The sequence below is a fragment of the Lytechinus pictus genome, chromosome 1 (genome assembly GCF_037042905.1).
Source record: "Lytechinus pictus isolate F3 Inbred chromosome 1, Lp3.0, whole genome shotgun sequence".
In the NCBI taxonomy this organism is placed as follows: Eukaryota; Metazoa; Echinodermata; class Echinoidea; order Temnopleuroida; family Toxopneustidae; genus Lytechinus; species Lytechinus pictus.
Window position 1 is genome coordinate 37,444,970 of NC_087245.1, and position 72,089 is coordinate 37,517,058.

Below are 72,089 nucleotides of genomic sequence, written 5' to 3' on the forward strand. Positions count from 1 at the left end.
CACGAAAATTATTAATTGCTCATTGCAGTCTGGTCAGTTTCCTTCCGAATTTAAGGAAGCTATTATTGCCCCTCTTTTGAAAAAACGTACCCTAGATGCCGCTGAATTTAGTAATTACAGACCTGTCTCTAACCTTGCATATGTCTCTAAACTTATTGAGACAGTCGTTTCAAACCAACTAGTCTCGTATTTAGATATGTATGATTTCCAAGAGACGTTTCAATCTGCATATAGGTGTAATCATAGTACTGAAACTGCTTTGTTGCGCATGAAGTATGACTTCCATAAGGCATTCCTAAGTAAACATGGTGTTGTACTTGTCCTGCTTGATCTAAAGTCCGCGTTTGATACAGTTGACCACAACATTCTGTTGGATAGATTGTTCTCCGATTTTTCTATCTCTGGGACGGCGCTGCAATGGTTTCGGTCGTACCTTACCGATCGACATTTCAGTGTTTGTATTGGAAATGAAAGGTCGGATAAGTATCCATTGGAATTCGGCGTACCTCAAGGGTCCGTTCTCGGACCCCTGCTTTTCACTCTATATGTAAAACCACTTGGGAATATCATCAGGAATCACGATATTCAATTTCATATTTATGCTGATGATATTCAGATATATCATAGTTTTGATCCTAAGAATAGAGATAGTTTGCACTATGCAATATCAACAATTGAAAACTGCATTCATGATGTGAATCAGTGGATGGTGATGAACAAGTTGCAGTTAAATGAATCAAAAACAGAGGCACTGTTACTTGTTTCTCCTAAACTTCGTCATCATCTTCCACACTCGTTATCACTATCACTGTCTGTTGGTAATACTGATATTGTCCCCTCCAGTTTTGTTAAAACTCTTGGCATTTACATTGATTCCTCCTTATCCATGTCTTATCAAGTGACATCACTTTGCAAATCTCTTAATTTCCACCTTTATAATATATGCAGAATACGAAAAATGCTCACCGATGAAGCTTGTAACCATGCTATCCGATCTCTCGTGCTTAGTAGGCTAGATTACTCAAATTCTCTATTGATCAATATCAATAAAACAGATCGAGAAAGGTTGCAGCGCATTCAAAATCGCGCCGCTAGGATTATCTTGAAAGCTCAGAAGTATGAGCGGGCAACTCCTTTGTTAAAGCATTTGCACTGGTCACCAGTTGACAAAAGAATATCTTACAAAGTTGCACTGTTAGTTTTTAAGTGTATGCATAAAATGGCACCCGAATACCTTTATAGTTTACTTAGATCCCCACACCGGCCACATTATAGACTTCGTTCTAGTGAAGACACTACAATTTTACAAATTCCTAGAGTTGTTTCAAAAGGGGGGGAAGCTAGTTTTGATTTTTGCGGTCCCAAATTATGGAATAGTTTACCAATTCACCTCCGATCATGTACTTCTGTTGAATTTTTTTAAAAAAATTTGAAAACATACCTATTTTTGTTGTAACTGTAATATTGGAGAGCAATTTGTACAAAGCGCATAGAGCAATTGAAATTGATTATGCGCTATATAAGAACCAATTTATTATTATTGTTAGTTCTTTGTGCAACATGAAATTATGCTGTAAAAGCATTTCTTATCATTCTTATGTAGGACATTGATTTTCTAAACTTTCTTTTAACAAATTTGTGGCAGATCTTGGAGAGACTTTAGAAACAATAGTCACCCCAAAGCATTCAATTTCAGGATTTGTAGGGGCAAGTTGGTTGGACTGTCATGAGGGCTAAATTGCCTTTTGGCAATTTGCCCTCAAGTATTCCTATTGGTAAGAATCTGAAATGATGTCATGTATTCAAACATACTCTTCTCCATTCCTGGATCAACAAAAAAGTGATGCATTAGCAGAAGAGACAGGTACAATGTAGTTCATAGTGTTTCTTGATTTTTACATGATTTATAAAATCCTGATGAATGTTTATGATTATACGCTTTGTTATTAGCATAAATTATACGATTGATGTACTCTTTATGAAATATTGGGAAATAATGGGAAATGATGATGGACAGTGAGTTTCTTTCATAGTCACAAACTCTCAGTAACATCATCATTGTAGTAGGCCAGTTCACTCCGCCCCCCCTTCCTCCTCCTCCCCTTCCTCCTCCTTTCCCACCTCTTCTCTCTCCTCCTCTTCTCCATTTTTTTCTATTCCTCTTTCTCACTATCATCGTCATCATCATCATCATTGCCACCATCAACAGCATGTAAAGACCAGTTGAGCAACCCTATCACGTAACATACCTTTTTCTATAAATCCCTGCTCTTCTAAGACCCTCCTTGACTGCGTTGGCTCTGCTCCGAGCAGTGGCATGATCTGGAACCGCAGCGCAAAACATTTTGACTTGATTTTTTTTTTTTTAGTTCACCTCACTGAAACTAAGAATTCAATCCTCAGTCTAACCAGTTCTTTGGGGGAGTTTTGGAAATATTCAAGGCAGTTTTGAATACTGAGGAAACTTCAGCAGAAGATGGTATTTGTCAGAATTTGTCTTTAATGCTGCAGACGATATGTCCTTAAATAATTGGTGTCAAATAGCTGCCAAGTATGAAAGATTTCACAGGCCTGGAGTATCAAGATTTGACAAGTTGAAGAAAGTCAGTGCAACCTCTTGGAGTTTATTTTTCCTTACTCTTTAGTTTCACAGTTGCTCATAACCAGATTCCATTACTAGTTGAAAAAATGTCAAATTGTATACCGTACTGTTATCACTTTCCAATTAAAAGATAGCGATTGAATATATCTTCATCTCTGAAGACAATGCCTTTATTTCCACTTGGAAGTGCTGGTGATCGAAACTTAACAGCTAAAGCACAGGTACAGCATACAGTATCTCAAATATGACGAGAACAGTATGTATCCTTTTTGTATCTTCCTAAAAAAGTCAGTGATTTTTTTTTTTTAAACACAATCAAAGCCGCTATAATCTTTATACACTTGCATGGATAGATGTAGCAAACAGTGAACTTCACAGGGTGAAAACTGATAACAGACTCCTTCCAAATTTCTCAGGTGTTTCCTCTCGAAAAATGCACCATCATATGAAATCTGCTGAATGAAGACCAATCCAGAAAGCACAACTGTACGAAGAACTCGGCACGTAGATTTTATGCCTCTCTTATTTTAGTATTTCTTGTATTAGTATGGTTGGTTACCTTTTTTTTTCCAAATTGATATTGTCTATCAGTAATTCTTTAGAGTACTTCAAGTTATCCTCTCAAGTTATTTGAACTTCACGGTGATGAACAATTTTGGGTTTATCTAATTATGTACACAGTATACAAGAATTATACTTGTCCGTATGAGAAATAACTTGTAAAAGCAGGTGAATTTGATAGTAATTTCGCGAGATTAGCCTTGCATTGTTTTTCTAGATTTGTTCCAGCTATTTACAGGTGATGGTTGAGCAGAGGTGATCCTGTGTGTGGAGTTGTAATCGTTTCTCTTAACACCTCTAATATCAAGCAAGGTCTCGAGTCCTAGAAACGGCTTGCCGTCACGTCACCTGAACCCTTCAGCTTACGGCCTAGTTTCCTCCAGCAGACCAAACACAGATCACTTCTTGTTAATGATATTATATCTCCGTCTCTGCCTGCTTTCCAAAGATTCAGCAAATTCATTCGAATCTCGTGAAGGAATCTGTCCACATTCAGTAATGAGTAGATGGCTAGTCATCGATTTCTGCTCAGAAACAACGTGTGACTCTCGTATTAGTGCTCCTCTCTGAAAATTTGTCTAATTTCCTTATTTGGCATGAAAGTCATAAAAAACATACATGTTGGCACTGTGAAGTTAATTTGATGAACCTAATTAGTTGATCTCTTGTGCATTACAAGCATTTTAGTCTACAAACTAGCAAAAAGAGTAAAGAGCAAAGATGGAAATGTACATGAAAATAAGCATTCATCTGTAATTACTACATATAGTCCATTTCAGGTCGTACTGGTAGGATCCTTTCAAATCTTCCAAGATGATTTAGAAGTAACAATGAAGAATATTTACAAATGTCAAGAACTGTTTCCGTTTAATATAAAATGACTTCCAAATATCAAGAATGAATTAAAGTAATCTCAAACCTCACATCCACCAGATTACTGAATGAAAATTTATGAAGCATCCGCCTGGCAACTCAAAAGTTGTGAAAATTTTGAAGGACTGGTGGAGGGTGAAAATTACAACGTGAGTGAGTAGAAGTGATGTCTTTTGCTTGATTAACGGTGACATACTGCTGGTTTTTATGCCGCAAACGTTGGCTGATCTTCAAGTCGCTTTTAGAAGATGAGCGCGATGAAGATGTCAAAACTTATTGCAAATTAGAGGAGGAACTGTCCACTTTTGATGACTGCTTACAGTGAGCAGGTGCATTGAGTTAGAAAGTAGAGAGAAAGTTTCTTGGGAGGAGAAATGAAATTAATATGAAAGAACCTAAATATTTGATAGCCTCTTTGCCAGAATGCGATGTTCCTGATGACCCAACAGAAAAATAGTATCAAATGAAATAGAAAATAGAAACTGTGTTTCTGATAAGAACTGATATTCCTGTGAACACAGCGTGTCACTTCCAAAAGTTACAAGATCAGAACAAGTGGCTTCTCCATTTCATGTCAAACTATTTCAGACATGACAACCAAACTTCTTGTGCCTTCAGCTCATATTGACAGCACGTGAGAAAGTAAATGTAATGCAGATTTTTAAAGCCTAGAAGTAATTAGTAAGGGCAAGGTTCTGAAGACATTTCTCTTGTTGAAATCTTGCGGAGAATGAGAGACGACCGAGTTACCTCCAAGTCAAAAGAACTAATCATTTCATCCTTGAGAATTCAAAACCTCCAAGCTCTTTCTCTCAAGCTCTTGTAAAGATGAGAGGCGATAAACTTTTGAAGAATGCGACACCTTGAAAGCCGATACCTGACTGGAAGTGGCCGTGATTGGTGAACTTGTACTGCGGTCAGAGAAGAAGACGTGCGGATAAGCCAGTAAAAAAGTCAAGACTGTCAGCCAGTGTACTGAAGTCACGAGTGGAGGAAAGTGCATTGTACATGCTACTGTCCCTGGTGTAGGTTGTTGTTCCTGCAGAGTAAGCTCTTATTAATCAAAGTCTGCAACTTTTCAAGGGTTCCTACAGATACCAGGCATTTGATGCCAAAATTCAATGTGAGAAATGAAGTGTTGCAAGCAGAGCAGATAATGTTGCCTCAAGTAACACTATTTCCATGATAATATTGAGAAAGAGATTCTGGAGATTAAAAGGATTAAAATATCTCAGACAATATTGACATAATCAAGTTCAGTTTGTAAGAGGTACTCCAGTAGCCATAGCTGATCTCATTTGAGCAGTGACTTGGAGAGGTGCATGAGCTTCAAAGCTCACGATCTACAGGTGCCCCCTCTACCAGAGAAATGGTTCTTATTAAAGAGGTGGTGACGGCACTTGGAAATGATTGGGCAGTTGGTTGTGTGCGCATCGCTGTATAGTCATGATCGTGGTGATTGTGTGGTGCGGTTGGGAGGGGGGCGTGTCAGAGTGCCATGGGGGTGATAATGGGTGATGATCTGATGGAGGGATACAAGGAATGGGGGAGATGAGACGCTTATGGAAGGATGGAGGAAGAAGGAGAAATGAATATTTGTTAAAGGGGGAAATGACTAGTCTACCACGAAATAGCTAAAGTTATCAAAGAGAATTGAGATTGGATGTATGAAGCTCTGATTGCACAACCAATCTTATATTTTTAATATCAGCATCATGGCTCTGGCATTGGGGTGGCCTGTACTCTGTGTATTATTTCTTCAGGATCAGTCATCAGTGACTTTAAACTTTAAAGGAATCTATGCTATTGCTTGGCGAGGAAAACTGAATGAAAAGATATACTTTCAAGTCAACCAATGATGATAGATATTATAACAGGAAACATGGTTGATAGGTCATTTAAAGGTTAGGAGAATTGAATTACATGTTGAGAAGGGGTTGAGAAACATAGAAATGGATTATGTTTTTGTAGGAGGGTGGAAATGCCAATATTTGAAGAGGGGCCGGGTGCTGACAGGAGTTTTCGATCGTTGAGGGGTGGAAATCGATTTCAACATAACGGATGAAAGGAGTTAGAACTGAAATGAAAGACAACCAGATTATTCTCTGTGATAATTATGGGATGGAGCGCCGAGGGCATCCACATTTTTACAAATTGAGCGTATCATTTCATGTTTGGCTGACTTTCATAAAGGAAAGGTTGGATTGGATGTTGTAATGAGTTAGGTGAGAGAATTCTGTTATCTTTATCTAGTTTAATTGAATACAATTCCTGTTCTATTCCTTCAACTTCTTCTTTATTTTCATGCTAAACAGAGTATTCTGTTATTTAAAAAGGGGGAGGGGAGGGGGGAACTGGTTGCTATGACGTGTGTAGAAGCACCGAGCAATCTCTGCCCAACAAACACGTGGCAGTAATATCCTGATTCGGGTTAGAAAGCCTAGCTCCCTGGTGCTTCTCTTCCTCTCCGGGCGCAGGAACTTCTTGGACATCGTCCAACAATCCCAGGGCTACTAAAGTGAGGATCCATGAGGGGGGTGGGGGGTCAAGACAATTCAAATTCAAGATTATCTCTAATTAAAAGGATAAAGGAAGCCAGAGTGACCTCATTAAAAATCTGTCATTCGTGCATGATATTCATGAAACTGCTGGTTTTTGTGAATATACTTTCACGACTGGGGAATATGCAGAGTCATGGTATGTTGTCAGGGGGTGGTAATCAAGCATTATTAATATTAAGTAGGTCATCACTTGAAGACATACTGGCCCGTATTCTGAAGTCGGGTTTACCTCGGGCCATGGTCGAACTCCCTTCTAAAATTGTTGGAAGTCGAAAATGTAAAAAACTTGTTTTAAAGATTGTATGTTTCTCATGTTCACTGTGCTCTTTCACCAAGCTTTAGAAAACCAATTCACTTATTATTCTCAGACAGATATGAAAAATCTGAGTTACAGATTAGCTGATAAATCGAGCAGAAAATATTTTAATTTTCTCCTGATTGTCATGTGAACCGCAGTTTATTTCCTCCTCGAACATGTTGAATATGCATTGTTTAATATTTCATGGTTCAATCAAAAGGGTCAGCATTGTCGAATCTGTAAAAATTGAAATTTTGTATAAAAGGAGTGAAACTTTAAAATGTCATATCTTATTTTACATCTGATTTTGATGAAATTTTTAGTATAATTCTTGTTTGGTTTTTATCTATTGTATTGATTCAAATCAACTTTTTTCAGTAGTGGACTTGACTTTCAAGTTTAGCAGAGCATAGCAGTCCTGGAATTGTTTTTTTTTTTTTTTTTTTTATGTTTACTCCATGAGTTAGCTGTTTGAAGCTTTGTTTCATGTTTAAAGGTGTACATCATGCACTTAATATGCAATCACACAGTTTACAATAATGAAGATCTACATTATACTAGGCACATGAGGGCAAGCTGCTCTAACCATGGACCCTGTAAATCCCTTAATTTTCAAAGGAAATTGGTGGTTTTATAGCGCACCCTTCACTAGAAGTTCATCGTTATGAAAGATCACGGTCTGAGGGATATACTTCAGTAATTGGTCAAAGCCACATCTTAATGACCTTGTCTTCCTGATGGCATGAGATTCTTAGGATAGATGGGATGGATGATATGACAGGCAAACCATGTCAGACATTTCATATAGAAGAAAATGTGCACAAAATAGGAGTGAGAATTAAGAAAAATAACTTGTGATGATCAAAGGTGTCAAATAAAAGGTACGTGGAAGTGCAGGGTGAATTTTCCCCTGAAATGCCCCTGAAAGTCTTTTTAAAAAAAGAGTCCTCAGAATTTCCATGTGGTCCAATGTAAATTTTAATAAATGGAACAGATTTTGGCTTGTGAACTAAAAAAGTATTTTCATCTTCTCCCTGCTAGTATGACAGAGGGGAATTCTGTATGAATAATGACATTTTAAAGCATTTAGTTCAAATATACGGTAAGTAAAAGTGCACTCAAGATACATTTAACAGGGGGTATGCACAAGGGATATCATCTAGGGCAATATGCCCCATAAAATGTCAAATAGCCCTTGTAAAAGAAATAAATGGTTGGAACAAAGTGAACATAACTGAGGGTACACATCTAACTTGATCGCTTTACTCCTCGGGAGTGTTGAGCCATATCGATCCAGATATCGTAATTCACAAAAAGAACTGTTGATTACATGTATTTTTTTTATTAGAAATTAATCTTAAAGATCTTAAATTAGAATATTGTACATACATAAAGATATACACATATTTTAGTAGGTATAGAATGCAAATTATCCTATTGATTTTGCCTTAAGTATCTAATTTAATTTCGTCACTAACTGCAATATTTTAAATTCAATTCCTGATTAAAAAGATTAAAGGTTAGGTCCTTTAAAATCAAGTTGAACTTCATTGTTTTTTTTATTATGAAAGTAAGTACGTCAGTTCTGTTATGTTCTCGGGATTGATTGATGCGATGACGTTGAAATGACTTCAATGATGCGAAATGTCACCATCTTAGATGATGATCGGATGCCACGGTGGGGTTATTGCTGGTTTATTAAGTCATTGCTGTTACGTAGATCATCATTTCCCTAATGACTGCGATTCACTGTCGAGACAGACATATTGTCTGATGTGACTCACTCTACAATTGCAGTTATGAAGTAATCACCCTTTTCAAGCTCTGATTTTTACCTAAAGACATAATAGTCGTGAACTTGAAGAAGGTATACTAACAGAATATTCTATTTAAAAAAATGTTTCCACCCATATTGTGTGATGCTGCACAGAGTATGGTATGCCTGGTTACGTTGCAAACAAAACCACAGTTAAAGTCCACCCCAACAAAAATTGATTTTATTAAAAAGAGAAAAACCCAACAAACATAACACTGAAAATTTCATCAAAATCGGATGTAAAATAAGAAAGCTATGACATTTTAAAGTTTTGCTTAATTTCACAAAACAGTTATATGCACATCCTGGTTGGTATGCAAATGAGGAGACTGATGACATCATCCACTCACTATTTCTTTTGTATTTTATTATATGAAATATGAAATATTCTGATTTTCTTCTCAATGTCAAATGAAACTGTGATTGATTCCTCCCTGAACATGTGATATTAGCATTGCTTAATACTATATGATTCAGTCAAGTCGGTCCTTATGGTCATATCTGTAAAAAATGAAATATTGTATAATTCAAACAATGAAAAACAAAAGAAATAGTGAGTGATGGACATCATCGACTGACTGATTTGCATGTCACTGGGTTGTGCATATCACTGTTTTGTGAAAAATAAGCGAAGCTTTAAAATGCCATAACTTTCTTATTTTACATCCGATTTTGATGAAATTTTCAGTGTTATGCTAGTTTGATTTTTCTCTATTTATTCAAAACAACATTTTGCTGGGGTGGACTTGACCTTTAAGGCCACTCAAGGAAAAAAGAAAGAGTGGCCATTATAGAAAGGTACTTTATCCCATTTTGGTGGCCACTAAAGACCAGTCCAGGATAAGAGTATCATCAGCATTTCTTGCCCGACGAGTTATTAGATCTAACAACTTTCCTCAATTTTGATTGGCTGAGAAGCACTGTTCCTATGGTAACTGATGGATAAAATATCCCACAAGTCCTTTCATGAAATGCTCCCAGTTGTCACGAGATTTGTTTGACTGCACTGAAGTAACGATTGGAAGACATCCCCCTCCGCCCCCCCCCCCCCCAACCAAGAAAAAGTGAGAAAAGAAAAGCAAAAAAGGGGAAATATATTTATTTTCTGAAGAGTATTTTGTCAAAATCTTTTACAAACCTAGATTTTGGTATTAAAAAGGTCAATTTTTTGCTTGTTCGCTTCGCTTTCTCGTAGTTTTTATAGAAATTTTGCTTCAAATGCCGTGTCTGGCCCCCTCAATTTTTGGGGGGCTCATGCTACTATTTGACTGTACATGTTATTTGGGTAGAGAAATGAAGATTGATTTATAACTAACAGTAAAGAGATAAAAAACATAAATTCAGCTCTACACACACACACATCCATAAGCATCAACAAAGTGCACTTTCACTTTTTGTGCACTTTTGACATATATGTTTGCTGCCAGGTTTGGAGAGGTAACTCTTCATGAGCTACCTGTTTCGAGGTATAAGATTGAAGAGGTTATGGGTGTGTACCGGCATGGTATCGGCTTGGAACAAAGAAATAAAAAAGTACTATTACAGTTCTCAGAATTGATTCAACTTTGATTCCTTTCATATGTATATCATCATTGTTGTCTGTGCCAATGAAACTTCTTCATTGAGCATTGAATAGGTCTGAAGTGATTTCAGAACACCCGATTGTTGAATCTCTTCAGATAATTGGTCGTGATTGGTCCCTGATTGCGCCCTATCAATGAATCACCCATAATCCATTGCTCTATGTGACGACAGTTTGATGATGTCATAAGTCATCTTTGTTCTCCGGTCTCATCTCATTTACGTGGTGGATTGTCCAATTTCTGGTTTTATTTGGTCATTTTGGTGTTTTTATGAATTTCTATTTGAGATGTGAAGAAAGTGCTCACAATAACCCCGTATATTTCCATTCTTAATCGAACAGTGAATCGGAGAACTCTGATGAATATTCCTTCCTGGGCAACCAGGTTTTGCACTCAGAGATTTGTCATGTTTCATTACTCTTTTACTTTGTTGGGTTTTTAAACTGATTTTTTGTTGCATTGAATTGTGTGTCTATTGTTATGAAATTGTCAGATATATTCAAAATTTATAGAGTTTTCATTTGAAAATGCCTTTTTACGATAAGGATGTGCTTAGCTCAAGTGGTGCCGAGGCAATATAGTGGACCCCTTATTCCAATTATCAGGGTTCAAGACCAAGGCAATGCACCCACCCATAAACCATCAAAGGGATGGTCCGGGCTGAAAATATTTATGTCTTAATACATAGAGTAGAATTCACTGAGCAAAATGTCGAAAATTTCATCAAAATCGGATAACAAATAATAAAGTTACTGAAGTTTAAAGTTTAGCAATATTTTGTGAAAATAGTCGTCATGAATATTCATTAGGTGGGCTGATGATGTCACATCCCCACTTTCCGTTTTCGTATGGTATTACATGAAATCATAATTTTTTCATTATTTCATACTTGTGTGAATAATATGTCTCCCTTATAATGAAATAAGTTGCAGCAATAAATATCTAATGCACTAAATCAGTTGTCAATCCAATTTTTCTAGTTCTTGGAGGAAAAAATTTGAATAAACCTAATTTCATATAATGAAATACAAAAGAACAAGTGGGGATGTGACATCATCAGTCCACCTAATGAATATTCATGACGACTGTTTTCACAAAATATTGCTAAACTTTAAAATTCAATAACTGTTATTTGTTATCCGATTTTGATGAAATCCTCGGCATTTTGCTTAGTGAATTCTACTCTATTTATTAAGCTATAAATACTTTCAGCCCGGACCATCCCTTTAAGCATAAACCATATTCACTCTAGTACTAATCCTCATTACGAAATGGGCATTCCTTAGCGCTGTCCATAATGTTATGCACAACTGTTGACTTTATAATCTTGTGCTAACAACATATCCAAAATATTTATGATTGATCATACACAATAGTCTGAGCAATCAATCATAGAAACCAGCCCCTACGATAATTGATATAAGTTATACGTTGCAAGGCCCAGGTCCCTCAGAGAGGCTGTAAAGTATCTACTTGTGTGTTAACCAGTGAAAGAAGAATTTCCTTTATGGACAATAAAGTTATCAATCCAATTTAATTCAACTCAATTCCTGCATTGATAGCAGTCTGGTGAAACATCATTAACCGTGAGCCATATACCAGCTCTTGAACAATGCAAAACACAATCACTATTTCTTCTTCATAAAAATTATCGCAATCATATGATATCCAGGAGCCTTCAAGACCTGTATAACAAGCATCACACAGTCAAGATATGATTTCAGTAAAGCTAAATCATTACTCCAGTGAGTAAATCTTGAAAGCCAAGAGTTCAGCATGAACATAAGGACATACAATTGTAGAATGAGAATGACTATAACTTGTATTCTTGTTTTCTTTTGTTGGCATGTGTTGGTCCTGAAAGGACCACTCCAAACTCTGAGGCCCGTATTCTGAAGTCAGGTTTAACTTAGACCACGGTCTAAATCTGTGCTAAAATTATGTGTAGCCAAAAGTTCAAAAATTCTGTTTATATTGTATATTTTTTTAGAGAGAAGTTCTGGATGAGACGACTTCGCACCATCCAACCTCATGGCCTGAACATTCAAGAGGGAAACGACTGATTTATCCACTTTCCATTTGTGTACACATATAATTTTTCCCCTCAGCTCTTTTAGATTAGTTACATCATAGTTTCTGCCTCCACTTTCCTCCCATATCTCCTACTAGCTCAGCTCCAATTTTCCTTCCCTTATTCAGACGATATTATAATTATTATTTTTATATATTTTTTTCTCTCTCCACTCACTTACCTCTTATTTATTTTGCTTATTTTCATGTTTACTATGTTTTTTTTTTCTTAATACACCCCCTCTCTCATACAGCATCAGCTTCTTTATTTGCTTTTACCCTTTTAAGCAATTTGCTTCCCTTCCATTTTTTTATATATAGTCTTCTGTTTTTTGTTGTTTTTTTTCCCTCACACCCAGCGGGTTACTATATCAGTTACACCCTTTGTATATATATATATATATATTTCTTTTCATATACATTCCTTTTTGGATATATTTACATACTTTTACTCTTACAGGTTTATTTTTACACTCACTTACTTCTCTTAGTTTGTTTATTACTCCATCATACATACTTATGTATTTTGCACCATATCAGTTTTCCCCACTCTTATGCACCAGTTTATTATGCCTTTCTTTGTTACCCGTTTGACCCACCTCTCACTAATTCTCTTGTTATTCATCTCTTCCTCATACCCTCTATCACTGTTTTGTTCCAGATCCTGTTTGATGTTGCCTGCCTCACATCTTAATCCCTCCTGGCTTGAGGTCTTTCTTTGGCCTTACACCCACTTCTCTTTGTGTCTGCCCACTCCTTTTCTTTCATCCCCTTCATTAACCTGATTGGTCATCTCTTCTCACTAATGCCCCTTTTGTCTCCTTGTTTCTAGTGTTGCTGTTGAATGTCTGTGGTCTATATTATGGTTGTTCCACTTTATATGTTTGTCATTTTGCCTCCGACGAAGATTCTGCTAGGATCGAAAGCTTAGGCCCCTTTTGACTCTCTATATTTTTTTATGTTAACTATTTTGTTTCCTTTTGCTTTCACAATGAAGAAAAATACTTCAGTTATCATTCCCAGACAATTATGAACAATTTGGGTGTCATATGAGTTAATAAACTAAATGTGTAGGCCTACTGTTAGGGATTTGTGCTCCAATTGGCTCTCCATAGTTAAACCACAACTTTAAACCCGAGTTCAGAATACGGGCCTGAGCATATATATTTTTTATGATATGACAGTTGCTTACACTCTATATAACTCTTGATTAGAAGCATTTATTAATCATAAACAATATTGTTTGCAATATGTATAATTCCTCTTATAATCATACTTGAATAGTATCAAGTACAAAAAAACACGTGTTCTGCTGGGCGGGGGAAAATAGAGGTTGATTTGATTATGATTTTACAAGTGAATGCATAAACGCACAAGAAAACAATTATAGAAATAAACATAACTTTTTTCATTTTTGGGTAAAAAAACACATCTAATCCTGGAAAAAATTACCATACAGACTTCCAAAAGACTACACAAATCCCATGAAATAATAGATAAATGAGTCTTACCTTCTCTCGAACCTTTCCCTTATTTTTAGAAAGGCCATTTTGGCTGGTTCACCGGCACAGCTGTGTATCCTGTTTGGTGTATCAACTGTCATCTAGTAAATCCTTGGCCTCATACAAGAACCCACATAGAAGTCTATCAGGGTCATTGCTCAGTCCTACTCACTCCTCTCTTATGTAATCAAGTCAATGTTTTGATAGTAATAGAAACACACTTGAGGCTCACATGTAGTTGACCTATCTAATCCTTTGGTTTGCTAGTATTCCACAAATACTAATCCATTATCGGCTGTTTGGATTAAGAACACAACCAATCAAGTCTTTGATGATTAGAGTCTCATGCTGCAATCGCTTAAAGCCAACCTTTAACTTTTCACAGAGCAATGATATGCATTCAGTATTTGTTTCGACGTCCAACCACACATTTGGAAAGTATCCGAGTCAAATAAATATCTGATTTGACTTGTTCGGTATAAGTATTCTTGCTGGCTTCTCCAAGAATCAAGTTTTCTATCACTTCTCAGGTATCAAACTTTTCAGTTCCAAGTTTACAAGCAAGGATATGGATCATGCGCTCTTTGCCGGCCAACTGGCACTCGAAAGGTGTTCTAAAACATCAAACCAAAATTAAAAGTTGAAACGTTAGAAGTTGCCTGAGCTTTACAGATTAATTTTTTTTTATCAAAGATTAAATTTCACCTTCAATTTGAAAGAATGTTTTGTACATTTCAAGGAACAATTCAAACTTGGATGATAATTGACCTTCCAACGATGAAACCAAATGGATAATGTGTCCTCAAAAACTTTCTAGCTTTTTATTGTCATTTTAGCTGATACAATAAATACCTTATTTTGTTCCTCACCATTTAAACTTGAGCTAGAACAACTGTGCAGTCTTATGTCTAATGCAACATTACTCATACCGATGAAGATTTATTTTAAAAAGTCTTAATCATCCTCGCTGTTTTGAAGCTGGTGACCAAGACTTCCAAAAGAGCTTTGTTTGGGTATCGTCACCTCATGGTTACTATCGCTTTTGTCAAAGACATTCTGCAACCAATTACAACATTAGTTGTGCTCCACCAGTGTAGCGGGTGTAGATAATTGCTACCATGACAAGTTCACTTATCAACAAGACATGACTGATTATTTTGACTCATTAAAACCCAGAGCCTCCGCAGAACATTTTCTTTGAGCACAGATTTGTGGGATTAGGTGATGTGTCATGCGCAGGGAATGTACTCCAACAGGTGGGAAGAGACAGAAACCATATGTTATTGTCTACAAGTCATCAATTATGAATTATACTTTCATTCCTCATTCTTGATAATTAATCTTGTAATACATATATAGTTCTGGAAATATCAAACAGATCCTTGACTCATTTTTCTCTTGGATTATCATGTTCATAAAATATTCTCTGACAAACTAACGTATGAAATATACTATTTTTGCCATGGCATAGCAATGCAAACATCCTTTATTATCTACAAAGCTAGAATATTTCATCAAAGCAAAGGTATTTATCCTTTTTCTAAAAATTGTTCGACCATGATATGTTTTTATTTACATTGTATTCAAAAGTAGCAAATTAAACAAATCTGGATGTAACAAATTCTATAGTATTCCTGCTGATATACATGTATTTTTGTGTATTTACTTCGTTAGTTGCTACATGCAAGAGTACTCCTGGTTAACTCTCTCTTGATATTACATGTACAATCTAAAATTTATTGAATTGAAAATAAAATAATCCAGATTGGCTGTTGACAGTGACTATTAAATAATCACTAGATTGAGATTCAAACCTTGAAGACTTGAATTTCAATTATAAATTTTGGATTTAAGATAAATATCTGTGATTAAAAAAGAGTTCATACAAGCGTAGTTGACTGGTGAGTAACCAAGTTTTCATTCCATTAAATTTACTGCAATGGCAAAGTTATCCTGTTGCTGAAATTCCCAACGTTCAGAATCATCTCATACAGTCTGAATTATTGTGAATTTCCTATTTGAAACTGACAGATGGTACTTCTACATCAAATAAAAGGAGTAGACAAAATTCGTCCTAGGCCTTTTTGCATGTAATACAAATTTTGATTTCACAATAAAAAATCAAAATCTACCAGATATCCATGAATATGAGACTGATGAAATCAGAAATTTGTTCCTCAGTGATGTTTAAGAGCCATAGTTTATCTCCAAATGTTCACGACAAGTGACATCTCCTCAAAAAGTCATCATCCAAAGTGTCTTTTTCCAAAAGCGTAATTTCCAGGTAATCCGTCCGCTTTCAAACTTCAAGCGTTGCTCATTCAAGTTGTTCTCACAGATATGTACCTTGGTATAACACCATTAAACTGGTCCTACGACAGGAATGTCTTAACCTTGATGTTACCAAAATACGGTCGAGGGGGGTCTCATCGCGTAATCTGAAAGTTCCGAGGTTGGTAATCCCGAGATCCGATGGATTAATCTCCCATCAAGAATGTTTTGATCCTTGGATTCCAGGCATGATTCAGTGATTATCACTCATAAATTCATTTCTCCAGCTCTTCCCCCCTCCTCTTACCAAGCAATCCAGAAACCAGTTTTGATATCTATGACTCACAACTTCCCCAAATTGCTTGAGAAATTGACAACCGAATTATGCCAAGTGCATATTCCGAGGAACCCCATGATGTGAATTTTAAACATTCTAAATTGGGTTCGGTATTCCCTCCCCAGGTCATAGCTGGGAGGCTTTAAATTATGAAGTCATAATCATAAATCGTTGGCCATTCTTAGGTTTGTGCTGGAGAAGTTACTCATGCATACCAATTAAATAGGCTTGTGCTAAATATCCCGTGGAGTGTTTACAAGCAGAGTTGAACTTCATACCTCAACAACGTGCCGGCCGATCTGTGTGTATGCCATGCATTTGTGTGTAGAAGATGACAATTCCAATTACATGTGTTGCTTCTGATATGGCATGTGGGAGAATTTAACAGGTGGTAGCGAGTTTGATGTCGGATCCATGCTTTAAAAGTATGTTGTGTACTCTTTCATGCCTTGGCAGATACTGATGAATAAAGTTTTAGAGTATGTCCCTTTTCGTGACACCCTTTCGATTTCATGATACTAATTGAAGAGGATGAATGATAATTATCCAAACTCATAGGCCCCTTGCACTGTCTCCATAGATAAGATTAAAGATTATTGAGTTAGAGTTCTCCTTCCAACAGTAGGCCTATCATCCGAGCTGTCAATCTGATTATATTTCCAAAGTAAAGATCTTGTAGAAAGTTATTCATTTTGAGGGGTTTTCATTAAAAAAATTATGTAATATATGTATTCTACAACCAGGCATCGCATGGTAAATGAGCTCTCAGAAAGTTAAATTTCACCAAAGCCAATGCTCCTCCTCAAAGGATCACGTTTCAGCGTTGAAGTTGCTGATCGTAGAAAAATCCTGAATGTCATTTCTAGGAGTCAAGCTGATGTCAATCTTGAGGTTGTTCTGCCACAGATGAAAAATAGCAAGGTTGAGCTTTATCTAGGAAATACGTGAGGAAGAAATCGCCCATAGATTTCCCATGTCTGTGATGAACGTGTACACACGTATATATCATTATTGAAATTCGTACAAATATATAAAAAAGTAATATTGAAAGAATGCCTCTTTCTTTTACAATGCTCTAAAAAATTGTGAGTAGTTTTATTTTCACTCCCTTTGGTTGTTTATTAATTTTTTCTTTGTAGTGTTGATGTATATTTGCTAGCTTGATAAATAAGAATATCATAATCAGGAACAAAATTGTTTACTCTCCATAAAATTGGCAAATTTTATATCATTTGTATGGATTATTTCTCAATCACCCCCAGTTGGCATCCAATAATAAATGTAAATCTAATATAGTTGCACTTTACATGTATCTGGCATTTTAAGGGTTAAACCTTTATACAAGTATTCTCACTACCTCTTCTGCAGTGGTAATGAAATTTGGTCCTCTATCCTCTTTCAAATTGACGAAGTAGTATAGAGCTCCTCGAGTTGCCAAGGAAAACAAAACTATTCCATGGTAAATATGTCCAAATTTGTTTGAATTTCAGTTTCAACAAGTGCCTCAAAATTTGATTTCTCAATCTGATCACTATTCCTCATACGGTGTCGGCTTGTTGGTAGCAGAATATAACAAGTTTTTTCAAGTTGTGGAAGCAGTGTTTACAAACGCTTCAAGACATCCAGAGCTCTTTCTACAAAACTCCTTTTTTATGAAGTGGTCACTTGTATTTGTTCAGAGTAGCACAAAAGAAAGCATTCCAAAGCTGTCATGCTGGTGTTATCACTGGATTTCAATATTCCCTTTGCTCAGTTAAGAAGAGTGTCAAATGATGAACAAATACTTCTACGGTTGAAAAGTACCCACGTTCAAAGTCCAACATCATTTTTCAAAGATGAAATATTGATTGGTCCTTTTACTCAATTTAGTGTAACGGAGCACCGCAAGATGTTTGCTGATCGTAATTTTAGATGAAGTGATATCAACTCTGGTAATCCAACTGCGTTTAATTTTGACAGCTTTATTAATAATACATTGTCGTTGTATCTGATATTTTTTTAATGCAACTTATGCAATCAAATAGAATAAATGCCACACTGTCTCAAGACTGACAATCCTTAAATTCATCCTGAAGAATATTGTTTCTGAAGTCCAAGAAACAAAAGGGTTTGTTACAACAAACCTCTAGAGAACTATCCCTGTGAAAGTACATGTGTAGAACAATAACATCACACAGATACCAGAACAAGTTTTGACAATAACACAGAAGAGAGAGATATGTGTTTATTCTAGTTAGTATTGCTCTTCAGTGAGTGAAATCCAAAGCCGGAGGTCAGCTCCGAGTTCAAATCCAAGCCCCCGATGGCTGCCAATTTGGTGTGTTTTTGTCAAAGGCGAAGGGAACATCCTATTTATGGAAAGCATGTTGAATTGTGACATTAGAATGGGAATCACCAGCATTCTGGAAGGCAATGCTTGTTCTATGTATAGATCTACAGTACAAGTTTGTTTGTTGTTGATTGAGCCCGGGAGGCCAGTCAAATGTATTGCTTCACACACGCGTGGCCAAATTATTTCAAAACACCCCCTAAACGAGTTTTTCTTTGTGTGCAAAATAACCCCTAAACAAGTTTTTCTCGGGCTTTATTTACACATTTTGGCCCCTAAACAAGTTGTCGCCAGAATATGACCCGCGGAAAAAGCTTGGGAAAAAAACATGTTTGGCTAGTCTAAAAAAAAAAACTGGAAAAAAACATATCCTAAATACATTTGACCCTACAATTGACCAGTCTTTCCAAACTACCCCTTTTTTTTTAAATCAGTGTTTTTGATACCTGTAACGAGTGCACGAGCGGCTCGCGTCCAAAACTGAAAAAACACCCCTTTAAACGCGTTTTTGGGGTCATGCGTGTGTACAGCAATATATTTGACTGCCCCCCCCCCCCTGGGTGATTGAGGTTGTTTTAAAATCGACAAGGGGGTGACTATTTGCTGATTGCTGAGTATCAAAAATGTTTAGATATCAGTTATTCTAATTTAAAGCCTTGGCTCAATTTAAAAAAAAAGATACAAAGATTTTGCAGGGAATCCTACTCCTATGTCAAGCCTACAAGTAAGACTTGTCTTTCTGTCAATCTGAATTAGTGTCCAAAGATAATATTTTTAAACTCGGCCAATTGGAAAAGTGATTTGAATATAAAGTACTAGTTTACTAACCAATGTCATATAGTGCCTTAAATTTAATTAGATTGGAAAGCTAGTAAAAAATAAAAAAGTTTGTACAAATTAATATCCTAAAGAATATTTCCAGAGTTTAGGGCAGTAACAACATACCGTGGAGGCAATAATGAGATGTGGAGATTGATTCAATGCTAGATCCTTTCCACCAGATACAGTAATCCATGGAAATATTAAAATTGATTTTCACAATCAATTTCAGTTTTCTGCAATCTGCATCATCAGTTCCTCATTCTATGCAGGTTCATCTCACTAGCAATTCTTGCATCAACTGCAAAAGCCTTCCTTGCAGACGTCACCGGCTGTTTTACATTCTAATAGAGGGACCAATGTGCAATATGCAAATAACCATCGATGCTTTGGATGTATGACGGATGATGCCATTTCTGGCCCTTGTTATCACTTTTGCAGAAGATCAGAGACAAATTATATTCACACAGCATTCCTGGTTTTCTGGAATATCATGGCTCATTGACTCAAAACATATCACTTAGAATGGAACTCACAATACTGTTTGGGAAACATTCTTGATCAATCAGGATAAACACTGTCGAATAGATCCTTTCCAGCTCAGCTAAATTTGGAAACATTCACTGCAAACAGACAGCTTTTGGCTTCAAGATGATCCTGTCTGCTAAATAATCCAACCTGTCGTACAGAGATTGGCTCACATCAAATTAAACTTGCATTTCTCATGTCGTATGCGTCCGAAACCGATCCAAATACTCCACTTTTTGTTCCCGACTGCTTCAATGTCATTATCCTCCAGAGAGTCAATTTATCTTTGACAATGGAACAAATTTGCGTTGCTCAGGGTCGTCTTTTGCTATTCAGGAAACAAGAGTCAAAGATCGGTGCAGGAAATGGTACTTCACCTTTAGTTGATGATGTAGGCCTATTCTTCTGTGAATCCTTTCCCACTTTATTGATATGATGACTAGTGTTTTGATACAAAATAAATGTACTGTAAACTCAAAGTCGCACACCGACTTGATGAATTCATGCTTTAAATGTTTGAAATCTGTCTTCCAGCAATTTTGTTAGTTTAATAAAACTGCTCTCTTGCCTACTTCATTCTTTTTTTTCAATTTTAACTCTCATGATATACATCAATTTTTTATGTGGCTTTGTAATAAAGTTGATTTCTCCCTCATTCCGGTTTTACAAGCTCTTTCTGTATCAAGGAATAATCTAGCATAAACCTGCCGCAGACGTCACCCATAATTCACACATTTGAGATCCTGCATTAAATGTTTGAAATCTAATTCTGTTAGTTTGATAAAACTGCTCTCTTGCCTACTTCACTCTTTTTTTTTTCAATTTTAACTCTCATGATATACAACAATTCTGAATTTTTGATGTGCGCTATTAAAATCAGTCTCTCCCCAGTCCAGTATCACTAACTCTATATCAAGGAATAATGATAATAATAATAATAATTGTACATTTATATTGCGCAATTTCTATTTATATATATACTCAACTGCTCATTACAATAATAAAGAATAAAAGGTAAAATAGTTGAGATAAATACACGAAAGTACGATTAAGTTCTAATAACTGGAAAAGGGAAGCCTACTAACTATCTCTACAAATCTACTATAAATTTGACACAGAGGCCACCCACAATCCACCTATAGTATTTGAGATCCTGCAACTTTAAGACCAAGGGTATCTCATTCTCACTCTTGTAGAGAAGCACAATAACGTTTACTGATATTCTCTAAAAATGTATTTTTTAAAGATTATTTTACTTGAGAGGCACTTTGCTTGAGTGAAGCTATTGAACAGTGATAATGATGAGGTGAATTTAGCAATCAAGAATCTGAATAACTCCACATTGATACGAGTGCTGACCCCTACCAGAATATGCCACCAGTCCGCCCACACCATTCAAAAAGTAAAATCATCAAAACGAAACCACATATATTGCTGCCAAGGACAATGATTAATAATGAAATTGTATAATTTCCTTGTGGTAAATTTGATATTGTAGTCTCTCAAAATTCAAAAGGGATGAACTCTGCAGAAGTTTATCTATAATAATAATTACAATAGAAATATTTCTTATTCACACAGGGCACTTGGCCACTTCAGCTCTTATGGACTGTTCTCCCAGGGGGCCCTGCATAACATGATTTTCTTCTTACCCTTTGCCATTCTAATACGTCCTGCACTTGACAAAAAGGCATGAGGTCCCATTTTTAAATCTCTCTATTGGCGGTGCTGCACCAGCCTGAGTTTGCTCAATCTCGAGATTTTAGCCCGATCGGCCCTCTTCGCGATTAATCTCGAGATTCAAGAAACCTGTCTCCACCATCGCAAGAAGAGCGATTCCTGCTCGAGCGAGGCATCGATGCATTATGGTCTGACGCCGTGAATAGATAATCCCGAGTGCGTCTGTACCTACGAATTAGCGGGATAATTTTTAAAATATAGCTATTTTGCAAATAATCCCAAGTTGACTCGAGATTGTTCAGTTCAGGATAATTTGCCGTATCAGAAATGCGCGTTAATTTGAAAACTCAGGCTGGTGCAGATGACCCTTATGACTCGACTAGTGATTGAACCCATGTCCTCCCACTAGTAGTCAGTAGGCCTATGGAAGAATTTTTACCTGAAACTCATCAAAATATTGAAGAGAAGTCCTGCACTACAAAGAATTTACCAAACCACCATGATGATTTTGATGAGGCAATACTTCAGAATGTAAAATCTATTCCATGTGCACAAACATACAGGTCATGCTCCGACTTCACCAAGTATCAAAATCTGCTGTACACTTTTTATTCCATTGAAGTGCAGCATGGTGTAATGTCTTTCCACGAATCTCGGCTCAGTGATTAAATCTTTTCATCCCATTAATTGCAGCACAGCACAGATACAAAAGACATATATATATATATTCCACAAGATGCAGCCTCATAAACCTTCAATCTCCTTGCCCCCTCCTTAATAATGGTCATAATCCTATATTTCCAAGGAAGTTGCAGAACATCTAGATCTTCCAATGGACCAGACCTAAACCAAACAGGACCAAGTCTGGTCTGTATTGGTGTATATCCCTCTACATGCTTTTAGAGCTGTTTATATGTTGAAGTGAGCATGTTTACCAGACCCTGCTTGATCCCATTCATAAAGTTTGGACTGTTCCAAGGGCTTATCCATTGGAACTACTGTGGACCTCCCTCTTTTATCCATAATGTTGATTGTTTGGATCTTCCAAGCTTTCCAATCCTTTGCTTTAGTCACTATTGTAGTATTGGGGTTGATGCTCTATGTTCTTTAGAGTGGAGTAACTTGAAAACCTTCGGGTGAAAGGATTTTTTGGTTGTTGCCATTTAACTTTTTTTATTTTTTGTATCTTTCTATGGTGGGGGTTTATTTTATTGATGATTATGCAGTAGGCTATATGCCTGGTTTGGTATAATTTTTTCCCCTTTATGTGTATTGACATTGTAATTTATATACAATCAGAATGTCTGTCTGTCTCTTCTTCTCTTTCTCTCTTTATCTTTCCCTCTCTCCCTGCTATCTCAGTCTTCTTATTTTATAAGCAAGTAAGTAGGCCTGTCATTGCCGAATTTAATTGGACAAACTGTCTTTCCTGAGGCGATTTAGATGTAGCTATCTTTCTAAAGCGAAACTAATGAAAGATAGCACATTCATATCTTATATCATATATCGCAGAGGAAATGATAGTTTATCTCATCCACTTAAACCAAAAGATGATTATTTGCTTTATATTCCACATCAGAAATGATCTTAACTCATTAGATCAGTGAAAAGCAGAACATGACCTAGTCTGCTGTGCAAACCCTTCACGGGAGTAAAGGGCCTACTCTTGCCTTTTGTACTGAAGGCCCTGAATTGAAACAGCGAGTTTTGTATGTGCTAGTCCTTGTGTGGAGACACACTTGTTGATCAAAGTTTCAATCAGGGTCTGTGCCTGCAGACTAAACATGACCCTTGGCAATTCTGCAATTTATCATGCAATTCACAATTCACTTTTCACCAATTGAACAGCTACATTTAAAGTGTGTCAGATATGTGATAATTAATATCTCCTTTCCACTCTTCTGTATCAGGAATCTTCTTGAGCATCCTTCACCCTCATTCTATTCAAGCACTCACGGTCTTCCCAGGAGTCAACTTTCAACATCCTATTCTAAGGACAGACTACTTTGATGAGTATTCACTTGGTAAGTAGTACTTGCTGATAACAGAGAAATCAGAAATATAAGCTTGTTTTAAGAGAATTCCCTGTTGGAATAATAAAAAACTCACATTTACTTTCATCTTAATTTTTCTTGATGTAAGAATACATAGTTATTTTCCCTATTGTAACATTTAATGGATATTTCCTATATTAAACCCTTATCAGATTTTGAAAACATTACAGTTTGCATTCAGATGCTTCATATTGATAAGAATTTCAATCTAGAAAGCTGGGATTTTAATTTATTTTTGCTTTATTGGAATCGAGATGGTTTAGAATCTGAGTTAGAGCACAAGAGAGAGTGCCCAGTTGCACGTAAAGTCGTGAATACCTAACCAATGATTTACATGTATTTTGTAAATGTTTTACCTTGATAGTGCACTTGTCAGTTTTCAGAGTATTAACATAAACATGTAGAGCATAATTTGTTAAAAACAAAAATAATTGATATGAGATATGAGAATGATTTTACAACAATATTTTACAAACAAAAAGATATTTATGCTCTAACTTTAGAGTTAATTATATTCATTTTTCATTGTTTTTAATACAGATTAAGTTGTTTTTTATTTAGGAAACAAAAGCCAATACCTATATTTGTTGGTGAAGTAATAAAATGCTTTTGTCCATCAGAGGCTTTTGAGCTTTAGCTATACATTCAGCAAAAATAAGTTTTATGCATATCAAATTACCGTATCCCTTTTTTTCTTGGGTGTAATTTCAAAATGTAGACAACCACAAAAGGGAGTGACTTCCACATGCATGTGTCATCAGTTTCATTGCTTCATAACATACATTAATGTATTTTATAATTAGCTCCAACCGTAAACCAATAAATGTTTCCTAAATCATGTCCAGTATTTGTGTAAGTTGTATCCCCAAATTGGAGGGTTTTAAAGTATCATTACTTAAATGACTTTGTAGCCCTGGGAATCGAGTGTTTGTGGTGGGAAGCGCTGTGGCGAGTCAGGAAAGTAGGATATTGGCAAACATTAGTTTACTCTTATTACTCAGATATCTCGTAATTACTGGTTATTTCTATTTATAAGTTAACACTCATTTGGCACCTTGGTTTTGTTTCAATGTTGAACACCTGATTAGTTTTAATCCAAGGTTTGTATTTAGCTTGCATGTAGAAAGACAAAGATTGAAATGGATAATGGAAGATATCAAGTCCGGTGTTGGTGTTGGTGTTGGAAGCACAATTTGGATTGTGTGTCCTGTACATGTAGTTCCAAAATCTATTCTGAGTTAACAAAATTTATACAGATCACAATATTACCAACTTAACACCTACCTGTAGTGAGTGACTTTTAAGGACCAATTCCATTTTATGTTTGGTGCTATGCTGATTTAAAATTTGACCTGACACCAACACCAAAAGGTCAACACTGAATTTTAAATTTCCAATGAAGAATGGGTCTCATTATACAAATTGTCTTTAACTTTTACATTTGCTTAAACATGAACTAAGTCATTCCTTTCATTCAAACTGATCTCAATGTGGACTTCATCTTTAAAGGTCAAGTCCACCCCAGAAAAATATTGATTCGAATCATTAGAGAAAAATCAAACAAGCATGATGCTGAAAATTTTATCAAAATCGGATGTAAAATAAGAAAGTTATGAAATTTTAAAGTTTGGCTTATTTTTCTCAGAACAGTATATGCACAACTCAGTGACATGCAAATGAGAGTGTCAATGATGTCGAACACTCACTATTTCTTTTGTTTTTTATTGATTGAATTATACAATATTTTAATTTTTACCAATTTGACATAAAGGACCAACTCAATGAGCCAAAAAATATTATAACAACGGTAATACCACATGTTCAGGGAGGACGATGAGGAGAAAATTAGAATATTTCATATAGTAAAATACAAAAGAAAATAATAGTGAATGAGTGATGTCATCAGTCCCCTCATTTTTATATCAACCAGGATGTGCATAAAACTGTTTTGTGAAATTAAGCGAAACTTTAAAATGTCATAACTTTCTTATTTTACATATGGTTTTGATGAAATTTTCAGTGTTTTGGATTTTCTCATTTTATTCAAATAAACTTTTTGTTGAGGTGGACTTGTCCTTAAACTTGAACTAAGTCACTGACCCATTCCTTTCATTCAAACTCATCTCAATGTGGACTTCACTTTTAAAGGGGGGGGGGGGTTCACTCTGATGATTTACAAGTTGGTTTTAATAAATGGAGAAAATTATAGAAAGGCTTTTATAGGGAAATCCATCAAAAAATAAGAGATTTTAAGTGTTTATTTCATGATGTCATACATCAATTCCTACATTCCAGTTTTCAGATAAAATGGCATGATATAGAATACTACATGTACCATGTGATATGAGGGAGCTAATCACATGTGACATCATAAAATCTTATCTTAAAAAGAAGTATCCATAACCTGATTATTTTTTGCCAAAATTTATTAATATGTTTATTTTGTTATGCTTTTTATTGATAACAAACTTCACATCAGTAAACTCTTCCTTTAATGCCAGTGATATTTGAGAGGTGCCACATGAATTGTAAAACACTTCCTTTTTCCAAATGGTCAGTTTCCTAAATCGTTTATTAAGTGCGTTGACAGTCAGTTTTATAGGCCAACGGAAGGATTGATGACTTAACAGAGACAGGGAATCTAGTAAGAAAAATTATCATATAAAAACTGAAATCACAGAGCTCAATTACCTCCCATGGTTTGTTGTCCACTAGAACTTCAAAATATTTCTTTCAGTTTTATCAGTTTGGCAAGAAGAAGAAAATTATCATTCAGATGACTCACTTAATATTAAGAAAATGAATTAAGATGATTACAGAGGGAATTGATACTGAATTTTCTTCCCCCAGAACAAAATGAAGTATCTGGGTATTTTTATCAACATGCATATAGAACCTCTTTTACAGCTCATTGAATGGACTAAAAACTTCAGGATACAAACTTTGTAACTGTTTGATATCCAGCCACTTAAAATTTGTAAGACAAGTGCTCAAAGGATCCTGTTTTATAGAAAAGTAAAGACATGACTGAGAGAGGGCAGTAAATACCTACAATTAAATTTTAAATTTCACAAAGAATACCTGAAACTGCACTTTTGTAAGATTGGAATGTTAAGTGATTTATTATCAATTATATATGTAATTCATATTGATTGACCCTTGAAACTTTACATGGGTATTATATTTTCAATATTTTTGTTTTGTTTCCTCTGTAAGGTGTAATGCGCTATACAAAAACTGTTCTATTATTATATCATTATTTTTATTAGTGTTGTCTTAAATTATTCTTATATAATAATCTAGGTTACCACACCTAAAATACCAGGTTGGAAAAAATTGACTGTTATTGTTTCTTTATGTTGTCTTAGATTCTGATGATACAATAATCTTTCGACCATCCCTGGTTACCAAGCCTAGTCTACCGAGTTGGATAAAGTTCATCCAACCTGCTGAGAGCTCGGATGGATACCTGTATGGAACACCCCAAGGCTCTAACATTGGACAATTCAATCTTGAGGTTTGATTTTTATTTCTTTACCAGTCAAAAAGTCACCAAAATATGGCAAATGTGTTTATATTGTGATATATTTCTTTGGTTTTGCTGGCTTTCTGGTCTCTTGCTTTAAAGGGGAAGTTCACTTTGACGATAAGTTGGAAAATTAGACCTTTAATTCATTTTTTTTTCATGTTTATTAGTGTAAAGATATCAAACACCATTCATCTTTAATTGGAGTTATTTTTTCAATCATTCGTCTCCTTAATGTTTTTCTTATTCTGTTTTTCATAGTTGGAATTGTTACTGATTTATAAAAATCCTTTAAATATCTTAAGGTGGATCTCTATTAGGAGACAGAAATCAATAACTGACATGATAGTGATATTCTTGGCAATCTTCCTTTCAATCTTTCTTCATCTCTGAATTTCTATGTGTCTTCTTAAATCACATTGATGATTTCCCTTTTTTGAAAGGTCAAATACCATTTTACCCTGGAAATGTGGGAGGAAATTTTTTTTTCAGATCTCTTGGAAAATTGGAGAAAAACATGTTCCAGAAATGTGACATTTGAGTTTCCTATATCATTTTACATTCCCGCACAGAAAAAAATTTAATATTGAGTATTAAAAAGATCCTTCTGCTATGGATAGGTAGAGAATCATCAATTACCAGGATATTCACTTTATTCATATACCCCCTCTCTCTCTTTCTCTCTCCTTCCCTCCATCATCCCCTCCTCCCCCACCCCCCCCCCCTCTATCTCTTCCCCTTTCTATATATCTCTTTCTCTCTCTCTCTTTCCTCCTTGCTCCCCTCCTCCACCCCACCCCTCTTTCCTTTATAAATCTATTAGCAGTTCCATGTAGTGCAAATATACAATAATCATTGATCAATAACAACCCAATTGCTTAAGAGTTTGGGTTGCTAACTATAAAAATGAATAGAAAATGATTATTGTTGCCAATTTACAGAGTGAAAGCAGATTAATTTTGAATTTATTAAAGCTGTTTACCTGTATGGGTTAAAGCAGTACTCAGTGTGGTATGCTGATTGTCATGGTTTAGTTAAACCAGGGTTAACTTAGACCACACATTTATGGAGTGTCAGTTGTCAACTAGGACACTGTTCTCACTACCTTCCTAAAACTAGTTTACTGGGAACTAGTTTCAAAGTGGAAACTAGTTTATCGTGTAATGAGAAAGGTCGAAGCAATCTTGGAAGCGATCTTCCAAACCGGGTCATAAAACCACATTGCGATGTAGTCTTGAAGATCGCTTTTCCTCGTTAAACTGGTTTAGCGTAAGTGAGGACACAACCGTTCTTCGGGAAGCAATCTTCGCACATTTCAAGCTTGCTAATCCACACACTGTATGTGGAATGCCTACGCTGTGGTTTCAAATTTTGCGCAAAACATGTCACCCCACTGAGAGTGTTCCCATAGTAACAAGACCGCTTTACGTGTAGTGGTTTTGAAAACCACTTTCAGGTGATCAAATGGGAACGCTAGCAAAGCGATCTTCAAAACTGGTTTCCTGAACCGGTTTCCAGTATTAGTTTTAGAAAGTATAATGAGAAAGTATAATATAACGGTGTCTTATTTACCAATTAGATTATTTTTATCCTGCTGCAAAATGTTGTCAAAAAATAATTTAGTTGTGAAATGAGAAGAATAGGAAAATACAAAAATATTATGAATTTCTAATGAAGTAATTTAATACATAATAATCGCCACAAATGTAGAAAAAATTCCATAGAAATGTGGTTTGAAATTCTAGTTTAGACTAGGTTCAAACCTAGGTTTAATTCTCAGAATGCCACCCCCAGGGTCTTCTTAAATGTAGACCATGACATATGATGTTTGTCAGTGGTTGCGATGATCAATGATAAGAGTTGGAAGCTCTCATCTCTCAACGTTCGAGGAAGCGTCAAAGGAAATGTCTTCCCCAAACGATTTCATAACGGCATGTTCCCTGACCAAAGACCGCCTCATCTACAGGGAAACGAAGGGGGGAAACCATGAAATGGTTGTAGTTCGGTTACGCATAGGTGTGCCGCTGTGGTTTATTTCATAAGAAACCGATCAAAATCAGAGATGCTGTTTTTCAAGCTGATAATAAAGAACTTCATGTTATCAAGAGGAAGCAAGTCATTTGCTACTCAATTTGCTGACATAAACTTTAAGTAAAATCAGTAAATTCAACTTTTTATTTTAATGAAGCAGCCGTCCTTTCGAATGCCCTCTGTTCTTGGGCGGTATACAAGGGTATTTTGATAGGTGTCATGATGACCTAAAATATGCTTTTTACACTGGATTTCCTTAACACCGTACTATCGCTATAAATCCTGTACTATCCTTAATCCCGTACTGAATTATTACCTTTTCACACACGCCATATTTTCTAACAAACCCCGGCTAAATCTCAAACATAATTTGATAATTCCTGACTTGTGGTCTCGCTATCTCTGACTGGACAACAGTGCTGGCTCTATTGCCCCAGGACATAAACCGAGCACCCTCCTTGGCTTAGCCGGGTTTCTTTTTGCACTAGCGATCTTAACCCTGGACTATCCCTCTTAGCACCGCAATTGCTCAGCTAACCCTGCTATTTTGCAGGGCCAAATAATCCTGTACCCTAGGTGGGGTAAGCTAGTGTTATAGCATGATAGTAATTTTTGCTCAAATGAATAGCAGGACTAATATAGGGCTACTTGATCCACACCTCACATTTTTTTAAATCTTCCATCATTTTTATCTCCAAGTAGAAGGAATGAATTTATTCTATTGTAAAGATGTTATGTTAGTAAATTACTTTAAGAAAACTAGAGAAATATAAATCATCACTAATCAGTTCCTAAAGCTGAATGATTTTATATATTTTATATTATGATAATGTAAATAAACTTTTTTAATATCAATATTTTTGAGATTTTAATGAACTTCTGTTTTATTTATTCTGTTGGTCCCTTCAGCAATCATATCATTCATAAACATGTGTGAATCGTGGATTGAATATACCAAACAATCTCTTTCTTTCCAAATGAAAATCATCTACTTTCAAATTATTGCAACATTTGCAATTTGTAGGATTGTCATCATAAGTATCCAACAAATGCTCTTCGATTAACATAACTTGGGGGGGGGATAATTAAAAAAAATAATTCAAAAAGGACATTCACTTAATGTAGCCATGGAGTTACAACCATTTGACTTCCATCAGTGCTTGTTATTCATATATTGATCACGTGCCCCCTCAAGACTTTTTCATTCCCCTAAAGATGGGTTCATTTGGAGGAAGAAATTGTAAGGAATTTGTTTGACGTTGTACAGTCTGGATGGAAATTGGATTTAGAATCTGTATTTATTCAGCCATCCCGTACGTTGAAAGATCTATGTCTCTCAATGCAGGATACCCCCATATTCTTAGTTTTAAGAGATGAAATGGTCATATATTTTAGATAATTCTCTAAAATTTGTTCAAATCAGAAGTTAGCACCACATCAATACTTAATGTCAAGTGAATGTTTGTCTTTGTTTATTTTAGACCCAATATTTGAATTGAGAGCTTTGACACCAGAGTCAAATTTTCATTTTGACTGAACACAAACGTCATCTCAGTATGGAAGGCATGCCCAATCCTGTAGCTGTATACTTGAAAATAACATACATTTATGTAATATCAGTTAAGAATTTTGTTAATATTCCATAAATAAGTTTTAAGTTAATGTTCACATCTTGCTTGATTAGAATTCTTGAGATATACAGTGTATGTATGCACAAACTAGGGCACTGCATAGACTTTGGTACTAAATCATAACCTACAGAACATTTTGATAAATCAAGTCTCCCGTTAATGATTGTATATTAGCCATGGATAGCGTTATTACAATTGTGTAAGGTTGTGTACTCAGATAAAGTTATTTAGAAACTATCTCTGGCTGATTTAATGCCATATGTTTTAAGCAATTCCTTAAAATCCATTTTTGATATACTTCATTACCAAGATATTGCTCCCATTTTTAACGCAGATGTTGATTTCCTTCGACTTTATATTGTATTAATTATCTACTCTTTGATGTTTGCAATAAGGGGGTGGGAGGGGTTCTGTTATTTTTCTCAAGCCTTTGAGATGGTGCTATTCTGGGACCACTTTTTTTGCTCTTGAGCGTGGACTTCTTAATATCTGGAGCATGTTCCAGTGACTAATATGAAGAACCAGTTGATTATCCTCAAAGTGTCTTTAATTTAAATAAAGCCACAAGATGGGAATTATTTCCGTCATTTGACCCACTTCTTGGCGAAAAAGAAGAAGAGTTTTAGAGTGATCTCATTTTTCCAGTTGATTGTGTAGGAGTCCATCACAGGAAATGCGACGTGAAGAAGATGATTTCAGGCTGGGCTGTAAATGCCTCCAGTTATCTATCAAATTACTGAAATTTTCTCATTTTCCTTCTCTATTTTCAGCTCTTCACCTTAAGGATGCCGTAGCCTTCACTTGTATCTTTTTATCTGTTTCCAAAAGTCATGTAAAATATGTTTTGAAATGCGTCATAACCAGAGGGGGTTATTTCAAAACATTGCAATATGTATCATATTTCTTTCTCCTTCTCTTACATGTAGAAGTAATGCTAAATCATTTGTAGCTTCCTTGAAGTAATGAATGAGTGTGTGCGGTTTCTCCACTCCCTGGGGAGCATTCCAGCAAGAGTTATTGAACTCAAATAAAGCCATATTACATTGGCTTTCACTTCCTATCAGGTACCCATTGAACACCCGGGTGGAGAGTGGCAGTGTTGATTGATGCCTTGCCAAAGAAAGCTTGGCCATGTGTATTCATTAAGAAGATATTGATATTCAAGTTATGATAGTATTACTATTGATGTTTGTGCATATAGACTTATATCCATATTCAGACGTTGTTAATGAATCACATACGTCATCAAAATTTCATTTATCTATTTTTTTTTACAGATCATAGGTCTAAACTCCAGAACTTATGAGAGTGCAAGAAAGGTTGTTCAGATGACGGTAGAAGAGAATGCAGGTTTGTATTAATATGACTCAAGCTATCTAGGGAGTGTTTCATGAAAGGAATAGCCATTGATTTGTTCTGAGCCAATCAGATGCAAGGATTTTGGTAGCTTGTAACAATATCCAGTGAAAATCATTATTTGTTGTTATATGACATGCTCCCCTGTTATGGGTATAAACTGACAAATAGTCTATACAAATTACTAAATCAACAATAAAAAGAATATCTACCTTTTTTTCCTCTCTCCATTTCAATTTATTCCCTCATTATTATTTTTTACTCATCCTTGAATTCACTCACTATCCCCATCATCTTGCATTACTCTGTGATTCCCTTTTCCATTTTCCTTTTCCATATGTCTCTTTATTTTCACTATCATATTTCTCCAATCTAGTTCACCTTTTTTGAATAAAATACCATATTGCAGTTGTTAGAAGCCAAAACAACACCTCTTTTTAGATTTCATTTCACTATAGCCTGTGGAAACTATCCAATATCACTTCAGGTATCATAATTTTAGAACTTTAACCATGGATCTCTTTGTTTTCATCTTAACGTTTGATATCTGAGAGCAAAATCATCAGGGTGTATACTATATGAATCATTAGATCACCAATCCTTCTTGTATCGGAGCTCAATATATTAGTTCCTTCAGGGCAAAGGGAGGGGATAGATACATGTAGTACAAGTGTATTTTTGATGTGTTGAGTGAATTAAGTAAATAGTCATATATCTTTAGGGGCTTTTTTTTTCTTTAAGTCAGTGTTTGGGGGTATTATGAATTTGAACAAGATGTTTACAACGGAAAATGTTGAATTTGAAGAGTAAATTCTTATGTCATGGTTTCCTCTGTCCCCCCCCCCCTTCTACTCATCTCTTCCATCTGTGCTTTATGAATGTTTTTACATATTATATTTAGTATAATCATTCATTCTATTTCCTGTTTTCAGAAACTACTTCTATAAAGTACCTTGCGGATTTCTTCCTCACCAACCTGAACCTAGCGGACATTCTTGACACCCAGCTCCAAGATGACTTCAGGTCAGCGGTCGATGCAATCTGGGGTCAAAGGTCAGAGGTCATCATCCAGTCACTGACCTCTGCACAGGACCTGGGACTTCGGGTGCCCCTCAATCCTCAGCCAGACCAGAAATATGGGTAAATAGTGACAATGTGACTTCTTATAAGAGCACCAAATCCACGCTAAATAGTGGTCAAGATACATCAAAAATTATAAAGTAAATGAAAGCTTTTGAGAAGATTTTAGAAAGACTCGTCAGAGATACAAGGTTTGATATATTCAGGAAGGCCATTCCGCGTAGTGAGGGCTGATGTAGTCTTACAGATATTGGCCCGTATTCTGAAGTCAGGTTTAACTTAGACCATGGTCTAACTCTGCTAAAATTATGGGAAGCCAAAAGTGTCAAAATTTTTATTAAGTTGTATGTTTCTTATGTTTACTGTGCTCTTTCCTGATTCATCGATGGTGCAGACAATAATCTATTTTTACTTCATAGACAATTATGAATGATTTGAGAGCCAAATGAGGTGAAATATCATATCTCTACTGTTAGTGATTTATGTAACAATTGGCTATCCATACTTAAAACACAACTTTAAACCTGAGTTTAAGTTAAACCCGGCTTCAGAATACGGGCCATTATCTGTGGAGTCTGAGACGTGAACAGGTGGCTGGTGTCACAAAATTTTGATTGTAAGTCTGAACAATGAAATATTTTTTTTCCAGTTTGAATTTATCTTCCAGGATACCCTCCTTCAAGGCACTGCTTGAAGAAATATTTAGAAATGCCCCTTTTTCTCTCAATCTCTGTGTCTTCAGCTTGTATTGGGTCCCATCGATTATACCCTTGATGTTGGGGGGAAAGAAAAGACATAGGGAACACCGAGAAAGGTTGTTCCAGCGACATTATCTTTCCTCTTAGATGTTAACAACCAATCGCTCAAGGTGTTGCAAGCAGCACCATTGTTGAGGTGTAGCACCTCTCATCAAAATTATCTCTGAGACAAGGATTGTATTTTGTTTCTGTTTCAACCATTTCTGGCTCAAATTTGCTCAAGATCATGAACTCAATTTCGTTCCAGCTGACAAAGGAGTTAAATAACCAAGTACCATCTCTCCTAGTAAGAGCCATCCCGTTTTATCGCTGAACCCAACACCTGATTGACCTGGTGAAATTGTACCTGTGTATTTGCACTCGTATTTTGTCTGCTTGTTGATCTAGATTACGTATTTCCTATGAGAATGTAAGCCAAGTTCAGAATTGATATTGTCTTTGATTGTTCACCACTAAGTTAGCATCTGGATAGTCACGAAACCGGTACGGTGACCCACAAGAGACGTGGACAAACAATGACATCATCTTTTTTACCTCACCTGTAGGAGATCTTTTCTGTCTATATTTCAAGACATGACATGTGATGTGTATGGGGGAAATCACCTGTTGGCTGCAACCCAACCATCTCTTTGTCTACACCACAAACACAGGGAGGCTTAGCGAGATACACGGAAGGGGAATAGGTTGGTAATGCTTGAGCAGATGATGTCTGTAGCGCTTGTTGCTCTGGGAAGCCCTTCATCTGTACATCCTATTTCAGATGCACACCTGCACTGGTCTACAAGGGACTTCTGTTTCCTGCCCTACTTGTTCTGTCTTTCTGTGTTCCTGTTTAAGTTTTACACAACAAGAACAACAAAAACAACAATAACAGATCTGTCTGTAGTAGTCCTGTCTTTCTATGTTCCTAATCCAGTTATTCTATACAAAATGTTGATAGTAATGGTAGAAACATTTGCTAAATATCATTTATCCACTTTTATAACATGTTCAAGTTGTTATACATGATGAAGTGGATCGTGATCAGATGAAAAATAATACAAATTCATATTTTATTGTTTGAAATAGAAGTACTCAGAAAATTCTTTTTGCCCAATTGATCATGGGCCCGGCAGCCACTGTGCAACTCCAGATCAAGATAGCCCTATCCCTTGAATTGTTGAACACCAAACAGGGTAGCAGCAACACCCATCTTTTAACATCTTTTGACCTGACGCGGCCGGGGCTTGAACTCCCTACCTCCCGTTGTACGGACGCTCTACCAACTGGGCCAACACACCGTTACCTCCTACATGTATGTGTAATTCTTAATAATTCTCTATAGATGTGCCTGCGCAAGTGCCCAGGTTTCTTCCCCCCCCCCCCCCATCTAACTATAAATAAATTATTATCACCAGTCATGGTTCAAGATAACGATGCATTATCAAACAATAATGATCCACGTCATCATCTTATAAAACAAATAATGCACATTTTCCTCCAGCATTAGAATAATTACCCACACTATGTATCTTTCAAACAGTGTTAGACCTGTTTCAAAGGTATCTCTTGTGTGTAATTCTTTATAATTCCCCTGCTTATATGCATTACTTGTATAATGATGTCTCAGGGGGAGGGGTGTATCGAAAGCTGTTTGTAAAGTTACACAAGACTTTACGAGCAGCTGGAACTTGTTTGGGGGCGCTACATCAGGGACTCACAAGATGATCTCAGACAGACTCAGAGTTCTAGAATACCACATATTCGCAAGTATTCTCGGGAATGATCAGTATTTCATCAAAAATTTTGAGATTTCTGATAATATATTATTGGGCTTTATCATTATTTTCAGTTAAAAACTGACTAGGTTTTCCCTCCATGGACAGAGCCCAGGTTTGAAAAAAAAGTGTGAACATATCCTCTGCTACTATTGCCATGTGAACAGTGACTAAACAAACTCTCTTGGGTTTATTTTTCTGCAGGACGATATTTGTCTAGACTGTTATCAGTAAACAAAATCTGTGAATTTCAGCCCAATCATAACTTTGTGACCGGACCGTCAAGGAAGGATACTATAGAATATTAACTGACCAAACGAATTAAACGGTGCATTGTATGAACATATCCTTTTGACCATAAAGGAAGGAGACTATGTGGTCACTAATTGACCACCCCAATTGACCACACCAATCATTCAAGACTATGAACACAACTCAGGACCATCCAAGGATACCTCCTCAATTCTTTTAGTGTAATGTCCAGTTGTTTATCAAAACAATGTTCTAAGCACTTTACAGTCATTGGAATATATATTTATTTTGATTTAAATACTTTAACGATAGATTAAATATTCAAATTAAAAGCCTTTTTTCAGTAGATGTCCACAATCTTTATCGTATGAGATCTGTAATGAGACTGAACGCATTTTCACCACCCACCATCTTTGAAATAAGGGTACAATAAAATCAAATGTGAAAATATAGATATTGCGACTTAAATTATATCAAAGGTCGTATCCCGTCAGATGAGTGCATTGGTACATAACCATTGCAATGTGTATAAATACGGGCAAGGACCAACAAAAGTATTCTGAAATACAAGAAGAAAACAGTCAATTATCTGAAATGGAATAACTTTTCTTACCAAATTTAATTAGTATTTTTGGTCATGAGAGGAAAGCTCTCAACTCAGTTATTTTCGGTCCTATTTGTAAAATTCTACTACACAAAAGAATTTTTGTGTAGCAGTCCTATTAAAATGTGGAGCAAATTGCGATGCAATAGAAGGAAAATAACTTCATAAAAATGAATGTTGGATCATCGTATGAGCTGGCCGGTAAGGACTTTCACTGAATATAGCAAATTGACCATACATGTACAAACAAAGCAAGTGATGCATAAACTAGAATGTGAACATGGCCAGGTGACCATATAGGAAGGAGACTGCCATAAAGCAGTGACCAACCACAGCCATAGGCAAGCGTTCACATGTGGGTCATATTAATTCCGACACTGCCCAAAGGAAGTCAAGGTGCTAAGTGTAGACTCGTGTCATCTTTGCCTTAATCCTTTCTCGCTCACCTTTCTTCCTCCCTTCTCTCACTCCCTCTCTCCCCCTCTCTCCCCTCAGTCTCTCTCTCTTTCGTTATCTTTCTCTTTCTTTCACATCTCTTTGTGACTCTCCCTCTCTTTCTTTAACTTCCTTTCTCTTTCCATCTCTCTCTCTGTTTCTGCCCCCCGCCTCTCTGATCATTCCTCCGCAATTTCAACATTAATCTTCCAATGACCCCAGAAAAAAAAATCCTCTAATTCTATGAGCAGCATCCCAGGACGCTTTATTTACGGAAACTTTTATTGATTTCATTGTCTGTTTCTCGATCCTGATGAATTTCTAGAGGATACCATAGCGCATGACCCGAGCCGAGTGGTTTACCTGGTGATAGTCATATTATAATTTGTATTGTCTGTCGTTACAGCCCACTGGGGAGTAGCAGGTATGACCAGGTAGATAAGCCTAGTCCTAGATATACTTGCCTTACAATGACCTTTCCATATTAAAAGAAAAAAGCTTAGAATCATCAAATTATATTATTTTGTATTGAAAGCGAGTGCATGTGGGAGGGTGTGTACATGTATGTTTGTGTGTGCTGGCAGGAGAACAGTTGTAATGATTTTTGGGGTACTGCATTTTGCAGTATTCTTGAAATATACACCCTTCCCGTGTGTGAAACTGGAAAAGCTTCTTTTTTTCTTTTTATGCGTTATACCAGGTACCCCACAAACTGTACCAGGTAATAATGATAATAATAGGCATTTGAATAGCGCCATCTATCTAGAAACAATCTATTCCGAGGCGCATTGTTATTATAACCCCGGCTTTAGCTCGAGCTGCCTTAAAGCACTCGTGCATTCAAGGAATTAATCCTGCAGGGTACCCATTTACCTCACCTGGGTCGAGTGCAGCACAGTGTGGATAAATTTCTTGCTGAAAGCAAACACGCCATTGCTAGGATTCGAACCTACGACCCTCTGTACGAAAGGCGAGAGTCCGAACCACTAGACTACGACGCGCCCACAATTCGTAGTCATACATAAGGGAGTTTTTCACAACTCTACACAGATGCTTTCTGGAACATAGAGAATCTATTGTCAAAAGCCCTCATGACAAAGCAGTCTTTGTCGAAAATCGGTGTATCAAATCAGCAGTGGCGTCCGTGACTCTGGACAAACGACATATACATGTATGCAATTTTTGGTCAGCTCAAAACTTAACAACGATCAGCTCTCCCGGTTCACCAATTTTCGACAAAGGCCTCCTACATGTAGTAGTTCATTGTGAATTCACAGGCATTTTCAATAGATTTATTATGTCGTAGAATCTGTACATGTTGCAATTGCAAAAACTCTCTAATATTCTTTTTGAAACACCCCCAGGTATTATTTTGCAAGATTTGTTTAAACTGTTAATATGGTTTCAGACTTATGTTTCTGTTGAAGTAACCGTCCTGTAGGAACTCGGTAGTGCAATGTCTTATTAACTCCATACTGATTTAAGTAATTACATAGAAAACCTTTTATGTCTAAATTAATCAGCCACAGTGGCTAATAATAATAGTATTAGTAATAATAAAAATAATGATGATGATGATATTTAATTACTGAGGAAACATTTTATGTCTGAATTAATCAGTCATAGTTGCTAATAATAATAGTAAAATGATAACAATGATGATGATGATGATGATGATGATGATAAACCATAAAAATAATTATATCATTATATTTTACCTGGGCTGACCCTTTAGGCAACAGAAATTTCTAAAGTAAAGTGGAGGTAATGGCTGAGCGGGGATTCAAACCCACAAGCTCACGGTCATGAGTCCAATGCTCTAACCACTAGACCCCCGTAGTCAACAGGTTCAGAAGTTTAGTAATGTGATCCCAGCTGGGATAGCCAACGACTGATTGATTTCTGAACGGATGATCATTGATGTTTGCTGAATCACATCTCGATGGGGTAGCTGTCATAGCATGATCCGTAAGAACGCCACATCCTTTTGTTTATGTTTATTGCAAACAGAGTGAGAAGTACTCCGATCAACACGCTTCCTTCAACCTCTCTTGGGAGCTTATCACTCATTAGACAGCAGAGCATTTGTCAGTTATTTTTGCAGTGAGAACTGTTATAAGCCACTGACATACTGAATTGTGATTGGCCGATTGTGCATTTGTCATTGAAAAATGCTTCATGCAATGCCCCCCTTGATCACTCATTAGTCAGGAGAGCGTTTTCATGAATCTGTTTTGTCAGTGATGTTTTCACTGGAAACTGTTACAAGCCACTGAAATCCTTGTATCTGATTGGCTGATGATGAAAATCAGTGAAAATTGCTAGCAAGAAGTTTCATGAATGCCCCCTTGAACACTTATTAGCCAGAGGAGCCTTTTGATGAAACCATTTTTTGGTGATGTTTTCACTGGAAACTGTTATAAGCTACTCAATACTCAAATCCTTGTATCTGATTGGCTGCAAGTGCATTTATCAATGAAAATTTTGGCAAGAAGCCTCATGAAATGCCCCCCCCCCCCCTTGATCATTCATTACCCAGCGATGCATTTTCATGAATCTGGCAACTTAAAGTGAATAATATGTCACATATTGAGGAGCCGGCACCTCTGAATGTTTTTTTTTTTAATAGATAAATAGCGCTACACAAGTGCTGTTCATCATCATCTTCTTCGTCATCATTTGTCATTAGTTTTTTTCACTGGTGCAAGATCAGGCATGCACATCAAAAAGATTGGAGTTACAAGTCCAGAGGGTTTGCAAAAAAATAGGACCACATAATTAGAAGTATGCGTATATGCACAAGCCTAAATGAAAAATATAATTATATATATACTTCAGCAGGGTAGAAAACAATTTTATTTTGAGGGGCTAGTTTACTTTTCCACATTGGGGCGATTGCAGAATTTGGGGGGCTACATGTATTTCTTTCATTTGAAGGGATACCTTTTTAGGGGTAAATAGTAATTGTGCAGTTAAAGCAAATATTATTTTTCTGCTACAGTTAGAATCATGATTTTCTATTAAAGTAATCTTGTATTTTGTTTGGAACAGATCTTGGGGGCGACTCAAGAAAGAATGGTCGCCCCAAAGCATGCATTTTGGGGAAATTTAAGGGCTATTTGGGCTGTCATGAGGGCAAAATCACCTGTGGCCCTCATGTTTTTCCTACGCTGTAATTCAAAGAATGTGATAGGGAATAATAAATGGAAATCTAGGGCTCAACTTGAAATTCCACCATCAGTTTCCCCGACACCTTCGATCCACGAGAGACAATTCTTCCAGGTCCACGCTGGAACGAATCTCGTGAATTTGTGTCATCCGCACAGTATGTACATGAAGGCTGATTGATTTGTAATCCAATGATGAACATAGCATGTTTGCTGCATCACATAGAGGAGGAAGTCTCGGCGAGGAACATTCATCGTCGACCATGCACGAAGGATCACAGTTCAACCCTGTTCCTTTGAACACTCCTGGGATGCCCAGTCATTGTTTGTCTTGATTAAAGAACAATGCTACGGGAACTCGATGTGGGCTTGGGAAAGAGGGGTGAGGGGTTGGTTTTTCCTGTATTTGATTTCAGATATTTCTATTCTATTTCATGTTGATCCCATGATTAGCTCCATGTTCTGCATATGTTTTAGGAGGTGTGAGGTTTCAAAACAAGTTCTGAGAAACAGATGGCGCCATAATGTCTGCCCAGGAATGCTTGACGTAATACAGTAGAAAATATAAAATTTGGTCATGACCTTTCCAGCACCATAAATAACATAGTAACTCCTTGTATTGTTCCTTCGATTCATTTATTTATTTAATCAAAATCAAGAGTTGCTTCCCGTGAAGCAGTATTAAAGCCATTGCAGTATGCCTAGCTATTGAATTTGGAAAGTCTAGCTAGAATGCTCATGAGGGAGTGGGAGAGTACAGGCAAGCCAGTAACTGATGATCAGGGTACTTATCTGTAAAGCCCTTGTTTGTTCGGGGTTTTTTCATGCATTAAGTTCTATATCAAAATTGAATTTCATCATTATTTTGCTGATCATTATTTCATATATATTTTTAACCACATTTTCTATGATTTATTTTCCAAGATGCAGTGGTAAATGAGATAAATGGTAAATTATGAAATATTACAATTCATCATTTTAATCATATAATTGATTCCGAAAGACCACCAGAGTTAGCTATAAAAAACTTGATGTTAACGACGCACCCTCCAGTTTAATCTTTATAGTTATAGTTATTAAAATGCTGTTATCTCATATCACTCACATGGCACTGTTCTACAACATGTATGTTGATAATGTGGAACTATATTTGACACTGCAAATCTCTTTGTCTCATGGATGCAATCCCACCAAGAAAGTTGTAAGAACTTGAAGAAGGTACATTATTACTCATTGCTCCAAGAAAAGTTAGTGTTAAAACTTCAACTCTTTGCGATATGATGTCAATTTTGACTGTCTGTGTTTTATCATTAATGTACATGTAATTCCACCGTGAAAGTTCAAAAACTGAAGAGTATTAAAAACTTAAAGAAGAGGTTACTCATGGCTTCAAGGAAAATACCAAAGCACGAGATGACTGTGCAGTCTCTGAAATAACTTTGAGGGCTTAGTCCGAGACTCCACCCAACTTGAGAGATACCGTGACACGTCATCTTCACGGTGGTCCCTAATAAGACGTAGATCACTCCCATCATGCATTATTCACGCGGGAGGGGTTTCTTAATTGTCATTTGTGCTTGAGTGACAAAATGTTTAATCGTTGTTTAATCAGAGAATCATAAGCAGTCCGCCTTCTTGGGCGAGCAAGGGATACAAGTTTCCGTGATTGATCTGAAGAGCTGTATGGCCCTTTGTAGGTCAACCAGACTATCATCAATGGGGTTGAATTCACAGAGACTAACTAAGTCAATCCATGGTTTAAACTTTATGGCCCGTATTCTGAAGTCAGGTTTAACTAAGACCATGGTCTAACTATGTGCTAAAATTATGGAAAGCCAAACTTGTCAAAATTTTCCTTACATTGCATGTTTCTTATGCTTGCTATGCTCTTTCCTAACTCTTGAATGGTGAAAAAAGTTTTATTTATCTTTCCGAAACAGTTAAGAGTGATTTGAGCGAAAAATAAGCTGATACATTGAAATTCTACTTTTAGAGATTTATGCTACTATTGGCTATCCATAGTTAAACCACAACTTTAAACCAGAGTTTGAATTAAACCCGACTTCAGAATATGGACCTATGTTGCTAAATAACTAGCATGTTGCGTCATTGGCTCACAGCCACTCACTTCAAGAAGATCCATATATTCTGACGGTGCTATAGATTTATGTTCCGTGACATTTTTCTCTGGAGACAATTGCTCTGCTCTGAATTCCGCATGCTGATAGAATGACCAACTTCAACCCTGGGTTTAACACTATATACCCTACCCTAAATCTAATATAAAACCCTATTGCAACCCTAACCCTATCCATATATCTTAGATGAAATTAAGACCGGAGCAAATGTCGTGTCGCCGTAGATTGGGACATAGTAATGTACCCTCGCTCAATTCCCTGGGGTAAGAAAAGGATAGTCGATTATCATATCATTATGCATTGAGATATTGAGGATGACACAAACTTCAAATACTTATACTCTTAAAGGATCCAGGCCCTGTTTCATTAACAAATGCATAATTTCTATCACAAGTTTACTATCAGCCAATCAAATTGAATTATTTCAGTAGCTTTTGACTGTTAATGCAAAGTTTATACTACAACAAGTTTTGTGAAACACCACCCACCCAGGTAACAAGGTGAAGATGTGAAGAGGGCAGGGAGAGATTTCTCAAACAGCTGAGGAGATGAGAGATTGCCACTGGGCCAAGATGATAAGATGCCATGTGGTGTTCATACGGAGAAAGAATACCTTGATCAGTCATTCATTGCTCATTGGTGTCATGTTCACACAAAGTGCTTTCAAGTATACTGATTATTATTTTACATTATTATAGAATTATCTAATACTCACTTCATTATCGGTCTATCTAGAATATGTAGCCTGGATGTGAAATGAGTCTTGCATTCCAATAATAAATGATGACGTAGTTCTTGTGTAGCACATATGTCACATTATGACATATCATCCCTATGCGCTTCCAAAGGACTTGGACATTATTGCCCTGGCTTTAGCTCCACAGCCTTTTTTACAGCACGGGTGCATGTCATGGAATGAATTTCTGCCAGGTACCCATTCACCTCACCTGGGTTGAGTGCAGTACAATGTGGATGAACTTCTAGCTGAGGGATGTCAAGCCATGGCTGGGATTCGAACCCACGACCTTCTGTTTCAAAGTCAAAATACTAATTTACTGAGCCACAACGCTCCACAACAGGGATCGCGGAACGGTTTTCAAAGTGAGGGGGGGCTGACCATGCAAAAAATCACAAACATGGTCATTTTTACGTTTTTGTACACGGTTTTGGAAAAAAGTGGGGGGGGGGCCTGCACAATAAAAAAGAAAAACTCACCTCCACCAACATCCTTAACAGGATTTTGTCAGTATATCGGGAGAGGTGTAGGAACTATGATATTCAGTATTGCATTCATCTAAGACAATGTAAAATCCATTAAACAATTTCTTGGGCTACCTTTTGAGCTCAGCTTGAATTTGCCACATTTTGTCAAGAGTTTAGATTAAATCCTGAAATTCCTTTTTAGTTTTCCAGAGCTTTTGGAGGCATTATGGTGCCCCCATGTATTCCCCCCCCCCCCTGATCTAAGGCCATAGTCATCTCCAACTCATTTATGAGAGGAAAGAGTGCATAGGGGTTCCCCTTGACCGCCTATTATGTTATACTTCTTCCAGAGGTTACTGATCCACCTGTTATAAATACATTATATCTAATGATACCATACATGTAGCATCACTCATAATACATCAATGAAAGCAATATGGCTTTAAAATGAAACCCATTTTTATAAATCCCAATGCTACTTGCTAGTTGTATTTTATTAATTTTGCACACACACACACATATATGCTTGATAAGAATGCCTTAGAGATCCATCTTCGCATTGATATACATACATTATACCCGGGGGAAGGGGGGGCAGTCAAATATATTGCTGTACACACGCGTGACAAAAAAAACACGTTTAAAGGGGTGTTTTTTCAGTTTTGAACGCGGGTTGCGCGTGCACTTGTTAAGGGTATCAAAAACACTGATTGTCAAAAAGGGGTAGTTTTGAAAGACTGGTCAATGTTTAGGGTATGTTTTTTTCCCTAAGTTTTTTCCCGGGGTCATATTCTGGCAACAACTTGTTTAGGTGCCAAAATGTGTAAATAAAGCCTGCGAAAAACTTGTTTAGGGCTTATTTTACACACAGAGAAAAACTCGTTTAGGGGGTGTTTGGAAATAATTTGGCCACGCGCGTGTACAGCAATACATTTGACTGGCCCCTCCGGGACATTGTATGTGCATTTAAGCATCTGAATGATAAAATGCAATTCACCAATACATTTTTGATTGGTTGCAAATGAAGTTATGATTGATTATTAGATGTTGACGTTGCTGGCCGTCCATAGTTGTGATTGATCGGATCAATTGCTACTCTTTGTAAGACGGGCCCCAGATCTGAAGGATTTCAATTGTGGTTGAATTACCCGGGTTGCCCGCAGGAGCGTGAGCAAGTCTGATTTGCCCTCAGAAATGTTTTGAACATGATCGTAACTCGTTGCGGGTGAGTTGCGAGTGATTGCCCACAAATCATCCTACAAGGTTTTCACGGAACGATATGACATGGCCTTCACTTTCAAAGTTCCACCAGAGGGCTTCATCCTCAAGTTTCTTGACCCTCATCCAAACCATCTTTTCCTATGAGCAGCGTACAGGAAAGAGGGAGCTGCTTTACATCTACAAATAGAGCATCATATGTATACTATGATGGAAATAAAAACTATTCTTAATACCAGATAATCGTTTTGTATCGTATTGTCTCGATTTAGACAAGGAAATCACAGAACGAGGTGCCTGTCATTGCCTTACACACCCCCAAATTCAACCACAAAACAATTCTCACGTGTATTATTTATCTGTGACTAGGGAAAGATAGCATTGAGAGCTTGAGAGTTGCTAATTTGATTGATTTTACGGTATCCTCTATTGATCCCATTACCATGTCGATTTCCAGTTTCGCTTCTAATATATGATGGGATACTTAAGAGTAAGTCCACCCCAACCAAATTTTGAATAATAAAAGATAAAAATCAAACATATGAGAAAAATTATATCTCTTCCTGATTTGGATATTGTATGAACAAGAATTAAATGTCTATTTAATCACTGGTTCTTATAACTGGTGGACCCAGTTTCATTTGAATCTTTTCCTCAATGGCATAAAATGTAATACTGTGTTTTCATTGGCCAATACAAAATTAATATACATTTGAAGTCATAATAATTTTTTTCATCATTTTATGTTACTTTCATTTCTATTCACACCCTTTTCCTGGATGAAAATTGTCAAAAATCAGATTAAACATATTACTGAAAATATCCTCAGCCTCAAGCCTACAATCATATATGCACATAAATATTGATTTTATATTAACATTATGGTCTTGATATATATGGCTCATGATATAATGTATCACTATTGGTCATGGAATATGAAACTGCACACTTATTAAATTAGTTTCTTATCAGGCAGTGAGAAATAGAGAGACGGGCAAGCTTTTTCCTGTTTAAGTTAATCCAAATTTATTATTCTTTAAACCTCTTTTCCTTCTTTAGCTGCATGGATAGAGGATATAATAACCATCTTTCCGTTCCCATAATTGAAACAATCTGTAGGTATATCAGAGTCTTATATATATATATACATGTATATATGTAGGAACATGCAACCGAACGATGTTCTAATAGAAAGAATTAAAAATGGTCTGCTAGGTTCAGCCATGAGTGGTTGAACTCTGGCTAGTTTCACAAAGGAACTTATCATGGGTTTGTAGTAATGAGTGGAAATAGAACAAATTAGCGCATCCCCCGTAGCTACAGATCTAACCAATGCAGATTTGTTCAGAGAATTCACGCCATTTAACTTGTCAAAATGTGGTCAATTATTGGTTGTTTAACAGGTCATGAAGCTACTCCAAGGGCAGTCGTTATCGCCTCGTTTCTTGACTTTTGTATTTCCTCAGTCACCTTCTAGGTGATAGTGTTCTTTGAATATGTAATACTTAATGATAATAATAATACTTATATAGGTATATTTACCCAGGGAAGCCACTACAGTTCTGAAAATTGTTCTCCCAGCGGGCCCTGCTATTATTATTACCCCGGCTTTAGCTGGGCTGCCTAGGTGCTCAAGCATTCAAGGAATTTCTTCCTACCGGGTACCCATTCACCTCACCCGGGTTGAGTGCAGCACAACGTGCATAAATTTCTTGCTGAAAGGAATTACGCCATGGCTGGGATTCGACCCCACGACCCTCTGTTTTGAAGTCAGAAGACTAATCCACTGGGCCATAATGCTCCACTTAAGAAAAATACCTAAGAATAAGATGATAGGAGTGATAATTCCTTTCGTGTGCAAAACGATATATCGCTTAATAGCTTACATTATACCTAAGAACCTGATCCAGTTGTGCATAAAATTGTTTGTAATTTTAAAATGAAACACTATTCTGGATTGAGAGTGGCAAAGATTGCCCAACAATTGAAATAAAAATGATGTTTATCTGGAAATGAGACTTGGTCCCTATATACTCAGCACGGTACTATACGTGCCACTTCTACAATGGTCAAGTCAAAAGGTCATTTAGGGTCAAGGAACTGATAGTAGTATTTTATTATCACATGAATGGTGTTTTGTGAATAATTGTTCATCTTTTCAAAGTCAGCCCTGCTGCTATATTGAATTGCATAATGCACATTCCATGTGTTTTTTTCAATGTCTAGAAATGGGAAAGTAAAGTATTTGTATTCTTGACTCCAATATGCATTAAAGGGTTTTAATGAAACAAAATGTCTATAATGAATGGTCTACATATACTGTAATGAAATATATAATATTCATCTTGTTTGACATCGACTGTACCTACAGAGATTACTGGGAAACTTTCAAGGGATTTGATCAAACATATCTCTATTTGTGTAAACATTTCTTCTTTTTGTTTTGGTACAGGGTAAGAGTGACCATTGGAGCACAAGAAGAATCAGAAACTCTCGCCAATGTAATATCAAATTCTGTCGGTCCCTGCCAGCAAGATACCACGTACACCCCTCCAGAGGTTGATGGTTTCTTCCAGCCTGCATTCATCATTGACTGGTGCAGTGTTTCCATGGTAATGTGAATTGCCTTTTTATTCTTTTCGTCCTTCTTTGATAGATATTATTCGTGGGATTAGTAAGTTCATAATAATAAACTTAAATAATTTTTTTCTGGATGCATTACTGTTATATGTATTTTGGACATTAGTGAGAAAATATAAAACAATATAAACATTTTCCATATTGATAAATACATTTATTTCATTTGACCAAACAATGCAATGTAGATTTCAATGAACAATTTTGACACCCGTATTCTTATCATTTAGATTTAATTTTAGTTCAGATTTTTTAAAAGATGTTTAATTTTTAATCTACAATTAAAATTGAGATCAGGGAAATTTATGTAGAAATTTGAAGTAAAATTTCTTATAATTCCAGTCCACATCTGAAGATCATTTGATTGAACAAATATTTGAAATATTTTGCTGATTATTTTTGGTTTATCTTTAGATGTAAAGATGAATCTGCATTACAGTTAAATTTCTATCGGACCAAAGAAATCTCTCTAATTCATGCAAAATTTGACTCCGCAATTGTAAATGATATGTCCTTTGCATGGATTTATAAAAGGTCATCTTATACTTCATGTAAATGTTTTTTTCAGGTAACCCCTATATTATTTTTACCTTTCTCATAAACACATTTTTGCATTCATATGTTTTTTTTCTTTTCACTTCAAGACCGCAGTACCTCCATCACAACCCCAGAATGAATCGACTCCCGTTTTCTTGGGAGGGATGTACGATCCCCCTGCCATGCAAACTGAAGATACCGATCGTTTTCTCGAGTTCCTACTACTGGTGGTTGTCCCGTGCGCCATCATGTTCTGTTCTATGCTTGTCTTGGGCTACCTCATGTGCTGCGGGCGGAGCAGACGGTAAGGAATTGCATCCATTAGCCTGTAATATTGGCCCATTTCATTTTAAAAAAAGGTTGCTATGATAGCTAACCTTGCTGGAATGTCTACCATGGCAACAGTGGAAATTCTGCTTCCTGATTGGCTCTTTCAATGAAAGTGGACATTCCAGAAATATTTGCTATCTCAGCAACTCTTTATGATATGGGACCCTTCGACCATGGTCTAACTCTGTGCTATAATTATGGGAAGCCAAAACATAAAAGATTATCATGCATGTAATTCTTATGTTTACTAATCTGTTTTCTCTTGCTTTCACGATGAAAAAAAATAGTTCAACTACATGTATCATTCCCAGAGAGTTATTAATGATTCAAGTGTCAAATGAGTTGATCATGTGCTAACAGAGATTTTCGCCACACTTGGCTATCCATACTTAAACCACAACTTTAGACCAGAGTTTAATTGAAACCGAGTTCAGAATACGGGCCATTGTGTTTTCTATTTTTCATGGGGTTATTGGGTTTTTTTTACAATTAAAAATAGCATCCTCTATGCTACGTTACATAAATTAAACCACTTAACAACTTTACCATCACTAATAACTACCACAGCATAGTTATCGCATCAGCCCATCAAAATTATGATTTCCAAAATGAAAATTAATGGTGGAGCTGCATTACATGTACTATTAATGGGTAATATTACACAGGGGACCTTCAGGCTTGTTCATGGATATAACCTTGGGTGATAATTCATTTTATTGCAGTATATTATTTAGTAAATAGCATCGATGCGTGTCAGAGTTTATCTTTATTTGTGATTTTAGACTGATACCCAAAGCACTGCTGCCTGATTGAAATAGATTAAAATCATGATTGAAATCGGAGAAACAAATAGAAAAGTTAATTAGACCGTATCAAATAAACATAAAATAAATGGCATTCAACAGTCCAGACCTATATTTAATATATACCTGCCAGATCAAGCTCTCTTTCTCTGCATGCCCCATTTCTTCCTATCTTAAGATCAATATGATCAAGATTTCTTACAGACGATGCAGAGTCCATTGGGGTTTACAGAGCCAATTTTCACAGTTCTTGTTATCAGTGACAAGATTCAAGTCCCTGATATAAGCTACTGAAATCCTGGAAATTCTATTGGCCATCAGCAATATTGTAATGGGTTTCTAGCATTTGTCACTGGAATGCGGGATAAGACCAAATTAAACAAACGATTTTGAAACAGTGCCATGTTAATGAATGGGCTTCGGCCTACTAGCAAATCTCTTTTCAATTCCTTTCTATTTCCACCTTCGCCCGAGGGACCTGTTTATCGGAGAGTGATCCAAATTTATTTTGATGTTTTTATCAAGACTGCCCTCAATCAGTGTCCACCTCCAGCCGACCAGTTCTTAATAAATTTATCGTGAGATTAGCGTTACCATGGCAACTGCACCATAATCAACCCTGATGACCTGCCCAATAGCCCACCTCTTTTCCCTCCATTCCTGATTCGAAGGTTTGATTACGTCCGTCTTTAATCCTCAAGATTAGCAAACACTTAATGTGGTTTTAGGAATTATTGAACTGAGACTTGACCTTATCTGAATGCTTCTCTTAAAACCATCCATCTAAGAAACATCTAGGTAGTTGTTAGATTTGTATAAATCAAGACATCAATCTCTCACTTTTGGTTAGAGGTGTTTCATGTGACTCTTAGAGTAAGGGTGGTCCGTGAAATATGATAATCCCACTTTCCTGAACTTACATCCTGTGGTAGTATGATCTGCTCTTGATAGCCTCCCAGAAATAATTGAGGATTTAACTTGAAATGAGGCAAATCTCCAACCACTATCCGCCAGAAAAAAATACGCCTTTGGTGTTCTGGTGCAGTCTTTCACACCGATTTGGTTCGGGGAACTCACCAGTTTTCTTCTTGTTATAGTCAGGCGCTAACATTTCCTCATCAAAACTTGAACTTTTATCAGTCCTCTTTTATTATTTTATGAACAGCATTAGAGTGCATACCTTTCACTTTCGGTCCCGGCACACAATCAAGCAGAATCTGCTAGATTTGATGATCCGATTTTGCCCTATTGGATAGTCATTTCGTGCATTATTGATAGCGAAATTAAATAAGGTTGTAGATGGTTTGGATGTAGGTGTTTTCTGTAATATGCCTTTGGTGTTCTGGTGCAATCTTTCACACCGATTTGGTTCGGGGAACTCACCAGTTTTATTCTTGTTAGTCAGGCGCTAAACATTTCCTCATCAAAACGTGAACTTTTATCAGTCCTCTTTTATTTTTTAATGAACAGCATTTAGAGTGCATACCTTTCACTTTCGGTCCCGGCACACAATCAAGCAGAATCTGTTAGATTTGATGATCCGATTTTGCCCTATTGGATAGTCATTTGGTGCATTATTGATAGCGAAATTAAACAAGTTTGTAGATGGTTTGGATGTAGGTGTTTTCTGTAACTACATGCTTTTCCAAACAAAAGGCTGCAATCAGTCAGACATCAGGGCCCCATCTTACAAAAAGTTACGATTGATCCGATCAACCGCAACTATGGAAAGCCAGCAAAGTCAACATATACAATGCATGTTTGCTCAAAAAAATTTCTAGATGCAAATGTTTATCCATAAATTCATTGATTTCTTGACAGTTCTGTGTGTTCTCCTTTGTTTACAAAGGTCATTTTGCACATTTCCTGTAGAAAAAAAATTATGACACTGATGGATTTCCATAGAGTTACGATTGATTGGATCAATTGTAACTCTTTGTAAGACGGGGCCCTGTAGTTGATTGCAGTCACGTTAATGAGAGGCACCTGATGTTTTTAGTTGAAGTAAAAAAAAATCAGTGTACCTTAACAATGCCGACTGGAAATCGATCAGACTTTGACATCCGACATTTTCTTTGATTTTATCATGCAATAAATGAGACCATCTGAGATTCCTAGTTGCTATTTTTAATCCCCTTCTTCCGTTTCCATCCATACCATCGATGATAGGCGAATAAGAATCGATGATGAGATGAAAAGATTAGACATTCAAATCTAGACCTCTATCTTAAAAAGTAATATAGGATCTCACCTTTTTGGCATTCATCAACCACCCAAGGAGTTTAAATGAAATAAAACAGAATTTTATTGGAGAATAAGATTTTTTTCTGATATAAAGTCATTGTTTGATCAGGAACAAGCAATTCTGCAATTTAGCTCTAATAAGGTATCTGAAACTTACATCATTAAAGAATTTTCCTCTTAATTTGTATTTTTTTGTGAAGGTGTTGCTTTGCCTGTATTTACTGTTAACTCATATTCTGATAGAAACGATCATCTCTTTAAATACATGAAAAGAAAGAATACTTGAATTATGCATTTGTGAAAAACAGTTATAAAGAGACAGAGAGTTCTTTCAGTTTGGTAAAAAAAATGCATGATTTTTATAAGATAAAGTGTATTAAAAATGCAGAAGATAAAGAAGAAATGAAAATTATTAATTAAACATAGATCAAATTTATGATTTACATGTATAAGAAGATATGCAGAAATAGACAGAGATAGATTGAAGAGATTTGGAAATGTATATGTATCTGAAAAGTTGTAATTTTAACATCTTTAACTTGTGTAAGAGAGTAGAAGGTATTTGGCAGAGGAAAACTGAAACAGTTATGGCATAATAAAAGTTATTATTTTATATTTAAATATGTAACAAGAGATAGAAAATTATAAAAGATTGTTTTCTTGAATCAGAGTAAATTTCAAAATAAAGAGCTTCTTTGAGATTCATATGACCCAACCGAGTCCTGTGGAAACTAGACTTGGAATTCATTAAGCATCAAGAACAAAATATGGATTTAATCAGAGACTGCAGATCAATTTCTAATTGCATTAATTACATCTAATTGTTTTAACCCTCTCGTTTAACACTTCTTATTAAAAGGTCCTTGAGAAATTGTTGATGATAATTATACAGATTTCCTTGATAATATCCCTTGTGCGATGGGTCTCAAGTTCGAGCTAATCTCTTGCTAGCATGCCTCCTGTCTACATTACATTTTCTATTTCCTTTATTTCCTCTCGAGCCATTTGTTCTGCCTTTCCCATGTTGATTTCTTCATTCGCATAAAAATATGTTTCTTTTTAGAAATGCGCACATGTTTTGTTGTCCATTTGCATGTCAATATTATTCCTTTAAAAATAATATGAAGATAATTATGATAATAATTAATATCCTCTTTCAGTTTCTTTCGTTCTCTTTTGTTATATGCCCATTCCTTCTCTCTTCCACCCTTCCCTCTCTTTCTCTCACTCTATATCTCTCTCTCTGTCTATCTATCTGTCTATCTATCTACCTTTCTCCTCGCCTCTGCCTATCATCATCTCTCTTACAAACGATAAAATACAATTGTATTCCTATTGCAATGCATTATTTGTCTCTCAATGTCGAAGAATCATCTTAATTTGTCACCATAATTTTTTTCCCCAAAGAATAGTTCAGATATAGGCCTATCTTTCTCAAGATTAATCCCTCAAGGGATATGAACTGTCCTCCATTATGGCAAAGGTCATTGACCCATAGGATATAATCCTAGCGATGTGGAAAGCAGAAATGTTTAGGTCTAGCGATTGTCCTCCATGCCATCTATCGCCAAGAGAGGGCTCTCACTGACCTTTCATGATAGAGACAGATTCCAAGATAGATTTTGGATTTTGAGGTGGAGATAGCGAGATAAAGCTCTCGCAGGATGTGTTGAAATGATCAGGGAATAAGGGATAGCATTAAGTGATAATAATAATGATAACATACTGATTTGTACAGCACAGAAACTATGTGCATATATTCTTCTGCACTGTAAGAGCCCCTGAAAAACAAAACATTTTTTTTAAGGGAAATTAATTGAAAATATAGGTTTTTAGTTTTGGCTTGAACGTTTCTACCGATGGAGAGAATCTAACCACATTGTGGCAAGCCATTCAATAATTTTGGGGCTGCGCAGGTGAATGCGCAATCTTCCAAAGTAATCTTTGCATTCCGAGTAGGGATGTGACGTAGCAAAATATAGTTAGAACTGCGCAGGTTGTGGGTGTGTCTATGAACTCTGCTTTTACATGTATAGTCAAACCTTTCTTAGTGGCCACCTGTCTAAAGTGAAACCTGTCTGTAGTGGCCGACAATTTGTGTCCAGTTTGAAAGAAACATGTTTTATAACCTGTCTAAAATGGCCAACTGTCTCCTGTTTCCCGAGGGTGGCATTTATATACAGGTTTGACTGTACACAGTAGAGAGAGAAGGGGTATTGTTGGAAATAAAAGAGAGAGAAAAAGTAAATGAAAATGATATAAGAGTGTAACTATGGCTTTGCTATAAATGGATGATAAAAGATCATTGATAAGAATGTAAAAATGAGATAGAGATAGCAAACAAAAAGAGGATAGAGAGATAGGGGTAAAAGTTTAGATTAGGAGAAATGGAAAAGATAAAATTGTGGAGCGTTGTGGCCCAGTGGATTAGTATTCTGACTTTGAAACAGAGGGTCGTGGGTTCGAATCCCAGCCATGGCGTAATTTCCTTCAGCAAGAAATTTATCCACATTGTGCTGCACTCAACCCAGGTGAGGTGAATGGGTACCCGGCAGGATTAATTCCTTGAATGCATGAGCGCTGAAAGGCAGCTCGAGCTAAAGCCGGGGTAATGATAATAATAACATCGCGCCTCAGAATAGAAAATTTCTAGATAGATGGCGCTATATAAATGCCTATCATTAGTATTAAAAGGGGGAGAGAGAGTGGGGAGGAGAGGTGAGAAAAATGCATTGATTCTGAAGATTCAATTTTGTTATACTTGGACGTCCATGGACAAAGTCAAATTTGATTCAATAAGGAATAGTGATGGAATAAAAAACCATTTAATGTGAATGATTAAATGTTGACACTTGTTCAACATACAATTGAATTTTCTTTGTTTTATTTTTTTATTCTTGCAGGAAGGAACTGGCCAGTTCATCTGAGTAAGTAGTCCACTCTCTACACACAAATTACATCTAAACGTTACACCAGATGAAAAAAAGAAAAAGAATATGAATATATACAACACCAGCCCTTATTTCCTGCGAATCCCCAAAGCAGGTTTCTTGGAAGGAAATCCCCTTGATTTCATTTCCAATATTCAGGTTAACGGGTACAGTTTGATTATTTCATTTCTCTCTCTTTGTAAAACCATCCTCCCCCCGTTGCAAGAAGTGGAAGGTGGCTGTGTAATTTGAATCGGTTGGGGGAAATTCGATTACAAGTTTGGGGAGATTTCTGCACCATCACCACGGAGCGTGTTTATTTTGGTTCCGTGATTGATGCGCTGGAAATTCAAAGCAGGGAAGTCTCTTCGATAGAGACCCGTGGTTCGCGTCTACACAGCTGTTTCCAGTATATTAAGTGTCCACTTTGCTGATTTGTACTGACCGGAAGATTGCATGTCAGTCGATCATGCTACTGGAAATAAACGAGTTAATAATTGTACTGTCATTGTAATTTTTGGGCTTACTACTTTAAAGGCATAGTTTTTTGGTCCGAACTTTCTTTCACTTACATGTAGTTTTATCTTTTTATGTTTTTAATTTCCTAAGTTTCCTTTCAGCATACATTATGTATACTCTCTTGATAATGGTTCGGGATGTATTGCTTGAATTTGAAAAATATTTTTGCTAGATTAGTCGTGGAGGGTGGTTAACATAGAATTAAGTACAGTATGACTAAAAATTCCCAATAGTGCTTGATTCATGTTAGTAACATTTCACTGCATTGGTCAGATCTTGCTCTGGGATCCGCATCTCTGGATATTAATTGATGAGATTACGCATTAAATATCAGGTGCCGATTGGTATTCATATGCAGTTTTGATTCAGACATTACACTTCCTGGAACCCCCCCCCCCCCCCCCCCGATTTCATTTTTGCCTTTTCTCGTTGCAATCATTTCTTGGTGCCAAGTTCACTAGAAAGGGTATTTCACGTATTTGTCTTTTTGACATTCCAGTTTTTTACTCTCTCCTCCCAGGTGGTAATTAGAAATATATCTCACTATCTCTGTTCTGTTATGGTAACTCCCAAAGGAACTCAGGAAGATAGGTTTTTGCTTGCTGGTATAATGCCAAGCTGTTATATAACCAATTACATAAGAAACATTTTACGTCTAATCAGGCATAGTAGCTGATCTTATAGACGACACAAATTACTCTCAGGTCTTTTTATCAAAGTTAAGACATGGCAGAGAGGGATTTGAACTCACAACCTTGCGATCATGAGTCAAATGCTCTAACCACTAGACCACATGACCCATATGCGTCCTCTATCTCATGACCAAACTCTACATTTATCTCGGGTTGTTTATATATATATATATATATATATATATATATATGAAATGAACATCGAGATATAAGCCCATCCCACTATGTACATGTAGGTGGATTGAAAGTGTTTTCTAGCCTACAGGTATGGAACAGTCGCCATGGAAACAGATCATTGTCAACACAGTCCAGATGTTTAGAGTCTAGACTCTAACATCCCAGCAACAAATCATAACATGGATTAACAATTTGATTGATAAGACAGGGGTAATACAGGTTAGATTTACCAATAGTGGTAGTAAACTGTATAAAAGTAATTGTCTCTAGGGTCTTGCATTGGTTTTATTCTTAAAAAGTTAAGTTCATTGAATGACTGAACCATATAATTCAGTTTGACTTCATTTCAATTTGTTTTTTTTTTTCATTTTATTTATTTTCATATTTCTCATTTGACTTTTGTTTCACATAAAATAAACAGCAACAATAGCGCATAATATGAAATTAATAAAAAGTATACAAGTAACATATTGATACATTCAGTCAAGTTATTAAAGTCAAAGAAATATGATGGGACCTACATAAGAGCAAGCATTTAATAAAATAAGTAATTAATAAATGGTGGAAGGCAAATCAAATTTGATGACCTTATAAAACCAATTTTTTAGTTGGTGTGATATTAATTAAACAGGATATCTATTACAAAGTTAAGATTTAAACTTATATGAGATAGGATATTTTCAGGTTCTTTAAATCCCGTATAAAGCTTTGATAAAGCTTTGATAATGTGAATTATATTTTATAGTAACATCTAACATTCTAATCTTCGCAAAAATTCAGAGACCATTAGATTTTTATTCATCTTTCATCAAATAATATTTAGTGCCCTCTTTCATAATGGTTTTATTATTCTAATACCGAGTCTTCAAATTCTTATTCAAACTTCTTTTACAAGCTTAATGATTGTACATAAGGAAGCTACAGCAATATCCTAAAAATTCAGCCCATTCCATGATTAAAAAAATGGCATTCTTCTCGGATGCGTCCGGTTAGTAGCAGTAGTATTGTACCAATTAGAACCAAAACAGTTATTTTTATTTTGATTTGGTGGCTGAACCTTGTGTAAAATATCCTTATGCATCCAGGAATATACTTTTCATATTTCATCATCCACCCCATAACAGTTTTAGGACAAAGGCATTAATCATAAAACATAATAAATTTGAATAACACTTGTTAGGGAATTCTACATTTTATGACAGGCTTTTGAGATGATGAAGAATTCGTAAGGTAGTCAGAAGGCTTAGGGGTTGGTAGATTCAAGAGATATAAGACCCGAGATTGATCCTTTCCTTACCTGAGGGTATCAATGGGTTGGTTCAAGAGTCATGTTCACATTGCATGCTACAAGTGGTGTACAACCCCACTCCCATGTATTGCCCAGGGCCAAGAAAGTACATGTAGTACTGCCATGTGGTCTTGGTGTGACTTGCCTGAAACATGGCCATGGGGACATTCCTTTCGCACTGCACTTGTGATGCTTAACCTGGCAAGTTTTCATGCCTAAAAGAGGATGAAATTTGACATTTGATACAAAAGCAGAGCGATGAAAGTTTTTTGTTTCATGAGCGGAGTTCGTCACTGCAAGAGGAATTGCTTAAAGGTATAACCCAGCCTTATTTGGGGCAGGCGTGTTGATAATGTGATAATAAGATCCTTCATAGTTCTAGGGTCTTCAGGGAAGGGGGAACGGGGGAAGGAGGAGGGGGAAGGACGAGATCTTTATCAGTGTTCAGTCAGGACGTTACTCAAGATAGTCCCACCTCCTAACAATCAACATTGTCTTGGTTTGGTTATGGGAGCGAGGAATGCAACACAACATGTGTTCCATGTTTCACCACATGAACTCAATCTGCAGGCACAGACCCTGATTGAAACTTTGATCAACAAGCGGGTCTTCACACAAGACTAGCGCGTATAAAACTTGCTGTACACAAGTTATCGTAGGCTTTGCGTTCAGAACACCCAACTGGAGTGAAGGAGTTTGCACAGCAGACTAACATGAAGTTATGAACAACAAAAATGCTTGGATCTAACGGATGGATCATCCTCTGGATTTGGTCAAATATAATAATTTTCAAAATATTACCAAAGCCATGTCAAAGATAAGTCATGTGTGCCTGGCCAGAATACTCCCCAGGGAATGGAGATGGTGCACTCTATGTGTGGAAAAGCAATGGATCCTATATCCAGGGTAATAATACTTACAATGTAAAGCGCTTAGAAACCAATGTATGAAGCGCTATATAAATGTAACTATTATTATGAAGAAGCATTATGATTTTCTCTGATAATCAGAAGAAAGGATTTCAGTAGCTTACATTACATTGTTAGTGAAAAAACACAGACTATTTTGTTTCATAAAAATGCTCCCTAATTTTTCTTTTGATGGGAGGACATGTTGGTTTCACAAATTTATCATTGAGATATACATGTAGTCCATACTTTCGTTAAAATGAGCAAATTATATGAGGTGTTTTCTTATTTTGTTGCCGATCAAAGGGGGAAAGGTCGTAAAGAGTGAAATCATATATCTTACAATGTTAGTGGGAGGGTGACCTCACTATTAGCATTCTCCTCATTCAAATGCCCATAACTCTTATTATTTCATTCTCTCAAATTTTCAGTATTCTTTGATCTTTATATTTTCACACTACAACTTATTCCAAGGCTTTCATTCCCCTTCAAAGGCATTTTTCACAGGTCTGAAATGTGGTCTTACTTTTTGAGTATGAATGAGATCTAGTATGACCCATTGGTCCTGGGAGACCTGGATGCATGGGAAACAACCATTTCCTTCTCCAAAGATACTGGTCTGCGTCTGCCCTAACGAGGGCAGCAAACTGCTCGTTATTATCTCTCGCGATGGTGGAAGTGATTATGAAGATGGTGTTTTCTAAGACAGCAGAGCCGGTAATTTGAAACCGGTAGTTTTGTGTCACATGCCGTTAGAAGCTCTCTAGCGGTCCATAAAGAGATTATCGTGAAGAACAATCTCCTGGCCCTAGGGTTAACAAAATCTCAATTTTACCCCCCAAAAGATCAAGGTATGATGTTAAAGAAAGCACATTTACCAGGTATTTGTCCTAGCTTTGTGTTTTTATTGAAACATATAGCTAGATGGACAATATATTCATGAATTATATATATATATATATATATATATATATATATATATATATATACAAAAAAGAGAGATGGTAGAAGTATTGATTTAGATTAAAATTGGATTAAAATCATTATTTTTCATCAAGAAATAATATGGAAAGTGTAAGAGTGGCATCTGCTAGAATACTGTGATTCATCCAGTTGACGTTCATGTCATGCAGTATACGATTTTAAGAATGTAATCTCATGTAAACATGCCTTTTAACCCAGTCATGTGTATTACGTAACAGAATCCTTTACAGTACTGCAACTTTTACGGAAACAGTAAGATTTACATTAATGAGAAATGGTAATATTTACATTGGAAAAGCACTTGGAGCATGATTACACTGTATTCGTTTGATGGCATATGAAACTGTCTAAGTATCGCTAGATGTAATGTTGGAAAGCACATACAGGTTGTATATTCTTAAAATCCCTTTTCACTAGCACGTCAATTCTGGTCAGATCATCTACTGCCCTCTCTTGGGCTGAATTTGTCAGTCTGATTGAGAAGCTTAACCATGGAAAGAAAAGACGGACTTATGTTCACACAAAAAAATGAAGGCCTTAATTGCCATAGCAACTTATGTGTAGAACCCTGTTTTACAAAATGTACATTCAATGGTAATTTTTCCATCAATAGTTATCAGGAAAAAAATAATCGGCTGTTGAGCTCTGTTACACTGCTACTTACAGATCAGAGTTAATTTTGATGTCAAGTTTTATCGAACAGCAAGTGTATGATCTTTGCTATCTGAAAAACGACACTGCCACCAAACCTGGGCCTGTACTAGTTCTAGTCTTCAGCAGATCACAAACTACCTTCCTGTCTTTCAAGAAAGTGTTCCTAAGCCAAATTCCTTCTTTGAGTCGAGTATAACTGACAACAAGAATGATGTCAAGATGTGGAGCATTTCTCACCATAATACTGATTTACCTTGTAATTCCCTGTGCACTTTGACACATACAAATGTTCTCCCGGTGCTTCGGAGACAATGGGATGAATTGACATGATCTTTGGTTGATTTTAATAAGGACTAGCTGTCTCCAAAGCGTAATGATTGCCTCAAGGTTGTTTCCTGTCCACCTCAGAAACTTGAAGACACTCCTGGATCATGAACCAGGAAATAACAGCAATACCCTTTCTTCCAGGGTTGTATCCTTGTACATTCATGAAAGTTCTTTAAGGTTGTTCTGATCAAGGGTCATTTGAACTTTCGTTATCTTTGAGAATCAATTCTCAAGACCCCCATCCTCCAGCATCTACCATCCCTCTTTTAGCAAGTTTGGTGATTACTAAGTTTAATCACTGTTCCTTCAGGGGATATCATCATCTGTCAACGCTCATCCTGCCCGGTATAATGGCCAAACAATGACGGGCAGTGAATCGCTTTGTGAGATCATGCAACGCGATAGGTAACGGGGCTTTTGCGAATCATTCCCAATTTCCTCAACCAATAAACTTTGGAGCGAGCCATCTGACCGCAGGCAAAGTTACGTGCCCCTTGTATGCATGGAGACCTCCTGTTGTAGTCTTAATCCCATTTCCTTGGTTTTCCTTTTTGAAATTCTGCTCCTGTTCACTTTGTGGAACGGAGCATGTCTCCTCACGTTAGGTCAGTAAGGTTCTATTAGAGGTCTGTTGGTCCGATTGGTTCGTTTAGGGTGATGTTAATGCTTTAGTGGTCCTTATTGGTTGGTTAGGGTGATGTTAATCGTTCAGTGGTTCTCATTGGGTGGTTAAGTCCTCATTGAATGGTTTAGGACGCTGCTAATGGTTCAGTGGTCCTTATTTGTTGGTTTAGGGTGCTGTAAATGGTTCAGTGATCCTCATTGGTTGGTTTAGGGTGCAGTTAATGGTTCGATGGTCCTCATTGGTTGGTTTAGGGTGCTGTAAATGGTTCAGTGATCCTCATGGGTTGGGTGCTGTTAATGGTTCAGTGGCCCTGATTGGTTGGTTTAGGGTGCTGTAAATGGTTCAGTGATCCTCATTGGTTGGTTTAGGGTGCTGTTAATGGTTCGATGGTCCTCATTTGTTGGTTTAGGGTGCTGTAAATGGTTCAGTGGTCCTCATTGGTCGGGTTAGGATACTGTTAATGGTCCAGGGATCCTCATTGGTTGGCTAGAGTGATGTTAATGGTTTATGGTTTTTCTAGGCTGGTTTAGGGTGCCATTAATGGTTCAATGGTCCTCAATGCTTGGTTTTAGGGTGCGGTTAATGGTTCAGTGGTTCTCATTGGTTGGTTTGGGGTGCTCTTAATGGTTCAGTGGCCCTCATTGGAAGGTTTACAGTGCCATTAATGGTTTGGGGTCCTCAGTGGTAGCTTATGGTACTGTTAATTGTTCAGTAGTCCTCAATGGTTTGTATAGGATATGTTAATGGTTTGGTAGTCCTTGTTGGTTTGTATAGGATATGTTAATGTTTTGGTAGTCCTCTCTGGTTTGTATAGGATATGTTAATGGTTCGGTAGTCATTGTTGGTTGGTTTAGGGTGCTGTAAATGGTTTGGGGTTCCTCATAGGTAGATTACGGTGCTGTTAATTGTTCAGGACATATTTCTTAGTGGTGAGTTAAAGGGGTAATCCAGTCTGAAGTAAATATGATTTGAACAGATAAAGAAATATCAGACAAACAAAACACTGAAAATTTTATCAAAATCGGACAAGGAATAACAAAGTTATGACATTTTAAAGATTGGCATTTTCTGGTGAAACAGTTCTAGGTATGTCCTCATGAATATTCAATGGTCAAATTGATGATGTCATATATCCCCAGTCTTGATCTTTTGTATTTTATTATATGAAATTGGGTTTATTCAAGTTATTTGCTCCAAGAACTAAAAAACTGGATTGACAACTGATTTAGTGCATTAGATATTCATTGCTGCAACTTGTTTCATTATAAGGGAGACATATTATTCACACATGTATGAAATAATTTTTAAAAAATGATGATTTAATGTAATAACATACGAAAAAGGAAAGTGGGAATGTGACATCATCAGCCCACCTATAGTCAGACTGCAGGTCCCAAGAAAGTGGCTTCTTTCATCCAAGTGATATTCATGACTTGAGATGTTTTGCATATTTAATGAGCTTGATGCGGACCAAAACACCTCTTTTCATTGGGTCATTGCTGCTCTAATTATGCATCGAATTTCATGAATTTGGTACCATTGTAAAGAAGAAGAATCATTCTTTTAGGTCATGTGTTTGGATTTATTCAAAGATTTTGTAATATAGGTTAAAATTTTGATCTAAAATATGCTACAAAATAAATATTTTCACCTGACAAAAGCTGCTATTTTCACACTTTATTTTTGTTTGAGCCCAAATGATATTTATATCATGATAAAGCTGAATATGTATGCTTTGAAATGATATAGGTTTCAAAATAAGAATTGGTTTAATCGGGTCAAGATCACACTTTTCATTTGCCAAGTACATAAAGCAGCTTGAAAACAAGTATACTGCACTCTGATTGGTCAAAAAGACCACACAATGGCAAATTCCAACGGTTCCAGTGCCTGGGTTCGTGGGAAGGTCACACTTCCCATGTGGTAATCTCCTCAAATACCCCGCGCCTGTTGTTCTGTGAACCTTATCCAGCCAATCAGAACTCTGGATTTCATGCAAGTACAAAATTTCAGAAATCTCGTCTTGTACCTTGGTGGGAAAAGTGTGATCTTGACCCGATTAAAAGGTGCCGCATATCAAGAGTGGCATTGTGAGAAAGTACAGAAGTTCAGCTTTATGGTGATATAGATATCATTGAGGCTCAAAATAAAAAGTTTTGCACAATTTGCAAAAGAAAACAGAGGAAGAAAATTCAGTTTTGAGGCACAATTTCAGGCCAGAAATTTACTTATTTAACAAAATATTGTATACAAAATAAATGACCAATATGAAAGAGTAACGTTTACTCTATCTGATGGTGCAATAATATTTCATTTAACTTGAGGTTAAAACAGGTAAATTCTTAGAGAAAGAAAATCTCACGAATCACGAGATTTTGCAAGGAGGAGGATTCAGCCACGAGATGACTTGGATGAATCTGGCCTTTTTGCTCATTAGCATAGGGACCTGCGGTCTGACTGCCTAACGGATATTGATGACGATGTGTATACTGTTTTCACAAAATATTGTTAAACTTTAAAATTCAATAACTTTGTTATTTGTTATCCGATTTTGATGAAATTTTCGGCATTTTGCTCTGTGAATTTTACTCTATTTATTCACATATAAATATTTTCAACCCGGAGTATCCCTTCAAGGATGCTTTTATTCGTTCAGTGATCCTTACTTTTGGGTTAGGATGATGTTACTGGTACAATACTCCTGCTTATTTGATTTAGTCCTCTTGCTCATATTGCTCCAAATTAGACATATTATTGATTGCCTCACCCCACGTACAAACTTAAACCATTATACAATTAAATAACCCTGCTGTGTGCATTTTATCACCTATTTCATAACAAATGCTTGTTCACCATTTTTCTTTTATTTTCATTTCACACATTTTAATATGCATACTAATACATGGACTTGATGGACCCTCAAAAGTGGGCGGGGGGGGGGGGGGAGCTTGTAGCTGATTTTAGTAAAATACAGAACAATAGATCAAATCAATACCGAATTTCATGTTTTCTTATATCACATTTTTGTTCAGTTGCTTCATATTCGGCACCAGGTTTGTATAGCATTCCATACCTTCTCTTTTTTTTCATTTCCATACTCTTTCTATAATCTGTTGATAAACATGGCAGTCATACCAATACCAGTCCTAACAAACTATGTGTATCATTGTCATTTGAATGACATGGTCAGTTGGGGGGGGGTGGTGGAGTGACTGCAACGTCACTGACCTAGTAGAGATTGCTTTCTAATCATTTCATCTGTGTAGGACAAAATTGGAAAAAATATATATTGACAACACTTTTCTCTATGGAGAAGAATTTTTAACTTTTTTAGACAAGACCCAATTCTCTGCTATCTTGTAACAGTTTAGCAGAAATCAGCTAGTGTGTAATGGGAATGGTCAAAGCGATCTTGAGAGCTATCTGAAGTGGCCTTTCAAAGCAGTTTGGAAATCTACCTCATGATGTGGATTTCAAGACCACTTTGTCTCGTTAAGCTTGTTGAAGCGTAGATGAGGTTACAACTGGAGAATGTCTTACAAAGAGTTACGATTGATCCAATCAACCACAACTATGGATGTTCAACACCAAATTTGTTCAAAATATTTTTTAGATATGATGTATATTCATGCATTCATCGTTGTCTTGAAGACTCAGTGCGATTCCCTTTGTTTACTATAAGGACATTGTGCGAATTTCCTGTGGAAAAAATTGTGGTGTAGATGGATTTCCATACAGTTGAGATTGATTGGATCAATCGTAACTCTTTGTAAGACCGGGCCCTGGGGTCTAAGGAAGGTCTTCACCATTTAAATATCTTGGTGACCTTTGACACCAACTACATCATAGGGGTTGATAGAATATGCACTCTACCTTTCTTTGTTAATGAACACAAGCTCTCATCACATTTCATGACCATTATTCATACATTTTGATGGAAATGCAAAAAGTCTTGTTTTAGATGTACATGTGTAGTTAGAATGAAGATTCCAGAAGTTACCGAGGGCTGTATGTAGGGGAAAAATAGTCTAGTTGAATGCCTCTTAAAATTGCAATGCTTTCTGGCATTTTGAAGGTGAAAGTAGTCATCAATCATTCATTCACAAAAACCAGTAATTATATGGCTGTATCACCTCACAATAAAAATCATGATTATTGTTATCTGAAAGGTTAGACCGCACCTAAAGTGGCTGAAACACTAAGACAATAGCAAGCGAATGCTGGCATACATTTTTAGAAAGAGAATTAGACAAAACGAATACATAAGCATAGATTTTTAGTAAGCATGCTTTAGTTGGTATATCGATGAAATAGGAAACAAATTGATTGGAATTATGGTGGTGCAGTGATGCATGAAACAAGAAGGGTCTTTTGAGTTCTGGCAGTTGAAAATTTATTGGTTAGTGATATTTTCTTTAAAGTGGAATGCTTTGAAAATGATAAATAGATATGCCAAGCTTGTATATCTCTACTGTTCCTTTGTCTCCCTTGTTTTTCTTTCTCAATTTTCTTTTTCTCTTTTCTGTACGCTCTTTCTTTTTCTCTTTTCGGTACACTCTTTTATTTCTTTTCCTCTGTCTTCTTTTTTTAATGCTCTGAAAAGACCTCCCTATCTATATTTTTTCTCTTTCTCTATCTCTCTCTCTCTCTCCTCCCTTCTGTCTGTCTGTCTCTCTCCCCCTTCTTCATTCCAACCTTTCAAAAGTTTGAAATTAATAAATAAACGTCATTGAAACTTACCTTTCTCTCTGGCCCTCCTCTCCCACGCTATATCTCCCAGGATGCAGCTGACCCATCACAGGACCCTCCGTCGGGCCTGTCGCGACCTCCGTACGATGTCCAACCGACGCGACGGTACTGCTTCCGTAGCAACACTCACTCCGATAGGCACTCCAACGGTTGGAAGTCAAAGATCACACTCCCGCTCAAGGTAAATAAAAAGCCCGATGATGTTTGTAGTGTGGCCGAGTGTTCTAACATGTCTACCTCACAAATCAGTCAGAAACAAGCAAACTCATATTATATTGAACTAAACTCAAAAATAAAGATGTTGACCAAAATGAAGTCTCGTAGTGCTCTGATTTATTGGTCTGCAATGCAGACCTCACTAGGCATTGCCTTCACAAATAATACATTCAAATATATTCAAAAATAATGTCACATGATAAATTCAACCAATAGAGAAACAGAGAATGGGAGAACCCAGAAAAGTGGAGGAACCAAGGGTGAAAGGTGAACCAATGAGGATGAGGTAAGATGATATGAATGAAGAAGAATGTTCTGAATGTAAATGAGAAAATAACAATAGAAACATGTGAAGCTGTATGGAGTTGGAATGGCAATGGAATGATGTGATGAAGAAACTAAGGAATGAGAGAAACGGGTGTGTGACAGAGGCATAGAAATGGTAGTGAAGAGAAGTATGGAAAGCAAAGTGTGAAATAAACAATTATATTAAATAAGGCAAAATTCAACTCTTACATAAACTTCCTTCTTCGCTAAAAAATGTCCTCATTTTTATAAGTTTCATATTGATACATATTTGTCAAAAGTAGTTTTCCAAAAACTTTGGATTAAAAAAATTGAGGATGAGTACTTTCTTTGATGAAGGAAATCCATAAATATATATATTTTTAAGCATTATCTGCAACTTTTGCAACTGTCAGTAAAACAATTTTTTTTTTTTTTTTTTTTGATAATTTGAAATTTTCCAAAATAAAATTATCCAGAAAGAACATTAATCATTTTTTTCTTATTTTACAAATGAAAACGTTTTACTTGTTTATTTGAACAAAATATAAGATCAATGAATGTTGTTCTTCTGTCAGTTGCAATAGAAATACAAGAACATGAATTACATCTGTATTTCTTTCATTTCAATAAATGCAAATCTTTAAACATAAATTTATATATACATGGCAAAGTTGTTTAGTCCCTTTTCAATATACATGTTGCTAACACAGCAAGAAATAAAACATTTTTTTTTTTTTTTTTGCCTGTGTTCTATAAAGCACAATATACAGTAATCTGTACAATAACGAGAACTGAATAATATCAAAGTATTCTTTTTATACAAATATTTTCTTTTGCGGATTTAAAATGAAATCCTCAGATCACTAAATTGACTTTATCTCTTTTTTTTTTTTTTTTTTTTTAAAGAAAATTCAGAAATATGTTTGAATGTGCTTAAATATGAAAAGAAAACATACATAATACTGAACTTTTCTTTTCTGTTAAATAAACTACATCACATGATCTTTTATTTGGAAAATTTCAAAATGAAAGAAAATATCAGTTTCTATTAAACTTTTGAACTGTTTTTGTTATTGTTCGCAAAATTACAATTTGAATAACTTGGTTCTTTAAAAACACTAACTTCTAAAAGTATTGAACTGCATCAACTTGTACAATCTGTAATTGATAACCTAGTATAAAAGTGAAAAAAAGACAATTTTTGTTACATCCTTGTATATCAAAATCGTCCAATATTTTTGTACATGTAACAGATGACTTGGTACAATGTATACAAGCAAAATACCTAATTTCCGTACTGTGCAGGGAAAAAATTAGCCCGTTGTGTAATAAGAGCATAAAATGGTTTTGTAATAGTATGAAAATATTGAGGCATTTATGAAAATACATGATACACATGCAATTAATTCAAATGTCACATAATATAACATGAAAAATAGCACAAATTTCAAACGATTGCTCGATCAAAATTTTTTTAAAATATTCAACGCTCCGAAAATGTTCTTACAGTTCGGTTGAGATATTTGCTGATTTAGTAGTTGATCTTAATTGATGATTATTTTCTATTAAAATTATATTACTTTTGAATGTTGTTCTAGAAATAGAATATATTTGTTGATTCTTGTTACAACATTTCACTATCTTCTTTCTTCTTGGAAAAAGTTCCTTGGTGTTCAAATTTCTATATCATCGCGACGTTGACTGTTGAAGATTACGTTTTCAAATAAGTTCAGTCTCTTGAATATTTTGATGCTTGATATTTCTTCAAAAAAGTTTAAAATGTTCCAGTTCGAAGATTGAAGCATGGGAATCATTTAATTTTGGATGATTTTGTTGAATTTACTCTCATTGTTGCTATTTCTTTGAAAGGTTAAAATTGTAAATGTAAAAGCTGAAATCAATAAATTCACATTATCATTTTTCAACCTCGCAAAATCTTTTTGGTATTTTTACTCTTCTTCCATAACGCGTAGTTGTGATGTTCTCATCTGGTGGACGTCCATGGGGTTGAGTTTGAGGGGCATTATGGTGTCTGACATCGGATGGACCTGGGGTTTGGTTAGGAAGACCTGGTGTGCGTTCATCAGAGGGGTTTGGTAGTAGTTGGTCATCTGACTGATTCCGGTCAGTTCTACGAACTTCTCGCCTCGGCTGGATGGGCTCTGACCATGATGGTTGGTCAGATGCAGACTGGGGGTGAACATCTGGCGATGACAATTCTGACCATGAAGATTGGTCAGATGAAGGAGGATGTTGGGCATCAGGTGTAGAGCGAGACTGCCCTGACCATGAAGGTTGGTCAGATGAAGGAGGACGTTGGGCATCAGGTGTAGAGGCAGACTGCCCTGACCATGATGGTTGGCCAGTATCTGTCGTCAGTTGTGGTTTGGTAGTTGACCATTCGATGAAGGAAGTTTGAGGATGAGATTGAAAACTTGAAGGAGGTTTTGAGTTTGAAGGAGGTTTTGAATTTGAAGGAGGGATGGTTGGATGAGTTCCACCTTCTTTACTAGACTCAGGTTGTTGAGGTAGTTTCGATCTGAAGAGCTTCAGTCTGTTATGATGCACTACCTTCTGTATTCTCTGATTATGGATGTCTTCAATACGATAGTTCAAACCATCTTCTGAGGAAGACATAATGGAAAATGGTCCGGTCCAGTTTGGTTGTAGCTTGTGTCTGGCATTTGCTGGGTCATGAAGCCAAACTAAGTCTCCAACAGAGTACTTGATGGTACGAGTCTTCATGTCATAACCTACTTTCTGCTGCTTTTGGGCAAGTTCAGATTTTTGCTTGGCATAATGAAATGCTTTCTTAAGACGTTGTTGGAGATCCATAACATACTGTTCTGGTGAGGTAGTATGTTGCTGTCCTGGAACTGGACATGTTATGTTCACTGGAACTCGAGCTTCTCTTCCATGAAGAAGGAAGTAGGGACTAAGTCCTGTTGTGGAGTGGACACTTGAGTTGTATGCAAGTTGTAGTTGAGGGAGGTGAGAATCCCAATCTCCACGTTTGTCAGCGACATATCGTGCTAATTGTTCTTTGATCACACGATTTGCTCGTTCGACCATTCCAGCACCTTGAGGATGGTAAGGCGAAGATCTGGATTTGCGAATTCCAAGTTTCTCGCAAAGTTGTTGTACGAGCCTTGACTCAAACTGTCGACCTTGGTCAGTGTGCAGAGTTTCTGGCACACCATGCTCTGTGACGTAGTCTTCGAAGATGTGCTTGGCGACCGTCTCGGCAGTTTGGTTCCTCATAGGGTAGATGTTGACATATTTTGTGAAGTGGTCGATGATGACTAGTATGTAGCGATATCCACGGCGAGAAATAGGGAGTTCAGCGATGTCGGCGAAGATCATCTGAAAAGGGTGATCAGTCGTTATACTTCGTAATGGGGCTTTGTGTTTTGGATTTGGTGACCTGAACGACTCGCATGCCATACAAGTAGAACAATGGTTGGTAATATCTCGTCTCATGAATGGCCAATAACATGTGGCTTCTGCTCGATGAAGTGTGCGCTGAATTCCGAAATGGCCTGATGAAGGATGTCCATGGAGTTCTTCGAGTACTTTAGGAATGAGCTTTTGAGGTATGACTGGTTGAAGTATTGTTGTGCCAAGTCTATCATATTTCATACGATAGAGTATGTTTCCCTTAATTGTCAGACGAGGGTATTCCCAGAGTAGTCGTCTCGTACGGGGATTGAAGCGACGTATTTCTCTGACAGATGGTCGATATCCCAACTTGACATACTCCATGACTTGGTTGATGTCTGGGTCTTTTTCTTGGCGTTCTTGCAACTCAGATTGCTGATCGGCTAGAATGAAATTTTCTGGTTGCGTCTGGTTAGTACTTTGGGACTTGTGTTCAGTCGATCCTTGAGTAGTGTAAGACTTCATAGTAGACCTTGTGTGAACTACATTACAACTGGTTTGGTCTTGATGTAGGAGATTGGTTTGGTTATCTCTTGAGTGGTTGTGTGGACGTCGAGAGAGTGCGTCAGCATTCTGATTGGAGCGTCCCTTGCGATGTATGATCTTGAAGGAATAGGCATCCAATTCTACTATCCAGCGTGCACGTCTACCAGTTGCATCGTCTTGGATTGGTACTTTCATGTATCCTAGAAGTGGTTGGTGGTCTGTGTATACTGAGAAAGGCTGGCCTCTAAGATAGTGGCGGAAGTGTCGTACAGCTGCGACAATGGCCCACAATTCTCGATCATATGTAGACCATCTCTTCTGACTTTCTGATAGTTTGTGGCTGTAGTAGGCTATGACGTGTTCTCTTCCATCTTGGACTTGGGAGAGAATAGCTCCAACAGCATCACTAGAAGCATCTGTGGCTATGTTGAATGTCTTGTTGAAGTTAGGAAATGCTAGTATGGGTGGATTGGTAAGTGCCATTTTCAGTTTGATGAAGGCGTTTTCACAGTCGGCATTCCAGACGAATTGCGTTCCTTTGTGCGTCAGATTGGTAAGAGGTGTGGAAACTTGGGCAAAGCCTGGAATAAATCGACGATAGAATGAAGCAAGGCCTAAGAATGATCTGATTTGTGAAGGATTCTTGGGTCTTGGCCATGCTGCAACCTTGGCTGTGTTGTTTGGATCTGGAAGCACTCCTTGTGTACCAATTACATAGCCTAGATAGGTGACTTTCTTCTGTAGAAATTGGCATTTGGTAGGTTTCAACTTCAATCCGGCGTCTTTGAAGCGCTGGAGGACTTCTTGGAGGTTTTGGAGATGTTCTTCAAAGCTTCTACCCATCACAATACAGTCGTCGAGGTATATGAGACAAGTCGACCAATGCAGACCATGTAAGACAGATTCCATAAGACGCTGAAATGTCATTGGTGCATTTACTAAGCCGAATGGCATGACATTAAAATGATATAAGCCAGTACCGGTGGTAAAGGCTGTCTTCTCTTTACTTTCTGGGTCAAGTCTAATCTGCCAATACCCGCTTGAAAGATCCATGACACTGAAGTAGGATGACGAAGAGAGGGCGTCAACAGAATCATCTTGACGAGGTATCGGGTGAGAGTCTCTGATGGTGACGGCATTGAGAGCTCTGTAATCGACACAGAATCTGTATGTGTTGTCCTTTTTCTTTACCATCACTATAGGACTCGACCAAGGACTGTGGCTTTCTTTGATAATTCCACGTTCAAGAAGATCATCTACCTGTCTCTGAATTTCACATCGCATGGTAGGTGATGTGCGATAAGCTCTTTGACGGATGGGTGTGTCACTCGTTGTGGTTATCTTGTGGTAGACATCAGCCTGTCCTATATCGTCTTGAGATGAGCTAAACACATCAGCATAGGAATTTAGAACTTGCTTGGTCTTGTCATACTGTTCCTTGGTAAGGTCTGATTTGGAAAGCATGTCATCTACTGGTAAGATTGGTTTTGCCTCTTGGGTAGCTGCAATCACCTTATCGAAGATCTTGTATTCTTCTTCTGGATCACTGGTCAGTGAGTGGAAGTGACCAAGGGTGGTGTTCACTGTAAGATCAACCTTTTCTTGAGATGTATTGACCAGTCTAACAAGGATGAGACCGTCTTGGGCTGTGTTCACTGATCTGGCACCAGCTACAGGATGATATTCTTGTAATGTTGGCTCAAAGATACCATCATATCCTTGCGGGATAAGGTCTGGTTGTTGAGGTTCTAGTCTGCCTTGGACATGTATCTCACTCATTGCTGGTATAGAGACTTGTCCTACCAGTGTAACATTGCACTTGAAAGGGGCTTGGTAACGGTGCTTGTCGACTAGAGGTATCGTTACTCCTGGCATGGTGAACGTAGTAGTGGAGAGTACTGCGTCGTTTCTCCAAAAGAAATCCCAACCTATGATGACAGGGTGGCTTATTCCTCTGGCAACCATGAACGTATGTCGTCGTGAAGTATTACCAAGATGTAGGATGATGTCAATGGTACCGATGATGTCTAGAAGCTGTTTGGTGACAGACGTTGCTGCAATAGTGGATTTCACTAGAGGGCTTCTCTGAGACTTTGGTATTGAGTCATAGAAATCACTGCTGACAAGGGAGGTGTATGATCCGCAGTCTAAATACGCCAAGACATATGTGTTGTCTAGGATTACGGGGATGAAGGGTGGTTGTTGCAGCAAACACTC

The 72,089-nt window shown here is 36.7% G+C and overlaps 2 protein-coding genes across 2 annotated transcripts; both read left to right on the plus strand.

The window, feature by feature from the left end:
• The first annotated feature begins 23,064 nt into the window (after window positions 1-23,064).
• LOC129266706 (epsilon-sarcoglycan-like) lies at window positions 23,065-33,577 on the plus strand. Its single transcript, XM_054904526.2, has 5 exons — window positions 23,065-23,071; window positions 23,741-23,854; window positions 27,253-27,401; window positions 32,350-32,422; window positions 33,361-33,577. Exons 1-5 carry the CDS (start codon window positions 23,065-23,067, stop codon window positions 33,570-33,572), a joined length of 555 nt encoding a protein of 184 aa, XP_054760501.2. The 3' UTR covers window positions 33,573-33,577.
• A 3,472-nt stretch (window positions 33,578-37,049) lies between these two features.
• On the plus strand, window positions 37,050-66,964 carry LOC129283321 (epsilon-sarcoglycan-like). Its single transcript, XM_064104542.1, has 7 exons — window positions 37,050-37,080; window positions 37,721-37,748; window positions 47,493-47,652; window positions 48,322-48,518; window positions 54,495-54,518; window positions 63,728-63,748; window positions 65,476-66,964. The coding sequence occupies exons 1-7, from the start codon at window positions 37,050-37,052 to the stop codon at window positions 65,627-65,629; spliced, it is 615 nt and encodes a 204-aa protein (XP_063960612.1). The 3' UTR covers window positions 65,630-66,964.
• Window positions 66,965-72,089: the final 5,125 nt, after the last annotated feature.

What these genes read in the sequence shown, in the direction of transcription:
- LOC129266706 (XM_054904526.2), top strand. An exon ending in CTTTGATGAGTATTCACTTG is followed by an intron (nt 23,855 to 27,252) that starts GTAAGTAGTACT and finishes ATGTTGTCTTAG; the next exon opens with ATTCTGATGATACAATAATC. An exon ending in GACGGTAGAAGAGAATGCAG is followed by an intron (nt 32,423 to 33,360) that starts GTTTGTATTAAT and finishes TCCTGTTTTCAG; the next exon opens with AAACTACTTCTATAAAGTAC.
- LOC129283321 (XM_064104542.1), top strand. Translation starts at nt 37,050, where the DNA reads ATGAATGTTGGATCATCGTATGAGCTGGCCG. An exon ending in ACTGGTGCAGTGTTTCCATG is followed by an intron (nt 47,653 to 48,321) that starts GTAATGTGAATT and finishes TTTCACTTCAAG; the next exon opens with ACCGCAGTACCTCCATCACA. An exon ending in TGCTTCATATTCGGCACCAG is followed by an intron (nt 63,749 to 65,475) that starts GTTTGTATAGCA and finishes TATATCTCCCAG; the next exon opens with GATGCAGCTGACCCATCACA.